Raw genomic sequence first — 70962 nt, 5'->3', positions numbered from 1 at the left:
GCATGAAATAATAGGGCAACGGGGTGGTTAGGGTTAAATCAGTGGTTCAGGGACTTGTTTGTAAGTTTCTCAGGAAAAGAAAAGGGCTTGGTTATAATTTCTAGGAATATGTGGGCCTAAAAGAAGGGTGTAGGGGTCTATTTGCCATTAAGTTTAACTAACGGAGGGCTGGTTTGCAAAATAGGGAAAGCAGAAGGGTGTTTTTGGAAAGAGGTTATAAAAGGGGGTCCTTTAATATAATGGGAGGAGAGGGGGGCCTAAATGCAAAAGGGCCACTCATCCCCTTCCTCCCGTTACTGGAAACAGAGGAGGGGTGGGTGGCGCACGGTGGCGCTCGCCGCCGGCGAGCCAGGGCAAGGCGGCGTCCGGGCCTAGGGGAAAAAGGGAGAGGGAGCTGCGGGGAATTGATTCCCTGCCTCACCTCGGGCGGGGGTGGCGCGCAGAGGCGGGGCGACGGCGGGGGGCGGCGGGCGGCGATGGCTTGCGTGACGGCGGCGCTAGAGGCAGGGAGGTGCTGGGCAGGGCGGTGCTGCGGGTTGTGGGAGCGCCAGGGGTTCTCCTCGGCGCTCTTTATAGGCAGTCGAGGCGGTGGAGGTAGGAGCGGGGCGGTGGTGGTGGTCGGCGGGCACCGCGGGACGCCATTAATGGTGCTCCGGTGTCGCAACGCGGCGTGCGGCGGCGAGGACGACAAGACGGCTCGGCAGGTGTACGGGCACGTGGGGGGACCGGGGCGCTGCGCTTGTCATCGCGCGGCTCGAGCGGTGAGGCGACGACTCGAGCAGTGCGCGCGGGGACGCGGCTGGCGGTGTGGGCGGCTACAGGAAGGCGGTGGTGGCGCGGACCAGCGGGCGGCGCGGCGAGCTCCGGGGCCGCGTGGAACACGTGCGGCGCGCGGCACGGTGGAGCACGCGCGGGCGTGCGGCCGGTGTCGCGGGCGTGCGCGTGCGCACGGTGCAGGGCGTGGCGGCGAGCGGCGCGCTGCTCCGTAGCGTGCAGGGAGGGGGCGAGGTCGGGGAGCCAAGCCGGGCGGTGTGCGCGCGGGCCGAGCAGCCGGGCAGCGTGGGCGCGCGCGGGAGGAGAGGAGCAGCCGCGGCCGACGCGGGCAGCCGAGGCGCGGGCACGGGGAGGAGGGGAGGCGCGCGCACGGGGAGTGGCTCGGGGCAGGCACACGCGTCGGGAAGGAAAGGAGGAGAGAGAGAAGGAAGGGAGGAGGAGGAAAGAAAAAAAAAGAAAAGAAAATAAAATGGGAAAATGGAAAAGAGAAAAGAAAAAGAAAAAGAAAAAGGAGGGAGAGAGAAAGAGAGGAGGAGGGCGGGATTCGCGCCGGGGACGCGGTGCTCGGTCGGCCACGCGCGGAGCCGAGCACGCATGGGCGCGACGCGCGGGTCAAGGGGAAAAAGGGCAGTGGATTTGGTTGTCGGGGTCGGGTCTATCAGGGATCGGAAGATCGGGCGGAACAGGAAAAGTTCCCGCAAAAATTAGGGTTAGGGTTTTAGGAAAAAAATGAGCTCAACAACGAAAAGTCGATTTTGAAATTAAATAGCGTACGATTTAACTTAGCGAATTTTGGGATGTTACAAAAGTGATGTATATAATTTTGGAGTAATACTAGTTGAACTTTTGACAAGAAAGAAGCCAATTTTTATCAATGATTTAGGTGCAAAACAAAGCCTATCCTTTTACTTCGTTGAAGGACATCAGGAAGGGTCCCTTTTAGGAATACTGGATTCACAAGTTTTGGAAGAGGCAGACCAAGAAGAGATTAATGAAATTGCCTCACTCACAGAAGCATGCTTAAGGGTTAAAGGAGCGGAGCGACCAACTATGAAAGAAGTAGAGATGAGGTTGCAATTCCTAAGAACAAAAAGGCTACGAAAAAGACAATGTTTACATGAAAAAGATGGAGATATTGAGCCTTTGTTATGCCCAGAAGCTAAGAACCCACATGAACATATGAATATTGTCAATGCTGCCCATATAACGGATCAAGGGATGTCAGGGTGCTACACTTTGGAGCAAGAATTTGCATCTTCATTTGAAATGCCACGCTAACTATGTCTGTGCAAGATAACCGCCAAGCGCTTGCTTAGGCATTGAACACATCTAGGATACCATGTCCTGTAGTAAAGGATCACATTATGGCTAGCTTCCTTTAATTTACATCAGACTACATCACCTAGATACATTTTACGTGTATGATCAATGTATTGTAACCACGCGTCTTGTGCACTTAATTGTGTAAGATGCATATAAGTACAACATGAGTCACCGTATTAGAGACCTGGCTGAATAAGAAAACAGTGGTGGTTGTCATTGATCCAATAATAATTTGATGTCAACTGCAAATGGTAAGATCAATGATTCCTGTATGCACCTGACTTGTATATGATTTGAGCTGCAACATATTACGACACCTTTTTTGCTAGTATTAGCATGACTACTATAAATTGACGCTCACAACACTGAAAGATTTGACAAGACGAAATCAGGACACTTATAAGAACTTTCTCTTCTGTTGCATGTCTTTTCGTGACAGTATCAAATTATCAATAGCACCGTACACAAGTGCTGAACAGAGAAGTTCAGAACTCTATTGTTAATAGTACATCAAGCAATATATTCAATTGAGATGGCCATGTGCCAAGGGAGCGTACCGATTAAGAGACATTCAGTAAACATGGCGATGGTGCGCCGCGTCGGCCAGTGACGCTACTCGTAATGAGCGTGGGCATAGCGAAGAGGAGGTCCCGAGTCGGAAGGGAACCTGTGTCCTGCCCTACCGACTCCCCTTGGTCTATTGATGTTGTGGCGACTTGTCGATTGAGAAGAGCAGCGCTCGGTAGAGTCGGCATTGAGGACAAGGAACGACAGGGTACGGGTACCACCACTCCACCACGGGTGCATGGTACCAACAACGAGACATTCGGGCTCAAAAGGATATTGCGAGATGGGCCACGATGCGTTGTTTCATTCAAAGGATGGCCCATGAAGGAAGAGCTGCCTCTCCACCCAACCAACCAAAGCGATCCTGTCGCATGCCTGCCCATCTGGGCCTCAGGTGGCTTTCTTCTTTTGCCCATCTCCTGTCCTGTGGAGTATTTTCAGCATAGTACCGGCATTACAAGTAGATTACGTGGTTTGACTGAGTTGATGTCTTATTTCAGTTTAAAAACATCAGCTTTAACGTTCCACGTGAATAGGGAGTGGGATTTTTAATTTAGGGAGACTTTGTATGAACATTTCATTCACTCGACAAATCAACTCTCATGTGCGTACAAAATATTTCTCTTAGTGTTTTTTATTGTACAAATTATTATGTGATGTTCCGAGAGCAGTGACGTGTAGTCCTTGTGCTCTGCAGATTGGGCGAGCAACGCATCTCAATCAGCCTAGCATCAGGCCAACGATCTTTGCGTTTCGATCAATACAGCTCGGCATCTTCCGCATCTGTTTCTGAGTAGTAGTACGCTCTAGACTCTGAGTCAGAGGTGTGACACGAACTTTTGTTGTCCATATTGGAACATGCCACTATGCCAGCTGCCAAGCTTGCTCGTAGGAAATAGTAGTTGCTACATACAAGACGACTTGTGGAAAACTTGTGAGGTTCTGATCCATCGATGACTGCTAGTTTACCTGGACCATACGGCGATTTTATTCTGTCCCTTGTCCATTATAAATTCTATCTCTAGCATCCCTGCTGTAGGATTGCGATATATATGAACAGGCTAACAATAAATGTAATTGTTTTCCGAGTGCATTTTATTTTTATTTGAGACGGATTTCCAGTGAACTTCAGCTGCTCACATCATGTACATATGAGAAGATTCCATAGATCAATGCCAAGTCGTCGAAATGAATATAAATCTGAAAATTACATCAGTAATGATACAGTGAAATGTATACACTTACATAGCTAGGTAAGGATCAAGTTCACGGAACGAGATCCGCTACAGTTGAGTGCCCTGCAGTGGTGTCCCTGACACGTGGGCCCCACACATGCAGGCCCACCTGTCAGTGGCCCAACTGCAGGCTGCCGAACTGCAGCGGATCCCTTTCCCAAGTTCACTCCCTGGTGATTTTTTAAAAAAAGTTTTACTCTCTGGTGAGGTTTGTTAATTGGACGGAAAGGTTTAGCTTAGCTGATGAGCAGGAGCATACACAGTGCAAGTAAAGGGTGACATGATGTTTCCAGTTCCACTTCCACCAGTAAAATCAAGGAAATTAAAGAAGCATATCATATATAGTATGCAGGTTGATTTTGGTTTGAATATATATTATTGCGAGTTTCCTAACCAACATTTTGATTTCCAGCCATCTTATTAATTACTCCCTCCGTTCCAAAATGTAGGTCGTTTTGACTTTTTTAGATTCATATATTTTGCTATGTACCTAAACACATGTTATATTTAGATGCAAAGCAAACACTATGAATCTAGAAAAGCCAAAACGACCTACATTTTGGAACGGAGAGAGTAGTAGTTATGGTTTTGTTGATAGAGGATGTTTTTACAGAAAATGATTAGCAGTAGAAAACAATTTCCAACAAACCGCACCAGTAATCCCTTTAGATAATGTATACAGTACTGCTGAGGTATGTAGCCTATGTGCGAAAAATCTTTTAACGGAAAATAGATGCCCAATTTCTTTGTTTTGATGGCACATAACCAAATAAATTTCCCAGCATAAGTCACGGGATTGGGTCCTGGTTGAGACCTACTTGTGGAAGAACTGCACGTCAACAAGTCACTGATTCGTAGTAGTAGTAGTAGTGAAAATTCAAAGTCTACCCTGATAAACTCACTTGATGTAGCACTGTCGCCCTCAAAGACTTATTAGCTCGGAGCACCAACACCAAGAACACACACAGACAATGCAAGCTGATTGGTGTAGCGATTATGAGCTCGGCCAGAGTCATAGCTTGCGCCATGGCTTTCGTTCTGGCGTGCTCGTTGGAGGGATACTGCATATCCCAATTGCAGGTGCCAGGAGTCGATCCCTGACTGCTAGGTATAACCAAGAATCATCTCCAGAATCAGCATGCCTCCACTAGTGAATCAGCATCTCCAGAGTGCATAGCTTATTCTAATTCTGAGACTAAAACTTACATATTCCAGAGCCTACACGAATGCCGAGATGGATTCCAACAGCAGCGTGACAGGAACTTTGCACGCAAGCTTGCAAAATAATGCACAATAATGATTTGAACACCCAAACATTCTAAATCAAGTTAGGAAACCTGGACCTACGTAGAGCTGCTTGGGCTGCCAAACGGCAGCGGCAGCCGAAGTTACTGCCAAAAAAAAATCTACATAACTTCCCACCTATCAGCAGTCGACTATTTAACCCCTCAACCTATAAAATTAGGTAATTCACACCCCAACCTTTCCAAAACCAGACAAATAATTTCCTCAAGCAGTTTTGGACGATGGTTTTGTCTTTTTTTCTTTTTTATTTATTTTGAATGAATCATCAAAAAATCATAGCAAATCATAGAAAAATCATAAAATAAAAAATCCAATTTTGTTGGACTCCACATGAGAAGAACTACACAGTGAACATATAATATGGTACTCCCTCCGTCCTGAAATGTAAGTCATTCTGGTATTTTACCAGATTCACTTTACATTCTCTGAATCGAGACAAACTATATGTCCAGATTCATTGAACATTCTATGAATCTGGACACAGTAAAACACTCCCAGGATGACTTATATTTCAGGACGAAGGGAGTATATTTTAATACAATGTTTTTGCTGTAGATTTTATCTATTCTTTTATATAATTAATTGGAATAATTCATAACTGCAGTTTCTGTAGTTCAATTGTGGTGAAAATTTTATGGTGACATAATTATTGTATGCTTGAACTGTAGTAAAAATTTCATACTCATTGGATCATGTATTACATATTTGTACATTTATTTAGGGTTTGTGTTTGTTAAATCTATAACTAAGTTATATATGATCTAATAAGTACAAAGTTTTTACTACCGTTCAAGCATACAATAGGTTAGACCACCATAAAAATTTCATCGCAATTGGACCATAGAAACTATAGTTATAAATTATTCAAATTAATTATAGAAAAGAATAGATCAAAATTTACAGCAAAAATTTTGTACTACGACATACCATATTATATGTTCATTTTGTAGATCTACTCATGTGGAGTCCAAAAAAATTTGAATTTCTAATTTATGATTTTTCTTTGATTCACTATGATTTTTCGATGATTCATCCAAAATTTAAAAAAGAGAAAAAAAACAAAACCACCGTCAAAAACCGCTTAGGGGGTTATTTGTCCAATTTTGGAAATGTTGGGATGTGAAATACCCGGTTTTATAGGTTGGGGGTTAAGTAGTAGACTGACGATAGGTGGGGGGTTATGTAGACTTTTTCAGAAAAAAAACAAATAGGCTCAAAAAATTTATGTGAAACATGGCGAACAAAAGTTTGTCCCTTCTCATTCTGCTGCTACTGTGTTGCCATTTCTCAAGGATATATAAGTGGGACAAAATTTTAAAGTGAAATGAAAAGTTTATATACATGAAACAACTCATAAAAACTCAGACAACAAATATTCGTACATGCCACCTCCCACTCTCCACCACACTACCTCTGGCATTTTAAATTGTGGAACAAATATTTTGTACACGAAGAGCTAATTTATACAAACCTATAGAAAAAAAAAGTATGGCAGACGAACAAAAGGACCAAAATCCACATTGTGTTTGTGAAGGAAAGATAATTCAGTTCAAGAAAGTTTTTAACTAATAATTGGCGAAAAGGGATAGTGTTTAACTATAAATTGACGAAGAGGGAGAGAGCAGTCAACAGGCGGTTTTCTACGGACCAGTCGTAAATTTTCCGGGGTCCAAATTAAAAGCCACACAGCAACAGCTAGCACACACACGCTCGAAACTCGGTCCCATCTTGATTATTGTTCTCTTCGGCCAGCCTTCTGAGTCGGCCAGACCACACACTTAGCCGGCTGAGTACGCGATTAGCAGTCACTACACGTTCCACGCGAAAACGAAACGGTATGTACCTGTTGGGGAGCAGTGACGTGTAGTTCGTGTGCTCTACCTTTTAGCTCTGGCGTGAGGCCAAATTAATTAATTAAACGACCTTTTAGCTCTGATAGGTACCGGTCGATCGGCATGTTCTAAATCCGTTGCTTTGCATACTAGCTACCTTGCTCGTAGGAATTCTGTCCCATACTTTCTAGACGGAGTCCCCGTAGCTGCTACAGGACTAGCTTGTGAACTTTTTGATTGAGATGACAGGTAACTTACCTGGACCATGTTTTCAGTCCCTTGTACCCAGCTGCAAAGGAAAGTAGCCTGCAAATATGTTGGAAATCAAACTATATCCACCCTATTCCATTCTCACGAGGAAAATTAATATTACCCACTCTACTCCAAACCCCCACCATTACACACCAACTCAGCCCAAACATTTCAGCTCATAATATAATAAACTATTAGCCAAACTATGGTTATAAGCAATAAGAATTCATTTCTCAAAAAAAACTTATAGTGTGGGTTTTGCCACACTGCTTTATAATGTGAACGCAAGGTTTTATTTCTAGGGTCCGGCACTTTTACGTGGGGCTCACATGTTGATCTAGACACTGTTTTTCCCAGAGTAGCTTCCAGTCGTACTGAGTCATTTCCAACAAATTGTGGTCAATTTCAATAAAATTTTATAGTGTAAACGCGAGATTTTACTTTCAGGGTACGACTCTTTATGTGAGGTCCACGTGTAATTCTAGCTACACTGCTTTGCACAGAGTAGCTCTAGTCATACTCAGTTATCTCCAACAAATTTCAGTCAATTTCGATAAAATTATATATTGTCAACGCGAGGTTTTATTTCTAGGGTCCGGCTCTTGACGTGGGGTCCACATGTAATTCTAGCCACACTGTTTTGCAGAAAGTAGCTGCTAGTCGTACTGAGTCATCTTCAATAAATTTTAGTCAATTTTAATAAAATTTTATAGTGTGAACACGAGGTTTTATTTTTTAGGTCCGGCTCTTAATACGGGACTGATATTTATATATAGTTATACAATTTTACACAAAATATCCATTTCAGCCCATTCCTACTCACCCCAACCCGTATTTACATAAAACTCGCTCCACCCCATCCTATTATCTAATACAACCTATTTGAATCTATCCAAATATACTCCATATCAAAACTCTATTCATTAAATCCATTTCAACCTAACCAATTTGCAAGGCTAAAGGAAAGGGATATGAGCTGAGACGACGCATCTTCCTTTTATTCGCTCGAGTACATTTCAGCTGCTCACATCGCAGATGGTAACTCGTGAGAAGATTGCACAGAGCACGGTTTGTCAGTTGATATATCATGGTTAGCAAGTAGCTAGATGAGGTTATTGGTAACCAGAACGTTTAGCTTAGGGCGAGAAGATTGCACAGAGCACGGTTGTCAGTTGATATATGTTACCATCATGCACTGCTAGAAAATCTCTCATTAGTACCGGTCGGGAACCCCCGGTTTGTATCGGTTTCCCGACCGGTACCGCTCCTCCGGTACTAAGTGCACGCGCACTTAGTACCAGTCAGCTGACCCGGTACTAAACGGCCTGTTTAGTACCGGTTGGTAACACCAACCGGTACTAAACTGCTGGCCACGCCAGCAGTTAGGCCGAGCAGTTTAGTACCGGTTGGTAATGAACCGGTACTAAATAATTTTTTTTCTTTTTGATGCTTTATATTTGTTCTCTTTTCTTTTCAATTTCAATTAATTAGAATTAGTAGTCGTACTCGCAGCGGTTTGTGTATTCGTACTCATACTCATATCTAGAATTCGTATTTGTATATGGAGCAAAGCAAATAAAAAAATTATATACGTACATGGATAAAAGAAATTATATACATACATGGATGAAAGACAATAATATTTATAAGTATGAATTCTCATAAGTTTTTTCCGACAAATTCTTCCATAATTCTAATCATCTGTATCGTCATCGTCATCGGCATCGGCATCCTTCTTGCGGCGTTTGTTGAGTTTATCCGCTCGAGCCACACTTATCATTGGATCGGAATGAAATTCACCATTTGGATTTATCACCTCATCCAACAGGAATCCACAGAGTGCTTCTTGAATTGCCCTGATTCTTTCCGGTTCGATGAGGTTCTCTTTCATTCTCCAAATCTGCCAACAACAAATAAACACCAATAGTTTAATTTAGTGCCAGCATGAAATTAAATACAAGAAATTGTTACTAATGTTATACGTACTTCAAAGTTTTCTTGTGTCACCCTCTTGGTTTCTCTGCAAAAAAAAGTGCATGTGCTCACATACGTAGTATCCGCAGAGGTTGGTTCCTTGGTTCTGTCTCAAACACTATATACATATATACATATATACATGTTATGAAATATTCATGCGGTTTGAATAAACGAAAGTAGATGTGCGATATTCGTACCGGCTTGTTATAGTTGAATTCAAGCTCAGTCGGTGTTGACGCGACTCCTAATTGTGTTTTGAGGAACCGAGACCATGCCCTTTGCATGAGGTTTACGAGATTTTGATATAATTATGGTGGCTTCCTCAAGGAGTCCCACACAGTAACTCGGTCTTGACCTCACCCTATCTATTTAATGAAGGGTCTAGAAAGAGCTGTGACAGAGCAGGCACAATGTGACTAATGCCCCAATAGCAACACTACTTCGTTTACATTTCACACTTGCTAGTAAGTGTCTTTGAACTACAATACAAAATCACATTAATTCTCAATCAAAAAAACCTGAATAAATTAATTGAGAGAAATCTCTAATTAATTGAAATAAATCTCTATAACTCTTAATTATTTTGACACCCTTCAGTTCTAAGAGAACACTCTTTTCAATATCCAGAAACCATCTAGAAAAAAAAAACTTTATTTCAGAAAATGTATATATCGGTAACCTCGACCCTGCGGTGATGACAATGCCTTTCGGGGGGACACGATGCGGTACAAGGATGTCACCAATCGGCCAGTCGCAACACCAACATTTCTGGTTAATAGGAACACAGCACTTGGCACAGGCAGCGTGCTCGTTGATATGCTCTCAGTGCAACAACGGTCACGCTGACTGCGTCAAATGCTGTCTTCGTATCAATCGGAAGTGCTGGTGATGCGACCAACCGATTCGCGACGTCCATATAGCGCATAGTATTTCCCCGAAAGATAGTGTCATCACTATTGGATGGAGATTAACGTAGTGTCATCACTATTGGATGGAGATTAACGACGTATACTTGTTTCAAAATAAAGATTTTTTTAGCTTATAGATAGTTTCAATGTGAGCCTGAATAAATACATCACTAGAGTGTCAAAATAATCAATTCATAATAAAAAAAAATCTATTATAATTCTTTCATTAGTTCATTATAAAAAAATTAACTAACCACATTATGGTTATATCTACTACAATCACATGTTTTGTCTACACTCATTCTAAAAATTTCTACTATCCACATGCTCATCTGAATCTAAAAATAAAAAATGTGCTACAGTCATTTGTAATATATAGAAAATGGTTGAAAAATATGTCTATAAATTTTTCATATTCAACCTAGCCAATAAACCTACTCCCACATTCAAGTCATTGGTTCTATATATCTCAAATCATTGCATAAATCAAAAAAATCATACTCATCCTCTTTCTAAAAGTCACAAATTTCTCTAACTATAGAGCATAAAACGAAGAATAAAGACTATCAATGAAGAGAAGCATAAAACGAAGAATAAAGACTATCAATGAAGAGAGAATGAAGTTACAAACCTTTGACGTACTTGGATAACTAGCCCTAACACTCACTAAAACTAAAATAAATGGCGGCAACTCTCTAAGGGAAGAACAACCCCGAGCTTGAGCTTCTCTGGTGAAATGGCACTGGCTCGGGCTCGGGGAGAAGAAGGGTGCCAATTTATAGTGGGCGCATTAGTACCGGCTGGTGCCTCCAGCCGGTACTAACACGCCACATTTACTACCGGCTGGTGGTTCCAGCCGGTACTAAACTGTAACTAGCTGTCGGTGGCAGATGTCAGAGCCTGTCGGTGGCGGACTTTAGTACCGGTTGGAGCCACCAGCCGGTACTAATAGGCTCCTAGAGCCACTGTTCCTTTGGCCCGATACTAAATTTGCACGTTAGTACCGGCCAAAGCCGTGACCGGTACTAACGGCCGCGGACGAATGTGCGTTTTTCCAGTAGTGATGGTTAGCAAGTAGCTAGATGAGGTTAATGGTAACCAGAACGTTTAGGTTAGGGCGACAGAGAAATATATACCAATCCCATCAATGAAGTGAAAAAGATAGCATGCATAAACTGTGATTTTATATTATGCTTCTAATAATAGTGTCTAAGCATGAACCTCCAAAGGGGGTTTGGATACAAATTTTTATGAATTAGTCTAAATTTGACTTAAATTATTAAAAAAAATTGGTCCCTCTCACAAATGACAGCCTTGCAATATTGTATAGCGTTTATGTGCAAACTGGTTCCTTAGGGTGAAACTTGTCCTCCTAACTTTGAATTCTCAACTTTTATCATGGTGCAGTGCTCGCGTTTTCTAATTTTATTCAACGTTCTTAGGGTGAAACTTGTCCACCTAAGTTTGAATCCTCAACTTTTATCATGATGCTCATGTTTTTCTAAATTGATTCAACGATGATGCCCATGAACATCAACACTCTTATGATGATCTCATTAATGTCAAGATATATCCGTTTAGTCTTTTGAAGCTAGAAGCAGAGGTACGATGTGCATGCATTTATAAAGTAGGTGTGTATGTAAGTGTCTACTTTTATACTGTAACGTCCCGCCTCCCCGAGCCCGGGCCTGCTTACATCTGGCAGGCCGGGCCTGCTTACATCTGGCAGCTTTATAAAATATAGACTGCCCTCACAGACCATTACCAGTCTTTTCTACGCACTTTGTCCTCACTCGTGCGCACCCGGGAAGAACTTTCCGGACGGTCACCCATCCCCAAATTTCTCTGGGCCAAGCACGCTTAACTTCGGAGTTCTTTAGAGCTCGGTTTTCGGAAAAGAAATTACAACTTGTTGACATGAGTATTCTATCAATCCTATTAAGCCCTGGGCCGGGATGTCACATCCTCACCCACTTAAGAGACCAACGTCATCGTCGGTCAATCCCAAGTCAGGAACGTCCTTTCTTGGCCACGTTCCGTACGTCTAGTGCCAACGGCCCATGTGCGACATCCGTGCGTCCAGTGCCAACGGTCCCTGTGCGACGTCCATGCGTCCAGTGCCAACGGAGCATCCCAGATGCCCGCGCATTGACCCGCCATGCGCCCGTCCACATGCCGGTGGCATCTGCGCCCCCACTCGCCCGTCCACATGCCCGTGCACTTACGCCCGTACGTGCTTGTGAAATCGCGAGAGTTGGCTCTGATACCATTCTGTAACATCCCGCCTCCCCGAGGCCGGGCCCGCTTACATCTGGCAGCTTTATAGGATATAGACTGTCCTCACAGACTAACACCAGTCTTTTCTGTGCACTTTGTTCTCACTCGTACGCACCCGGGAAGAACTTTCCGGACGGTCACCCATCCTCAAATTTCTTCGGGCCAAGCACGCTTAATTTCGGAGTTCTTTGGAGATCGGTTTCCGGGGAAAAAAATTACAACTTATTGACATGAGTATTCTATCAATCCTATTAAACCATGGGTCGGAATGTCACATATACCGTGTTTTAATATTCAGTAATCTTGACGGCAAAGGCGTCCGTGTGTGTGTATCTTTCCGTGTAGACAACTACTGGGTGGAGTGTGGAAATTTCGCATTGGCCAAAATGGCTGGCTGGTTAATAAGTGACGCTGACCCGGAGAACACGGACGCTTACATAATAATTCAAAGCTAGAAAAGAAATGATGTGCAAATTTCGTTTGATTATTCAGCGATGAGCGTCGACCAGCAAGTCAGCAACGCACTTGTCGAGTCGTTTTGGCCGTAACATCTGATGGGACAAGAGCCCCTGGATCGGAATTCCAGGCTCACGTCCTCCTCCGCTTATTAGTGTAGATCGTGCTGCCTCTCGATCAATACCCATCGCTCCCAAAACACCGATCCCAACCCCAGCCACAGAAAGAAAGAAAATATAGAAAGAAAGAAAGAGCTTACAGATCCACGATACAACTATGCTGCGCTCCACCAGAGTTCTAGCTAGCATGTGTGCTGGGCTCGTCTGCTTGGCCGCCATCCATGGAGCCGCCGGGAACGGGCTCCTGCAAGCCCCTCCCAACGCCTCACAGCTGGCTCACTGCCCCACCAGCTGCGGGGATGTCAAATTCTCCTACCCCTTTGGGATAGGACCTGACTGCTTCCGGCAAGGCTTGGAGCTCACATGTAACCAAGCAGATCGTCCTCCCAAGCTCCTCTTGGGAAACAGTAACATCCAGGTGACTTATATCTCTGTTGGCAACAGTACAGGTGGTGCTTCTACTATGATTGGCTACAACATCACCATGAGTCCAGGTACGGACACCTACAACAGGTCCTGGAAGACCCCTGCTGAGGGTGTAATGATCTATGGCAGATTGTACGTTGTTGGCTGCAATGTTGAGGTCTACATGTTCGGTGACAATATGACGGACTTGATTGGTTCTTGCATGAGTATCTGCCCAGATAACACGGAGAACATGGAGAGGGCGGGTAATGTTGGCGGCAACTGTGGTGGGATTGGCTGCTGCTACATCAACTTGCGGAGGGACCTGTTTACGATTAACCTTGTCCGCCACAACAGTACAAGAGCAGAACAAGATAAAGCGCTCTCCAAAGTCAAGATTTTCGGATCATATGGTTATTATGAGTTCGTTGTGAGTGATCTTTTCTCGAGTTGGGTGAATACAAGCAACCTATATGGGGGTGCGACATCGGTATTTGATTTTGCCATCACGGACCAACCAAATTGTGAACGTGCCCAACTGAATAAGGATAGCTATGCTTGTAATAATGAAAGCAACTGCTATGATGGAAGATCTGCACGGGGCTACTATTGCTTATGCCCCAATATGCAGGGCAACCCCTACGTCATAGATGGCTGCACCCAAGGTCTATACCCTTCTTCTTCTTCTTCACATACATGATTCTGCATATATACACATTTCTAGACTTGAATGCAGACAGTGGCGAAGCTAGAGCATAGTGGACCCGAGTGCACACCTCAGTATACACGTGTAAAAAAATCTCATTCCTTGAAAAATTTAGATGTTAATCATTGAATCTTTGTTTTTTTTTCCCTGGTGCACGAGCACTCGGCAAGCCCAACGTGGCTTTGCCCCTGAATGCAGAGGAAAAACTACTTTCTGTGTGCTGTCAATTTAAATGTGTGATGATCTGATTCCAAAGTTTGAAAGAAGGAAGCCACCCCTGCACCTGCAATATTTATTTTCATACACAACTTGTGCAAAACCCAGAAAATGTATTTACTTTTAAATAACCTTATTAATTTCTTTGGGTTCAGTCTTAATTCCTCACCTTATTTAACTGTTTTGAAGCAGATTACAATTCAACGCACAGAGATAACTGTACAAGAGCATGTGGAAACATGACAATTCCATTCCCTTTTGGGATTGAAGAAGGTTGTTACGCAAGCGATAACTTTCGACTCAACTGCACACCACGTAATGTCACCGTACTTGATCGTGGGTACGCACAATATCGTGTGACTAATGTATCACTTGATGATGGGGTTCTAGCTGTTAGCAACAAGCTGAATGACACAAGCTCCAATAATGTGGAAAGGATAGTCTCCACTAACTATGGTGGTGCTTACGGAACGTTTGAAGACTATGGAGAGTCTATTGTGGATGGTATTTTTTATTTCTCGGAGGAAGATGTAATAATAAACTGGGTTATTGCAAACTTAACTTGTCAACAAGCCATGCAAAGAACCGCTACGTATGCGTGTGTCAGTCACAACAGCCACTGCGAAAATGTCACGCGAGGGAAAACACGTTATGGGTATCTCTGCAAGTGTAATGATGGCTTCCAAGGAAATCCATACCTGCGAAATAATTGTACAGGTTATTTTATCTATTAAATCATATTTTCACAATATCTCATTTTCCAAACACATTTCTATATATAGATATTGATGCATCACCAGTAATTCAATGTAAATTTAGAATCATGCATCTATTCGCACCGCCAGCGTCACCTCTACGATCACAATTCACAAGTCACATTACTTTTTTGAGATATTTTTAAGATAAATGCATGCTTTTACTTGCACCACTAGCATATGACGTAACTATCTGTATTGGTATAGATATTAATGAATGTGATATTCCAAACAAATGCAATGGAATATGCCATAATTATGATGGAGGATTCAACTGTACAAGCTGCTCCCATGGAAAAGTGTATGATCGAACAAAACATAAATGTGTCATGTCAGCTAAAGAGCACAATTTGATTCTCGGTAAGTCATCTTTTATCGGTCATTGGAATTTTGAATTTACAAAACCTTCATGTCCACATTTAATGGATGTAGGTATTGCAATTGGGGTTGCTTGCGGTCTTGGCTCCATAGTTGTTGCACTAGGTGCGATTGTACTCACCAGGAAGTGGAAGAAAGGAATCCAAAGGAGAGTCCGGAGAGCATACTTCAAGAAAAATCAAGGTCTACTCTTGGAGCAACTAATCTCGAATGAAAGCACTACAGAGAAAACAAAGATATTCTCCTTGGATGAACTAGTGGAGGCAACAAACAACTTCGATATTACTCGTGTTCTTGGTTGTGGAGGACATGGCACAGTTTATAAGGGAATTCTATCAGACCAGCGTGTTGTGGCTATAAAAAAATCTAAAATAGTGGAACAAACAGAGATAGATCAGTTTATCAATGAGGTTGTTATTTTATCTCAAATCATACACCGCAATGTGGTGAAACTTTTTGGTTGTTGCCTAGAAGATGAGGTGCCATTGCTAGTCTATGAGTTCATATCAAATGGCACTCTATATGACCTTCTTCACAAAGATACAATGGCAAAATGCCTACTATCATGGAATGACCGTGTAAGGATTGCAATGGAAGCAGCAGGGGCACTTTCGTATCTACACTCGGCTGCTGCTATACCAATTTTCCATAGAGACGTGAAATCTTCCAATATACTCTTGGATGACAACTTCACCGCAAAGGTTTCGGACTTCGGTGCTTCAAGGTCTCTTTCACTTGATGAAACTCATGTGGTGACAATTGTGCAAGGAACATTTGGTTACTTGGATCCAGAGTATTATCATACCGGTGAACTAACTGAGAAGAGTGATGTGTATAGTTTTGGAGTGATACTTGTGGAACTTTTGACAAGAAAAAAGCCAATTTTTATCAATGATTTAGGTGCCAAAGAAAACTTGTCTCATTACTTCATTGAAGGGCTCCAAGAAGGGGCTCTTATGGAAATAATGGATTCACATATTATGGAAGAGGCAGACCAAGACGAGATTAATTATATTGCCTCACTTACAGAAGCATGCTTGAGGACCAAAGGAGGACAAAGACCAACTATGAAAGAAGTTGAAATGAGGTTGCAATTCCTGAGAACTAAACTGCTGAGAAAAGCACAGAATTTGCCTAGAAATGATGAAGAGATTGAACCTTTGTTACGCCCAGATGCTAGGAATCTCACTAATCCTGCCAATGCTCTTCAGTTGACATCTCAAGGGGTCTCCGGGTACAGTCTGGAGCAAGATTTTGATTCCTCAATCTACTTGCCACGCTAGTTGTATTTACAAATAACAGCGTTCAAGGGCTCCTAGGATGCATGTTACCCGCATGTTTCAATTAAGAACTAGTATGCTGCATTTCCCATTTTCTTCAAGGAACACTTAGTTCCCTTTAGATGAGAGCATATCATATAGTTGCATCCAATATGTACTTGCACAGTATTGTTATTCATTGGAATGAACGCGCCCACAAGGCACAACCCGCTTCACATATAGCTAAAACCAAACTCCTTGCTGGATAAATCGTGTATGTGATAGCATGATTGTTTGAAACAAATAAAAAAAATCATGGCTCATTGTGCATGATAACTGTGCCTGTTGAATATTGCCTCTTCTAACAATCTAACTTGATTATATCGTGCATGATACACATAAAGCAATAGCACATACATAGATTGTCAGATTCACTCATCGTAGACAGTTTGATACAATACAGTTGCAAATTTGCAGCGGATAGAGTAATACAAAATTTACAAACTCTGACATGCATTGATGGCTCTTTATGTGTTCTTAGATGCTTGACATCAGAAACTCAAACCTCAATATTCAATAATCATATTCGAAGGAATGATTACCTTATATTGCCTATAATTGTTGTACAAACCAACGATGTGGTCATGCAGAGCATAGAATTTACAAATACAGACAAGTCCATAAGTCAGCTAAGCTGTATCATGGTAAGGTAAAAGCCATTTGTCTTCAGCGTAGAAATCGTGTTAATTCCAGAGACTAAATTAGGTGGTACAACGCTATCAGGTACAAGCGGCAAGTTGCTACATTCCTGTACTGTTCGCGCACATCACCTGCACAAGGATGTTCGTTCACATTGTGAGATGCTGCCCAGTTAAATTCATAGAAGTGTTCAGTAACTGATGCGACCAATAGAAGTGTTCAGTTACTGATGCGACCCTGAGTTGGTGTGACACGTTCAAGGAAAATGGCAGGACTTGGGACTAGCAAACTATCATTCCCACAAGGCATTTTTCCCTTTTTTATAGAAAGTCGGAGGAGAGGCCTCTACCTTAACTTTATTGAACAAAATAATTCCCAGGGGATCATTTTCAAAATCATGATTATGAGCAATGCAAGGCTATAAAAATTAGTCTCTTGATCATACTCCCTCCATCCCTAAATAACTGTCGCTGTTGGTATGCATGCCATAAGTTTGACTCGATTTGTAGAACAACATTTATATCTCCAAATAAATTTATTAAAAAACTAGATTCAAATATCCTTCTAATGATATTAATTTTGTATCATAAATATTAATATTTTTAATATATATTTAGCCAAAGTTGTTTCTCGGGAAATGAAAACGATAGATATTTAGGGATGGAGGGAGTACCTCACAAATAATATGAATAATTCTTCATCAGTTATTGCTCCAAGTTCCATTCTTCTCTCCAAAGCAGTCAGACCTCCACCGTCTTTAATTGTTGTTCTTGCACCCCTGTAGACAGAATTGTAATAGTTTTCTTAAAGAAAAATGACTCATCTATAAGTATTTTTGTTCCATAATCCATATTCTGTAGAGGAAAATAACCATCGCAATAGAAGTAAGGACATCATAATACAGTAATAACAAGGGAAAACAAACTAAATAGAACATGTCCTTTGTACTGTCCCTCAACCATAGGGTACCACACTGCTGACATGAATCTTATCATATCATGATTCTGGTGCGGGCACCAATTAGTCAGAGCCAAGAAAGGCAGAAAGCGGGTGGCTACTGTACATGTATGGTTAAGTGAAATCTTATATTAGACTAAAAATGAGGCAATAAACTACAAAACCTTTATGTTGCCCTTTATTACAGTTATATCAGAGGTTCTGGACATGGAATAACCCCATTTGTATGAATTCAAAAGCTCAATTTACTGTCGAGAATTTTTCCTCTATAACTTGTATTTCAACCAAATAATTTTTACCAAACTGTTTATTTCAATGCACACATATAATGTTAAAACACGAGCGAATATCATACAGATGATCCTAAATGTCTCAATGCCTAGTTAATGCTGAACACAAGGAAAAAAATATAAATATAAATTAAGTAGACTGAAACAGTTAAAATTCAAGGGAAAAGAGAATTTTGGAGTTGAGAATAATATGGATTGATGGTATAAATCTTAAGGCATGATGATATTGTGACTAAAACCATGAACAATATTAACAAGAATTCAAACCTACCTCTTCAGCAGATGCTTGGTGAGGTCATCATTTTTCTTTTGGACACAATGATGCAATGGTGTTCGTCCATGGAAGTCCTGCATATTAATATCCGCACCAAAAAGTAGTAGAAGCTCCACCATTACCGGATGACCATATTGGCATGCGAAGTGCAATAAGGAACAACCTTGTAAACAGCCTTCTGGTTTCCCATTGTCTCGAATTATCTCACAAGAAACCGGATCAAGTAACATCTTGTCTGTCACTGGCTGAACATGAAGGACATCTTTGCTCAAAGCATCATATGTCATGTTAGCACTCACTTCAGCTATTGCAAGAATTCGATATGCTGCTCTCACGTCATTTGTCCTTATAGCTTCCAAAATATCATTGGTAACCTGATCGGTATCTCTGGCAAAAAGAAGTTTGTCCACGTACTGCATGTATCATTAATGAGAATGAATGACAGGATAATAACAGAGGATGATCATCAGAATCAAGCAAAATACTCAAATAACACTATACCATGCTGCTTGTGTTTGTTGTTATGAATAGCACTTGCATTCATCTGAGTAGACCCAAATATATACATGTACAGGTCTGGTGAATATGCACAAAGACTATACATGGGGAAATACGAACTGATGAAAACTCTAAAATTTGCAATATCCTTCCATTTTCTTGGAAAGCGCTCTGTCAGCGAGGAAATTAAGAGATAAGTTGCTGCATTATTTCTACCATATACCACTTTCATGTTGCAAAAGAGGTTAATCTGTATTACTTATATGTGTATATATGGTCATTTCCTGTTTAACTTCTTTTCCTAGATCAAATACTTCCTTGGTCTGTGCTAATGGTGGCTATAGACAAATACTATGATACGGAGGTAGTATTTCATATACGAAGATAAATACTATGCACCCTAGGACCTAACAAACCTAAGTATTATCTTTTATTTTTTAAAAAAAGAAAAAGAATTGAACAGTCTCAACATTACTTATTTGAGCGTAGTTTCAGCTTGGCATACTCATACTTTGATTAGCTAAATTGCTGATCCAAATATTAGTCTCAAACTCAATAATGATTTGTCACACATGCAGCTTATCTGTCCAACAATACAACTGATAAGAAATGATATATTTGGCTTAGCACAGTATCAAAAGCCCAAAGGTCTGAAGTTTTTTTCCTCCAATTACAAGGTATAACAAAGGTTGCACCATAAAGGAATCTCCATTGTCCATCTAAAATTTCGCTAACTACACTAAATATATATGTGCATGAGAAATTGTATAAACAACATATCACAGAACTAGAAGGTGCACCTCGAATATGAAATTGTGTGATACTAATTCCCAAAAATCCTGATGCTGACAAGCTAGTTAGCTTTTCTAAAAAGACAAGTGATTCAGTTCGATTGTCACGACGCTGGTTAGGGAGCCGTGCAGAATGTGGGAATTGAGAATGGGGGGATAAATGGATGCTGAATCCGACACTTAACATCGGGCATGCCAGCAATGGTTGTGCCCAAACTCAAGGCCTGGGGTACATGAGGATCTCTCTTGATGATCTTTGCTTCCCTTTGAATTGATAAATCTCCTCTCTTTATATAGAGTGTTGGTGTATATGTGAGCCCATGTATAGAGGCTCATGTATAGGATCTATATATCCCACCCTTCTAGGGTTTGGAGGAATACAAGCAATTATTCTCTCCATCATGGTATCTAGCCTCTTTCCTCTCCTCCCACCCACCCTCTAGCCGCCGCTGCCGGCCATCCCGCCGCCGGCGCCATGGCCAGCCGGCCGCGGGCGCCGCCGCCGCCCCACTCCTTCCCTCCCCTCTCCTCTACTCCCGGCGGCACGACCTCCTCTGCTTGGGGCCTCTGGCCACCGGCGCCGTGGCCTACCGCCGCCGCCACTACCCTCGCCGCCCTCATGGACGTCACCGACCCGCCACACCTGCCGCGGGGTGCCGACGCGGCGGATCCCGCCGCCCTGGCCGCGAATCCGGCCGCCCTGGCCGCGGGGGGCGCGGGCGCGCTGCCATCCCGCCGCGCGGGCCGCCGCGCAGGCTGCGGGGGGCGCTGACGCCGCCGCCGCGTAGGCCGCCGCGCACCGCGCTGCCATCGCTGCCGGCAAGCAGCATGCCGCCGATGCCGCGCCCAATCCCGCGGCCCTCCTCGCCGCCAAGTCGGAGGCTTCGGCAGCCCAGGAGCGGGTCTGCGTGGCTGCCCTCGCCTGGGAGCGCGAGCGTGCCGCGGCCGACGCCTCCGCTCTCCAGGTCGCCGAGGCGGAGCACTTCCCCCGCGTCTCCTCCGGCCAGCTGCCCATCGACCCCTAGCCTGGCGCCTCTTCCTCCCGCCAGGCCCCGCCCGCTTGATCTGGAGCCCGGTACGACCCGACCGACCTCATGGTCGCCCAGCTCCACCTCCAGGCCGCCGGTGTCCAGAACATCAGGGCCCTGGTCACCGTCCTCGACCCGACGTCCTCCTCCTACGGACGCTGGCGGGACCAGGTCCTGCTCGCCCTCCGCCGCTACGCCCTCGACGACCACGTCCTCCTCGACACGCCGATCGAGGCGCAGGACGTGGCGTGGCTGCGCCTCGACAGCGTCGCCATGTCCTAGATCTTCGGGACCATCTCCCTAGATATTCAGGACCTCATCAGGACCCACGGCGGCACCGCGCGGCAGGCCTGGGTGGCGCTCGAGGGGCAGTTCCTCGGCAACGCCGAGTACCGCGCCCTCCAGCTCGACGCCACCTTCCGCACCTTCGTGCAGGGGGACCTCTCCATTGGCGAGTACTGCCGGCGGATGAAGGGCATGGCCGATGCTCTTCATGACCTCGGGGATCTGGTGTCCGATCGGGTCTTGGTGCTCAATGTCCTGCGGGACTTGAGCAGCATCTATGACCACCTGAAAAGCTGGATCACCCGCCAGAGGCCCTTCCCCTCCTTCCTGCAGGTCCGGGACGATCTCGTCCTCGAGGAGATCACCAGGGGTCTCGCGCCCGGAACGCCCTCATCCACCTCCACCGCGCTCGTCGCTGCTCCACAGGCTTCCTCCGCCACCCCTGCCACCTCTCTCCTTGGTGCTGCTCCCGCCGGGCAGACCGAAGGTGGGGGGGCGTGGACGTCGTCGGCGGGGGGGATGTGGTGGTGGTGGTGGCACTGGTGGCCTTGCTTCTTGGGGTACCGGTACCGGTGGGGGCCGTCGGAGCGTGCCGACTCCTCCGGCTCAGGCTCCAACTCCCGCTCCGGCCCCTGCCCCTGAGGTACGCCCTGGCCATCCTTCAACAATCCATGGTCAGGGCGCATCTCGATGTGTCCGTTCCAGGGTCCGGGAGGGGGGCCTGGTCCTCAGCTCCAGCCGGCGGCCATGTTCACCGGTGCTGCTCCCCTCTCCGCGCCGTACTGGACCCCGCCCGCTCAGCCCAGCCAGCAGCCGACCTGGACTGGGGGTGGGACCAGGCCGCTCTGGCGCAGTCCTTCAGCACCATGGGACTGACGCCGCCGGTCAGCACCGAGTGGATCGCCGCCTTGGGTGCCTCGTTCCACACCACTCCTGATGCTGGTATCCTCTCTTCTGTCCGACCCCCACACCTCTTTTGTCCTTCTTCTATCATGGTTGGTGATGGGTCTTGCCTTCTTGTCACCGCCGTGGGTTCTGCTCCTCGTCTTCCTAATGTTCTTGTTGCCCCTCAAATGGTTCACAACCTTCTTTCCATTCGCCAGTTTACTGCTGATAACTCTTGTTCTATCGAATTTGACTCTTCTGGTCTTACTGTGAAGGATTCGGCTTCCCGGCGTCCGCTCCTCAGATGTGACAGGGCCCTTTACACTCTTCGGCTTCCTACTTCCGCTGCTCCGTCTTCGACTTCTTCGTCTACTGTTTTTGCTGTAACGCATTCTTCCACCACCTGGCACCGCCGGCTTGGTCACCCTGGCCGCGACGTTTTGGCTCAGCTCAGCCGTAGTACCGATGTTCCATGTACTAGGGCTCCTGCTGAGCACCTGTCATGCGTGCCAGTTAGGTCGTCATGTTAGACTTCCGTTTTCTTCGCATACTGCGCATGCTTTTGATCTTATTCACTGTGACATGTGGACATCTCCTGTACTCAGCATGTATGGCTCTAAATATTATCTGATCATTGTTGATGATTTTTCTTATTACTCTTGGACTTTCCCTTTGCACGCCAAGTCTGAGACCTTCCCCACTCTCCTCCACTTCTTTGTCTGGGTGTCCACTCAGTTCGGCCTCACCGTTAAGGCCGTCCAGTGTGACAACGGGCGGGAGTTCGATAACTCCACCTCCCGTTCTTTCTCTCTCGGGGTGTTCAGCTGCTATGTCTTGTCCGTATACCTCTCCTCAGAACGGCAAGGCTGAACGGATGATTCGCACGACGAACGACGTCGTGCGCACCCTTCTGATCCAGACCTCTCTGCCCCCGCGCTTCTGGGCTGAGCCTCCACACCGCCACCTACCTGCTCAACCGTCTTCCGTCCACTGCTTCTCCTGCTCCCACTCCACACCACGCTCTCTTCGGTATCCCTCCTCGCTACGACCACCTTCGGGTCTTCGGGTGTGCGTGTTACCCTAACACCTCCACCACTGCTTCTCACAAGTGGGCGTCCCGCTCGACTCGTGTGTTCCTCGGTTACTCCCCTGATCACAAGGGGTACAGATGCTTTGACCTCACCTCTCGCCGCGTCCTGATCTCCCGACACGTCGTCTTTGACGAGTCGGATTTCCCCTACTCCACCTCCACCACTCCTTCTCCTGACCCCGAGCTGGAGTCTCTGTTTCCGACTGACCCGGTGGTTCAGCCACCGTTACCTGTTTGTCCTTTCCCTGCAGGTTTTCCCGGCGCACCGGCACCGCTTCCGGTGATCCCTGCTGCGCCGAGCGCGGCCCCGGTACCCGCGGTCGCGCCACACGCGGCCCCCGGTCGTGCCGCGCGCGGATCCAGTGTGGTGTCTCCCGCTGCGCCGCGCGCGGCTCCGGTGCCCTCCCCTGCACCTGCGCGGTACGCACAGCCGGTGCAGGTGTACCGGCGCCATTCGGCGCCGACACCGACGCCGCAGCGGTATGCTCAGCCGGTGCAGGTGTACCGGCGTCGACACCGGCGCCGCCTCCTGCTCCGGAGGCTCCTGCGACGCCTACATCGGAGCCGTCGCCGCCGCCTCCTCCGGCTCCCTCTCGAGCCGAGCCGAAGGTGTACCACCCGCCAGTCATCCATCGGGATCCTCGGCATATTCATCCCATGATGACTCGGCGGATAGCGTCTCAGGCCGCGACTCTCCGCCACCGAGGGAGAGCCGCAGGTCTCTCTGGTACCCTCCTCTATCCGCGACGCCTTGGCGGATCCTCACTGGCGTCGCGCGATGGAAGAGGAGTACGCGACTCTTCTTGCCAACCAGACGTGGGACCTCGTGACGCGTCCGTCTGGTTGCAATGTGATGACTGGCAAGTGGATCTGGATTCATAAACATCGGGCTGATGGCACACTGGAGTGCTACAAGGCTCGCTGGGTTCTCCGGTGGTTCACTCAGCGGCCTAGTGTGGACTATGATGAGACCTTCAGCCCAGTGGTGAAGCCTGCTACTGTGCGCACGGTATTCTCACTTGCACTCTCGCGCTCTTGGCCTGTGCACCAGCTGTACGTGAAGAATGCTTTTCTTCACGGCACTCTGTCAGAGACTGTCTACTGCTCTCAGCCAGCGGGATTTGTGGATTCGAGTCGTCCGAATATGGTCTGCCGGCTCAACAAATCTCTCTATGGTCTGAAGCAGGCTCCTCGGGCTTGGTACTCTCGGTTCGCCACGTTCTTGCTGACATTGGGGTTCACCGAGGACAAGTTTGACACGTCTCTCTTCATCTACCGCCATGGGGATGAGACTGCATATCTGCTGCTCTATGTCGATGACATTGTGCTCACAACCTCCAGTCCGCAGTTGCTTCAGAGTGTCATCGCCTCTTTCCAGCAGGAGTTTGCTATGAAAGATCTGGGTCAGCTCCACCACTTCTTGGGCGTCACTGTTGAGCCTCGCCCGTCTGGTCTTCTCCTTCACCAGCGGCAGTACACACTTGATATCCTGGAGCGGGCTGGGATGACTGATTGCAAGCTCTGCTCCACTCCTGTCGACACTCAGACGAAGCTGTCTGCTGATCTGGGTGATCCGGTGGCTGATCCTACTGCCTACTGGAGTCTGGCTGGCGCGTTGCAGTACCTCACCTTCACCAAGCCGGACCTCACCTACGCTGTTCAGCAGGTCTGTCTCCATATGCATGATCCCCGAGAGTCACACCTTGCTCCGCTGAAGCATCTCCTCCGCTACGTCCGTGGCACTGTGGACCTCGGCCTGGTGCTTCACCGCTCGTCCTCCGCTTTGCTGGTGGTTTACACCGACGCTAACTGGGCTGGCTGCCCGGACACTCGACGCTCCACTTCCGGCTACGCTGTCTTTCTGGGCGGCAACCTGGTCTCCTGGTCGTCCAAGCGGCAGCCGGTTGTCTCCCGCTCCAGTGCTGAGGCGGAGTACCGGGCTGTTGCTAATGGCGTGGCGGAGGCGTCCTGACTCCGACAGCTCTTGGCGGAGCTCCACAGCCCGCTCACCAAGAGCACGCTCGTCTACTGCGACAATGTCAGCACCGTGTATCTCTCCACCAACCCCGTCCAGCATCAGCGGACGATGCATGTGGAGGTCGACCTACACTTCGTGCGTGACAGAGTCGCCATCGGCGATGTTCGGGTACTCCATGTCCCGACTACCTCTCAGTTTGCTGACATCTTCACCAAGGGACTGCCCTCCTCGACCTTCTCGGAGTTTCGCTCCAGCCTCAACGTAACCGGTGGCTAGTTGTGGCTGGGGGGTGAGGGGGGTATTTGCCCTTTGTACTCTATTCTTGTCCAGTCTTGAACACCGCTGCGCCGGTAGTTCAGACTGCGGGGGGGTGTTGGCTTTCTTGTTGTCCAGTCTTGAACACCGCTGCGCCAGTAGTTCAGACTGCGGGGGGGTGTTGTTGTATATGTGAGCCTATGTATAGAGGCTCATGTATAGGATCTATATATCCCACCCTTCTAGGGTTTGGAGGAATACAAGCAATTATTCTCTCCATCAGAGAGGCTTACTTAGCCCCTAAGCAATTATTATAATAGTATCTCTAACCCGAACTTAATGGATCTGGCCGAATAGGCCTAGTCGGCCCAGCCGACCACCCGTGACATCCATATAGCTGGAAACTAAAGGAAAAAAAGGTTTCTATACTAAAAGGACAGCAATCGCAACAGAACTTAAACTATGCTGATAAACTCGGAATACTTTTCGGTAACATAGATACAAATGCATGACAGGTCATATATTAATTGTGGAGAAAGCATCAGCAGGTTGATCTAACATAAAAGGAAGCACCGTGGAACTTACTTTTGTTTGTATATACCTCTCCTTTATTGAGAAAGCATCACTAGGTTTAGGCTTTTCGATGAAAAGAATAGCTCCATTTGATTTGTCCATTCTGCATGAACATAGAATAATATAACAAAATGCCAAGAAGGAAATTGTACAAAAGGAAAAGTAGCAGCATTTGTTCACCGTGCATGCACTTCAGAACATATTGGTTGAAATGCTTGTAATGGAGAGATATGGTCAGCAGCAGCATAAGATTCAAATAGTTATTTTCTAACTCATTTGTGGAATATTGTAATTAGAAAGCTGATGAATATTGTATGACAGATGAAAAATATGAAGTAAAACTACTACATCATGGAAATCTGCTTGATAATTTATTGACACATGAATTTCCAGATGAGAAAGCACCATGCTGGATGCGATTCATCATGTTAAGCACCATGCTGGATGCGATTCATCATGTTATTGTGCATTCCCACCCACAATGAAACAGATCGATTTTACTGCACACTAAAACCTCACAGGTAAATCAAGTCCTAACTTGGTCTCTAATGCTAACTCCATTATAATTGTGATGCTGACTGCTGAGTTAGAACTGTGATGGTATGCTCCCGATATGTAATGGCTAATGATAAGTCAACGGTATATCTTCTTTATTCAGGAAGCCTGAATCATTTTTTTATGAAATGCCTAAATATTATAACAAAAATGATTTGTGCTGATTCAAGTAGGAGGACAGGCAGCATGTACACGGAATCCATGATAGGACTAACTTGTTGACTTCTATGTTAGTCTATATTAACCAATATCCCACAGCTGACAGCTTACAGACTAGAAAAGAGTGGTGTTGCCTGGAAGGAAAATGCTTAAAACGTCAAGTTAAAAAGTTGTTTAGCAACACATATATGATTGTATATTTGTATGCTTTAACATACCCTTCATCTTCTTTTGGAAGTAGGGCTTCCCATATAGAATTAGCGTAATCATTTCCAAGTGCATGGAACAAATCCATAATTACTGGCTCCCAGACCTTGACATCTAATCTTAAGGATCGAACCTACAACAAGTAAGAACATTAGCTTCAATACTGACATATGGAAAAAGCTAGTGGCTATTTTTTTTTCCTAATCTGAAACTTATAAGATTTTTAAAATCTTAGAAACCATAATATATCATATATGAATAACAAATATTATTAGTTCAAAGCATCACAATATGCATTAAAAGATAAAAATGAAGGGCACATCCATTAAAAAACCAGCAAATGCATTAAATCAAAGTGTTGCCTTTCATTCCAAGTCTTTAAATGTATAAGCAATTGAAAAGTACTAATATTTTTTTCCAATATAACTAGAACATGTTTAAAGCTTTGTATTGAAGATGTCAATGTCAGAAATGACAAGTAATGGGAACAATGTAGTATTGTATTATACTAAGATATTTTCATTAATATATTTAATGCAATTATCTCACTTAATTAGTAAACCCACCAATCTAAACCTTTTTTCTACATAAGAAAGGGTTAACCTACACTATCACTGATTATCATATATCATGTTTGTCAAGGACCTCAGCGCCCAAGACAGCGGGACCTCGACTACGTAGTTCGTAGTCTCGGCGGGTAGGAGCGCTAGGGTTTTTGCCTAACTGCTCAATGGTGAAGGGGATGAGATTAAGAGTAGAGAGAGAGAGGTAGGAGATAGGTGTTCATTGCTTGATCCCAAAAGAGTCCTGATTACACGATATATGAAGGCCCCATGGGCTGCTAACAAATTGGAAACTAACTCCTTCTATCTAGGAACTAATGCATGCGGCTGCATGCCTCCTGCCGCAGATCACGCCTAGCCACTTGTGGCCCACGGTTGTTGCCCCTGGCCGCGCGTCCTGCGCCTGTACGCGATGCCCCACATGACAATGTTATAAGAAAGCTAGATATTGCACCTTTGAAATGTGCACTCCAAGATTCCTGTGAGCTCCAGAGCACTCAATGCAAATCAGAATACCCAAGTTTAGAGATGCCCAATCAGGATCCGGAGAACGGCATTCTGCACAGCTGTCATTTCCAGGAATATTCCTCAGAAGGTTGAATATATCATCATGTCCCTCTGAACTCTTGTTATCTTCAATAGATAAAGAATCAACAGAACTTGCGGATCTGTTACTCTCTATTGCTATATTACAGTATGACAGCTGAAATGAGATGAACTCAGAATAACAAAATCAGTACCGTATCTTCAATTATCAATAGACTGAACATATGCATGTACATGTAAAGCAGAGTAAAATGGAGCCAAACTAGGCAGGCCAAGCATTATTACTTTATTTATCACATCATTATCCAGTGTTGGTGCATGGAGTTTGATAAATCTATCCTTTGTTTCAACCAAAAAGGTAAGCAGAGACTAGTTATATGATGTATCAAAAGAGACTGCACCAAACCTGCTGTGGGAATGGTGAATTTAGTAGTGATGCAATAACTCCAGTAATTTTCTGGATCCAGTCCTTTTGATCAGCCCCTGATTCTGCCTGCCATAAAGAAAGTGAAAACCGTTCACACCTGTGGCATTCCTGTATCGAAGAAGTATGAAGAAAAATATATGGCGAAAATGTTATTCACTTGTTTTTGAAACTAGTGGAAATGGCACATATTTAATTTTCCTTCCATCAAGCAACGATGTCATTTATTTTCCTTCCAAAAATAATACATGTCATTCTTTTCCTTCCAAAACAAATAATGACGCGAATTATGGGTGAATGCATGTGCAAAGGAAAGTAAAGTGTGTGCCAAAGGAAAGTAATACGCGGGTACAAGAGGTGGGTATAAGAAATTGCTGGTGCAAAAAGTATTAGCATTTTCCTTCTATCAAAAAATGGGTCACCACCCCCTTTCGTCAAACCTCTGGATCTAACAAGCAATGTTTTTACGTCGTCAGACTAATCACAATTAGTCATGACTAGTCGTGCTTATCGGTCCGCCGGTACCGATAAGGGCCACCGACTCGATTACCTCGACTAGAACTCTAGTGGTCGACTAATCGTTGACTAACCGCGATTAGTCGTCTGATTAGCGTGTGGACGACTAGTGTTTTAGTGTACAACAACTTTAGGCCTGGGCAACTTTTGGGCTGGTAATTTGGTGGCCCATTAGGTTTAGGTATATGAGTCTCTTTAGGAGTGTTACTTCCAATGCCAGGCTTCTAGCTGCAAGCCACCGGATTTCTTTCTTTGTTATTTCAGCAGCAACAACTTGTCAACCTGGATTTCTTGTGTTTGGATACTTTGGAATTTGGATTCTGCAGTAATGTTTTTCTGACGCTCAGCGTATCTTCTCTATCTTGCTGTTGTTTTAGCTCCAGTCTAGTGCTCTTTTAATCTAATTCACAAATTAAAACTCACAAATTACAAAGTTTGTGACCATCTGAGTATCTGACCATCAAACTTATCTTGATATTTGCTTTAAACAACATACTACATAGTATATGGGCTATCGGTCCTGGAATATACACGACGACTAGACTACGACTAGAACCGACTAGGCTCAACTAATCGATCTGATCGACGATTAATCGTCTTATCAGTACCCTTATGACTAGGTTCGATAATATGATTTGAAAACATTGCTGACAAGTGGGAGCTCCGTGAGGGGTACGGTGGGCCTAATCTTGATGAGAAAGGGTTTCAATTGTTTCTACTTTTATAGTATAGATACCGAAAACATGCACTGCACAAAGAAAGTTCAACAACTGAAGACTAACAGTGCAGTTACCTGTAATGTGAATGTCTTAATGGGTGAGATAATTCTGAAGCAAAATCTTAAATCATTTTCATCCGCATCAACCTTAATTGTTGAGGTTCTGAGATCAATTGGATGACATGATAGTGAATCTTCACCCTGAGATGAAGCTCTTTGGTTCAAGAACCTGAATCGACCAAAAACACCGACTCCTTCACCAGCGGTTTGTTGCGATGCCACTCCTTGCTTCCAACGGAATAAAAGGATCAGGTACACGCAAAGTACAGAACAAATAACATAAGAAAATTGGCATCTTAGGATAAATTATATAACACATATAAGACACAAATCCTCATATGATGCATTTAAAATAATCCATCACAGCCCTTGAAAATAATTTACTGCACAGAAATTTTGGAGTGTAAATTATGTACTGCAGCCCTTAAAAAAAACACACCACTGGTGGTCTGGTGGAAGAACTAAAGATGCGTACGTCGTACACACCCACTAAAGGACACATCACCACATGAATAAAATTACAAATATATACTGCATTATAGTTTAAAGGAAAATTGACACAGTATGTGTGTGTCAAGGCGTCGAGGGTTAGGGTAGGCAGCCCTCGGCTATGGAGTTCGTAGCCGCGACCCGTGGTTGGATGCGAGGTTTTGCCCCTCAGCGCCCGATAGAAAGAGATTAGGGTTTGGAGTAATTTGATATTGCTTAACCTTTCAAGTGTCTCAAGTACAGAATATATAGGCGCTTGGGCCCCAAAACTAGGAAACAAACAAAATGACTCGACACCTAGCCGGCCCTCTCTGTTGCCGGCGCCTGCTGTGGACATGGGCGCCTCCTATATTGCTGGCCCCACATGACATCTCCCCCCCCCCTCGACGAGCAGCTCGTCCTCAAGCTGGAAAGATGGATAGCGCTCACGGAAACTGTCGAGGTCCTCCCAAGTAGCAGCCGACGCAGGCTCCCCCTTCCAGTGAATGAGAATCTGAAGCACACCGCGAGCAATACGGACCCGCACAGCACGGTCTGGCTCCAACACAGCCACGCCATTGTGAACAGGCGGCAGGGGTGGAGGCGTAGCTGGAGGAGTCCCCACGAACTTCTTCAGGAGGCCAACGTGGAACACGTCACGGAGACGGGCGCGTTCCGACAGGGCGAGACGAGCCGCAACGTCGTTGATGTGCTCGGAGACGCGGTAGGGCACGTAGAAGCGAGGCTTCGGCTTCCCTTTTGTGACGCCCGGTAAAGAAGCTGGAGCTCGGTGCCGGAGTCGAAGCCACACCCAGTCGTCGGCGGCGTAGGAGACCGCGCGATGGGCCCTGTCATAGTGCGCCTTCTGGACCGCCTGTGCCTGCTCCAGGCGGTAGCGAACATCGGCCAGGAACTCATCCCGGTCCACCATGTTCTGGGCCACCGCTGCGACACGCGTCTCACCTGGTTCGTAGGAGCGGATGGAGGGAGGATCACGCCCGTAGACCACTTTGAACGGAGTCTCCCGCAATGAAGAATGGTAGGCGGTGTTGTAGACGTACTCCGCCCACCGCAGCCACCGAAGCCACTGGCGAGGATGATCACCGGTGAAGCAACGAAGGTACATGATGATGACCAGGTTCGCCGCCTCCGTCTGACCGTCGGACTGCGGGTGGAACGCAGTGGTCATGTGTAGCTTGGTACCCATCAAGCGCATGAGCTCCCGCCAGAATGTCGAGGTGAAAACAGGGTCGCGGTCCGACACCAGCGACTGTGGCACGCCGTGCAAGCGGATGATATCGGAGAAGAAAGCCCAGGCCACTGATTCCGACGAATATGCACAATGGCGGCGTACGCAGGAAGGAGCTCGGAGGCGGCGTCACAGGAACGTGCTCGGAGGCGGCGGAGCGGGGCGTGCTCGGAGGCGGCGGCGGCTGTTGGTCGCCGGCGCACGGGCGAGAGCTGGCGGCGTGTGCTCGGAGGCGGCGTCGCGGGGCGTGCTCGGAGGCGGCGTCGACTGCTGGTCGCCGGCACGCGGGTGAGAGCTGGCGGCGTGCGCTCGGAGGTGGCGTCGCGGGGCGTGCTCGGAGGCGGCGTCGCGGGCGAGACCTGGCGGCGTGCGTACGAGCTGGGGAGAAATCCCCTCTAAACCCTAGCCCTTTCTACTTATACCCGCCTCAGATTTCACTCCATCGCCCGCCAAGTTTCCCGCCGTTCCGTCCCCCCCCCCTCGCGTGCTGCTCCCGCCAGCCGATTTCGGCACTCGGCCACCACCTAAACGCGACGGGAGACGGCCGTTTCGGCGTCCAGACCCGTCTCCCTGCCGTTCCGTTTAGGACGTCTTCAACGTTTTTTACCGTCTTTGACCGTCTAAACGGAAAACCCGTTTAACAGCCCGCCCAGGCCCTAAACTCCACGGCACCCTGTCGTTTACCGTCTAAACCCGTTTAGACGGCCGTTTAAAACCGTTTAGGATAACAGGGAATATGGATGAGCGAGCGGTATGAAGTGGCAGTACTTACTGAAGCGATCGACCACCGTCAGGATCACAGACTTGCCCCCGACCCGTGGCAAGGCCTCCACGAAATCCAGACCCCGGTCGGTCCAGACAGTGGACGGAACCGGCAGTGGAAGCAGCCCCGCCGGGTGCAGATGCTCGGACTTGTAGTGCTGACAAGTCGAACAAGCACGCACGAAGTCCTGGACGACGCGGCGAAGGTTCGGCGAGTGGAAGTCCCGCCGAATGCGGTGCAGGGTGCGCTGCACACCCTCATGGCCGTCCTCATGGACCGTGGCCACCAGCTCGGCAAGTAGGGGAGACGCAGGGTGATGTAGAGGCGGCCGGAGTAGGCGATCATGTCGTCAATGACCGTCCAAGGATCACCACGCTGACCCGCCCTAATCTCGTCACAGAGGGCCACTAGGGCGGGGTCAGCGTTCTGTACTTGGCGAAGCCTGTCGAGGAAGTCGAACCGAGGCCCGGAGATAGCAAGGATCGATCCGTCATCGGTGTCGCAGCGGGAGAGAGCATCGGCGACGATGTTTGTAGCACCTGGCTTGTACTCGACGGAGAAATCGAAGCCCGGCAGCTTGCCGACCCAATGATGTTGAGGGATCATAGCAAAGCGCTGGTCCATCAGGAACTTTAAACTGTAGTGGTCAGTACGTACCAAAAATATCCGGCCCCAGAGATACGGCCGCCAGTGGCGTATGGCGTGGGCGAGGCCGATCAGTTCCCTCTCGTAGGCCGCCAGGGAACGGTGGCGCGGTGCGACCAACCGACTGAAGAAAGCCACGGGATGCTTGTCCTGCAAGAGGACCGCACCAAAGCCGTGTGTGGAGGCGTCGCACTCGACGATGAACAGCAGGGTGAAGTCCGGGAGGCGCAGCACCGGCCCCGTGGTGACCACCGTCTTGAGGGCTTCAAAAGCCGCAGTGGCCTCCTCGGTACCGGAGAACCCCTCTTTGCGTAAGAGGGCCGTGAGTGGTGCCGCGAGGGTGCCGTAATCGCGCACGAACTTGCGGTAGTACCCGGCGAGGCCGAGAAATCCATGAACGGCACACGCAGAGCGGGGCTGCGGCCAGTCGCGCACCGCCTGGACTTTGGCCGGATCCATGGCCACGCCGACGGCGGAGATGATGTGGCCGAGGTACTGGATGGAGTCGACGCCGAAAACGCACTTCGAGCGCTTGACGAACAGGCGATGCTGCTGCAGAACGTCGAGCACCGCGCGCACGTGCCCGAGATGGTCCGCCCATGTGGAGCTATAGATGAGAATGTCATCAAAAAATACAAGGACGAACCGGCGTAGGAAGGGGCGCAGAACGTCATTCATCAACGCCTGGAATGTGGCCGGGGCGTTGCACAGCCCGAACGGCATCACCAAGAACTCGTAGAGGCCATCATGGGTGCGGAACGCCGTCTTGGCGATGTCTGCCGGGTTCATGCGCACTTGGTGATAACCAGAGCGCAGGTCCAGCTTGGTGAAGAACTTGGGGCCGTGCAGCTCTTCCAGCAGCTCGTCAACCACCGGGATCGGGAAAGCGTCCTTGACGGTGATCGCGTTTAAGGCGCGGTAATCGATGCAGAAACGCCAGGAGCCGTCGGCCTTCTTGACGAGGAGTACCGGGGAAGAGAATGCCGAGGAACTCCGGCGAATTAGCCCTTGAGAGAGCATGGTGGCACACTGGCGTTCGAGTTCGTCTTTGTGCGTCATCGGGTACCGGTAGGGGCGGACGGCGACCGGCTGCGAGCCCGGTAGGAGGACGATGTTGTGGTCGCGGGCTCGGCGAAGACGGCGGCGAAGAAATCCAGCAACGCCTCCATGAGCGTAGCGCTGGACGAGGTCGCGAGGAGGCCTGGCACCTCCGGACCGGCCACACTGCGCCAGAAGATTTGGCGCTCGCGTCGCCAGAAAGACATCTTCTGGGCGCTGAAGTCCCAGAGGATCGGACCCAAGGTCGCGAGCCACTGAGTGCCGAGGACGATGTCGGAGCCGGCGAAAGGAAGGACGAAGAGGTCGGAGTTGAACAGCTCGTCGTCGACGGAGAACGCGGCGCGGCGGATGGCGCCCACGCAGGAGATGCGCTCGCCATTAGCCACCGTGGCGGTCATGCCGGGGCGGAGCTGGAGAGGGAGATCCGTGCGCTTGGCCGCCTCTTCGGAGATGAAGTTGTGCGTCAATCCCGAGTCCAGAAGCGCCACGAGGGGGACGCCGCACACCGTGAGATGAATCTGCATGGTGTCGTTGCGACGCAGACCCGCGACGGCATGCAGAGAGACGTGCGGCGCGGCGTCGGCGGTGATGTCCTCCTCAATCAGCGCCGGGGTGTCGGCCTCATCGTCGATGGCGCAGTCCAGCAGATACAGGCGCTTGCACACCCGATTGTGGCCCCGGCCGAACTTCTCATCGCAGTTGTAGCAGAGTCCGAACCGGCGGCGTTCCTCCTGTTCCGCCTGAGTGAGGCGCTTGACCGGTCGGCCTTCCACGGTGACCGTCGGCGGCGCAACTAGATTGGCCGGTGTAGCAAGTGGCGCCGGCAGGGCGAGACGGGGCACAGTCGCCGGGGGGGCGCCCGTGTCGGCGCGCACGGGGGAGGCGCCGTGTACTGGTCCCGCAGCGCCAGCTTGCGTGCCAGGCTCATGGCGCTAGCTAGGGTTTGTGGGTTGTGGATCTCCACATCCAGGCTGAGCGGCGGTTGGAGGCCCGCGGTGAAGGGCTGCACACGCTGTGCCTCGCTCAGGAGACCGGCACGCGGCAGAAAAGCTTGGAACCGATCTTGGTACTCCTCGACGGTGCCCGTGCGCCGGCAGGCCTCGAGCTCGCCCAAGGGATTGGAGCGGAGCGGGGGCCCGAAGCGGAGGTACAGGAGCTCCTTGAAGCGGCGCCAGGAAGGAGTGCCCTCGTCCTGCTGCACTTGGATGTACCACATCTGTGCACCGTCCTCCAGATTGTACGATGCCATCCAGACCTTCTCTTCCATGATCCGCTGCTGATGGAAATAAGATTCACATCGGTTGATGAAGATCAGCGGATCGGTCTTGCCATCATAGCGCGGGAAGTCCAGCTTTTGGAACCGTGGTGGACGGTCCTGGTGATGTTTGCCGGAGGAGGAGGATGACGAGTTCTGCGCGTCATGGAGGCGCTGGATCGCCAGAGCATTGGCCTCGACGGAGGCCTAAAGCGACTTGAGGGAGGCGGCCAGGGTATCCAACGTCGTCTGGAGCGCATCGGCGGCGTCACCCATGGCGGCGTTAGGGTTTGGCAGCGGCGGCGGTGAGACAGGGCGGCGGTGCGGGGTGGGCGGCGCAGAAGAGGAGCGAAGCGGTGGCTGTGTGGGTGGGCGGCTCGGTGAGGAACGCTTGGATCGTGATACCAGGTTGTCAAGGGCGTCGAGGGTTAGGGTAGGCGGCCCTCGGCTACGGAGTTCCTAGCCGCGACCCGTGGTTGGATGCGAGGTTTTGCCCCTCAGCGCCCGATAGAAAGAGATTAGGGTTTGGAGTAATTTGATATTGTTTAACCTTTCAAGTGTCTCAAGTACAGAATATAGGCTTTGGGCCCCAAAACTAGGAAACAAACTAACTGACTCGACACCTAGCCGGCCCTCTCTGTTGCCGGCGCCTGCTGTGGACGTGGGCGCCTCCTATATTGCTGGCCCCACATGACAGTGTGTGTGTATCATGAATAGCAAAATTAAAATGGACCAGAAGCTACTAGAAATAGGTCCTCGAACTTGTCTCGAGGTGTCATATAGGTCCGTAAACTCTCAAAATGTATTTTCAGATCCCTAAACTTATTCCAAAGTGTCACATAGGTCCCTAATATTTGAAAATACATTTTTAGGTCCATAAACTTGTCTCGCGATGTCATGCAGGTCCCTAAACTCTCAGGATGCTATTTTTAATTTAATATGAATGTTGTTTTTCTACTTTGATTTAATGAAAAGTTCTTTTGCTACTTTAAATTTAATAAAAAAATTGCTATTTTAATTTTTATTGAGAATGAGAACAAATTATCTTAATAAACTTATACAAAGAGCATGCAAAATTTATATAAAATAGTTAGTAGAAAATATTCAGAATTAGCATTGATATCTCCATGTTAAATAGGAAAACTATAATATACATCATTGATATCAATTGATCTAGATTAACCCACGATGTATGATTAATAAGCAGCTAATTCAAAATTAAAATGGTCTTGGTGGTAAGATTTATAAATGAATTGGCTGAAAAAATAGCTTGATAAACAATCCATTTTGAATACAATTAATTAATGGTAACTTTTAGGGATTTTAAAATTCACCTTGAGAGTTTAGGGACCGAAATGATATATCAAGACAAGTTTGGGGACATGAAAATGCATCTTGAGAGGTTAGGGACTTGAATGACACCTCCAGACAAGTTTTGGTATCTAAAAATGCATTTTGAGAGTTTAGGGACCTAGATGACACTTTGAGACAAGTTTGAGGACCGGTCATGTATTTTACTCTTGTAAATATATGTAGATAGATTACACCCGATGTAATCAAATGAGTATGCCAATTTTAGAATAGTGCCTAAATGCAAGTTTTCTACTCGTGCAAGCAAAGAATAAGGAGCTCCTGACACTGAGTGACAAGTTATAAATCTGTTATCAAACTGCATTCAATGGCCAATTTAGATTGCATACCAACTTTCCCTTATTCCCATAGTAGTACAGAGTCCCATGGCTGTCAAGAACAAAGAATCTCCTCTTCCATTCTCCTCGGGTATTTTGAGGGCGCTTAAATAAGTAACCTTGTTTAATAACTTGAACCTGGCAAAGAAATAAAGTAGTAAGGGGAAGCAATGGGAGTTCACAAAACGGTTACGAATTACCAAAACTATGAAAATTCAGCCTTGTATAATTACATAAGGGAAATGATGTATGAATAGATAATAGATTTGAACAAAAAGGGTGGTAATCATGGATACCATTTGCTGGATTCCTATTACAGTGGGCTCATGTATAATCAATTTAGCAGTGTTAGAGAAAGTCCACAGCAATGACACATAAATGCTACTAGGGCAATTAGTCTCTTCGAATCATCACATGAAGCAACATCCATAAGCTTTAAGATATTTTAGTCTGGCATTTACGACTATTTACTTCATAATGGATGATTGGTTACCTCGCCATTGGCAGTTGATTGCATCAATGCTTCAATCGTTTTATAGGACTGAAGACCAACAACATGGATACCATCACCGCTAGTAGATGTGTCTATGTTGCTAGCCATTCTCACATTTGCTATTTCCTCTTGAGTTCTGAATTCCTGAATTCTCTTTGCAAGCTTGTCTTGCTCACTTACAGCCATTTCTTTTGATTGTTGTGCATATGTTAGAACCTGCATCAAGACTTCAAGCTTAGCAAAGTAATTGCTAACTCCAGGTAAGCTGATTCACATCCGACTGAATATTTATTTTAGTTAAAGACCACTATGCCATATGAGGTAATATTAAACCTGGTGAATGAATGGTTCCATTTGACCCAGTAGCTCATATCCCTACATCATAAAGAACAAAGTCAAGGACCACCCCAAAAGACCAAAAATACTGGGCACATAGAAAGGAACCATGCCTGCTTAAAATATCTCAAATGGGCATCCATCACTGCACTTATTGATTCCAAGAACTCATACTTCTTTTTTGCTTCAATGTTTGCAAGGGCATGTACCTGAATTCCTTGCAGCAAAGGAGACTCATTGGTATGTCTGAAAAAATTACTTGCAGATGGAAAATGTTGATATACATACTAAGTTAAAGCGGCATCTTTCGAAAGTTGACTTGGCATTTTGCAGATCCTGTAAAGTTGGAATTAGGAAGATGGTATCAAAGCTAAATACACATCCATCCACCCAAAAGAAAAGGCTAGCCACAGCTTACCTCCTCAAGTTCTGTTACGACTTCTGCTCTAGTCCCTTTTCGCACTGACACAAATTTTTCACGTGCCTAACAATAAAGATAGCACCAGAATCTTAAAGGACACATGGGTGTATTACATTAACATGTTGGAGGTATCGAGAAACAATCACACCGTCCAGTCATTTATCATCTAACAGATGCCACATGAAGAAAAAAAATAAAGAAGTCAGTCAGATAAATCAAACCATCACCTGATCATAAGCCACTGCAGCCCTGTCCAAACGTCGCCGACAATCCTATACAGGGTAAGACTTTTACAAAATGACCATATATGAAAAATCTAGTGTTAAAAAAAACAACTTCCGCGTTACTGTCCATACTCCATATGGAAAGGCAATTGTTCCTATTTTCGTAGATGGAATAGATTTTTAAAGTAGAAAGGTTTTTTTAGGACTGCCTAAGGTTTTCTGTTCATTGCCAGAACTAGGAGGGTTTAAGTATGACCTTGCAAAGCATAAACCTTATCTGGCCATCGAAAAAATATCAGCCATGACCAACTATCTACATACATTCACATAACTTGATAATATATGTTGCTTACTCAAGATAAAACCTATTAGTTACACAATAGTATGTTTCCATGTTATTTCTTTTGGGTGGGCGTGCATGCCTGTGTTGTGGGGTTGGGGGAGAGGAGAGGAGAGGAGGGAGTTTACCTTCACACCATTTAAATCCATGTTAATGAACTGTGATAGACGGTCACTAAGCATATGCTCGACCTGTTTGGAGGGGAAATGATTATTATAATTAGAATGCAAAAGGATAATCGTCTGTACTGTTTATACCAGTGACATATCAGCACCCCCTGAGCAAAAGAAATTTACCAAATCTAGAGATATCAGATTAGTACATCAGTGTATTGCAACAACAAATAAAAATTTCATCACCAAATAAATGATTGCTCTACAACACACAATTTTTCTACTTCCAGATAATGCAGCCATTTTAGGATACAGGGAACCCTTTTTCACACTTTCTTCTGATATGTGTTATTTATAGCAACAAAAGAAATATATATTATTCTTTTTGTGATATTGCAAATTTCAATCCTTACTTTAAAATGTAACAATAATCACCTGTACTGTCAGTTTATTGCATTCTGAAATTTACCAAGTAATCCCAGAACCTTAGGTGGTAAATATGTGAAAGTATAGGTGGTGAATTGAGTCTCAAAGTTCCCAACATAATTCAAAAAACATATGTAACAAAAGGAAAGTACATTGACTGACAGTGAATATTGTAAGCTGAAAATAATACAGACCATGCCACGATGTTGAGTTCAAATTTACAGATAAAATAGTGATGCTGTTTTTCTTTCAATTCTTCATTTCATTCGTGTTAAGTGCACCTATGCAGGAGAATGGTAGGTCAAATTTTGATGCTGTATGATAGTAGTCTATTACCTGAGAACGAAGGAGTTCCTTGTATGTTCCAAGCTCCCTGAAAGCAGTAGTAAACTTGGACATCACAGGCCCTGCAACATAGTAAAGATTGTTTTGAGTGTGACTATAGAAGCATCAATAAATGACTGCGAAATTGTGATCATCAATTATCATGCTATGACATGTTAGAAAGTAAGACAAAATTGATTAATTAATGGCTGCATAGATATGTACATATCTATACTATTTTATATCCTAATGATCTGATGTTTTGATCTGTGGGCATTCAAGAAGATGCAGTAAATATCCAATAATACAAAAAAATGATGCCATAATTTGAAATTGGAAACAATAAAACTCAATGGTTTGTTAGGTGTAGATAAGATGAAAGGACAGAATTAAGCAATAGATACATCAGAGCTTTGCTGAAATAACCTCCAATGGCAACACTAACAGGGTCATCTAGACCAGCACCAAATGCTTGCAGAGAATCAGCGAATGAAAGATCCCCAGCATATGCCTCATCAAGTGACCCCCTGAAACTCTCAAAAAAGAAAAAGGTGACCCCCTGAAACTAAGGTTATTAGCAACATAATAGAAAAAGTAAGATCTCAACCATGCAGGTGCATACAGTTTCCTACTAATTCTATTCTCGTTAATCCTACAAACTATAAAAACTGCTACAGTTTCAGGGAAGATTATGAAAACTAAAATGTCAAACCTGAAACAGCAAAGTAAAACAATAAAAACATTGAATGTATTTCTTGAACTAATAGGGATTTGTATGAAGGAAGCTTATTAGAAACTTGGGCAATAAGACAGTACGTGTTTATGGCATTTGCCTCAAGTTATGTGCAGCCAGAAAACTCAAGTGTTTACAAATATGAAACAGGAGGTAAGAAAGAAATGTACATGAATCTTTTACATCCTTTATGCAGATTTGAGCAACGTTCTTTCAGTTCATCAGTAAGTTGTTCCAAAGAATTGACCTGAAGATATTGGAAATAAGTCAGGGACAATAACATAAACACGTGTATAGGTTTGTTTAAAGTGCAAACAGATAAGATGAATTGACGATTTCAGAGAGAAACTAGCAATATATCCAGGAAAATAATTAAGACCTATGTCCAGACTTCTATTTATTTTGACTTATAAAAAACAGACTAACAAGAATGTTTTAAAGAGGGCCCAATATTCATTATAAAAGCAAGTAAAGAATACCTTAACTTACCGGAAGCAAAGGATGAATTAGAAAAATAAGAAAGCACAACCAAGCAAAACCTCGCCATTTTTACCAAGTCGTGAGCTCAATTCAAACAGGATACGCCCGTTCTATTCAAACATGTGATGCAACGCAAGAGCAAAAAAATTATCTTCAGTGGCGCCATTGTCAGTTGTCACCAGAGCGTCGTAACCCTTCGAATAAACCAATGCGGAATATAGGAGTACGCTTTACTCATTCAGCGAAATCCACACCAACATGCCCAAACAAACACGGAATTACAACGATAAAAAATCACGTGAAAATTCAATCCTGCTCAGAAATTTCCGGTGTTGCTGATCCAAACCGATCGCCATAAGCTGGATCACTACCTAGTCGAGATCTCCCTCACACAAAATGATCCAACTACGCCCCATCTCGGCCACAACCACCCAAACTCCGGCAACGGCTCGATCCTACCATTCCGCAAATCCGAATCAAGCCAAATCCATGTAACGGCATAGAAACGGCCGAGATTCTAAGAAACACGAAACAATGCATCCGGGGCAACCGGATCAGGGAGCCCTCATGAGCAGAAACAGGGAGGGCAGGGGCCGGCACCTGTTTGCGGAACATGGGGGAGTCCTCGAGCTTGGGGAAGGCCGCCATGTCCGTCCTCGTGTCGCGTGGAGGCGAGGCTGCTGCTGCTCTCTCGAAGAAGCTCGAAGAGATCTGGGCGGGAGGTAGGAGAGAGGAAGAGGGAGGAGGCGGACGGGCATAGCTGTCCGGTTTCCTGTACGCCGTGGTGCGGTGGCGCTGTCCTGGTGCAGGCTGTACACAGTGCCCCGATCTGGTGGGTTGGGCTGGGTTTTCAACCCAAGCGCAATTCACTTCGTCGAATTGGTGGGCCGAAGAGTGGAGAATAGAATGGGCCGATTTCTTTTCTCTGCGACCAAACGAAAAGTAGCCAAATTCAACTTGTTTGCCTTTCAACTCTTTGAAGTTCGATTTTTCAGTTTACCTTCCAACTTTATTCTATATAATGTACACCGTTATTTTCAAAAAAAATAAAAATATAATGTACACCGTTAGATTACTGTTACAGGGCGCACAACAGGAGAATCAAAAATTATGAGGGTGCAATCAAATAGCATTATAAATTTATCCACTGAAAAATACTTTTTGGACATGATATGGTCCCTGATAAGTAACTTTGGCGTGAAAAAATCTACAAAATATTTTTTAGATACAATAGAATTATCAGATTATGAAATTTTTCAAAATCAATCTACATGTATGATTTAACGAATCAGTCGATATTTTAAAAGCTGTCGATCGTTCAAGTTGACCAGATACAGAGAAATCAATTATTTGTCATGGGACTGTGGGAGTTACTATCCTCTCACCAAACATTGATACAGTAGTGTCACTGAACACTAATAATAGAGCGAATTTACGTGTCAACTCTAAAAATGAAAACATGACGACTCATCAACAAGTATCCTCAACACCGGCACACTGCGCTCGCAAGATCCTGTCGCGCCTGGAGAATCGAAGGGGTCAAGGTATTCAGAAAGACTCCACTTTCAGTTTAGTTTCCACTGCATATCTAAACTGCCGCTTTCTCTAAGAACTTCACTCTCCTCACTTGGTTCATTGCAACAAGGACAAAGTCGCTAGGCCACGCTGAACTTCACGCTCATCAGTTTCCTTGTGAGAAGGGGAGACTGGCTGGTATACCTTGAAAAATTCAAAATTCAGCAGGAAATCAAAACTCAGAAACTGCTTATGAAGTTATGATGAACGCAAAGGGGCCAGTAGAAGGTAGGAAGAGCAGAGTTACCATCGCACTCGCAGCATATAGGCGTTCCAAACCTGGGATCGATCACATTAGCCAAATCCAGGAACCGCGTCATGTTGAAGCGATGCACATAGGACGGGCAGGTACTGCACGCGCACAAGAGCCTTCCGCTCGAGAGAGCCTTGCAGACGGAGTAGCACTCATCCGTGGGATCATCAGACTGGTTCAACAGAAATGGGCCGCAGCTCCGAGTTATCTGACTCCACGTGCTATTGTAATCGCATCCTGTGTAGCAGTTGTTTCTGGTTGCTGGCTTCATCGCCTGAGAGGAGGAAATGGTGGCAAAGAAAAGGAATAGAGCAAGTACGGCAGTCTTCGCCATGTTGATGTCGAGGCAGAGCAGTTCCAAGCTCGAGACTCGAGAGAAAGGATCAGTTGTCTGAACTAGGTATGGATGGCTGGATGGGTCCCAAATATAAGCTCTTGATGACCACAAAGTAAGGCAATTTGTAAGGGCTCCACGCGTATGGCGTGGTCTAGTATTGGTTACTGTTGTTGGGGTGTAACAGTGAGACTCGGATTTTAGAATATCTTGTTTAATTAGCGAGAAAACAGTCCATTTATCAGCGGTTTGCTCATACTGATCAGTGCATTTCACTTTTCAATGGGTTGGCTCAATTCAACTAAAGCCATCCATATACGCAAACACAGAAAATAGGCAGCAACAAAATACAGGAAAGTTAATGTTTTGGGGATGATTTTTGACATGGTGCACAACAAATACAGCAGAAAAGGAGAAAGAAAAGGAATTTCATCGATCGAGTAGAGTTCAGTGGATAGTGCAACACTGCCATACAGTCCAACTATATGTTTTTTTTTTGGGGGGGGGGGGGGGGGCGGGGGTCTATTAACAATGCAGCACAGGTGATTACAACAGAAGACCTCATTTTTTTTCCTTTGAAGTTGTGCATTTTGGAAAACATTTTGCCTGGTAGTTAATGAACTGGGCATCTTTCCCATGGAGTGCCAATGCAACTAGTGTGATATGAGGTATGTTTGTTGCAAGCTACTCCCTCCGTATCCTTTTAGTTGTCGTTTCAAACAACAAATTTATACTAAAATGAACTAAATTTTTTTCTAACGACAAGTAAAGAAAACAATGGATTTCTAACATGGTACGAGGTGGTTTTGGTTAATTGCACCTATCAAGATATTATCTATACATTCAGACCCCGGCCTGATCATCAGCGCCGGAAAGAAAATACTTCGTGTTTTTAGGGGCGTTTAATTTAAATTTTCAAGAACATGCCGCTCCACTCGCCCTGGAGAAGTGCACCTGTTTTCTCCCTGGGTGGGCTGCCTAGCTCCTCGCCGTCCGTCAGAGTCCCAAGAGCTCCACCGTGCACTACAGCACCTCACTTTCCCGTGCTTAAGAGAAGGGCAATAGTCTCAGCCGGCTGCGGGCTGGGAGGATGCCAGCGCACCAAGGGCGATGGAGGCGAGCCCACCTGCTATTTAATGCAGCACTGCTCAGCCAGCCAGTAGCAGCACGAGCAAGCATCTCGACCGGCTGAGAGCGGGCGCGTTGCAAGTCGCCCGTCCGGCTTTCTCACTCAGTTTCTCTCACTTCCACATCAGATTTCGCCCATATCTCGTTCATTATACTTGCTCTAAGACAGCGCAGTGGGCGATCTGCCGCGCCACGGGACACATTGGGCCGGGCGTCCACTAGTGCCTCGTCTCACCGGACTGACATGGCCGCCGCCGCCTCTTCCCCGGGGACGGGCGGTGGACCGGGCCCTGGGATAAAAAAAGCTGAGGACACTTTTTGCAAAAATCTGTCTGTCTTGAACTCTTGATCGTACGGTTGAATGAAACCGTCAGCGTACTGTATATCACTATACCGAGATCCTGTATGTACAAAATCGGCGCCCTCCTAACCTCAACGGGCATCTGGGCCTAGGGGTGGTAAAGGGCCCAATATTTTGAACTAGAAAATCTAAGGGCCGGGCCCTAAAAGAACCGAACTCTAATCTTATGTAATTTTGAATTAAAAATTTTAAAAAATTTATTGGACTGTGAAGAAGCCACTGGGGCCATGGCCCATTACCATCCCTATCTGGACCGCATGACTGGGTCCCGCCGCGCGCCCAATAATGCACCCTGCTGCCTTTTCCCTCGATCTGTACCGTAGATTCTAAACCCAACGGCCAATCGTACATATGCATCATCCCTCCACGGTGCCTCTGCCCCCTGCCCAGTGCACAGTCACACCCGGAGCATGCGCCAACGCGAACGCAGCGCACGGGGGACTCGAACTCGAGCGATCGATCTTCCTCGCGGATCCCGTGCCCGTGGCGGCGTACGGCGTCGGCACGGAGATGCCCGCCCTCGTCGCGCCATGCGCGGGAGGAACGAGGGCTGGAAAGCTTGGCGCACAGCGCGCAGGCAGCCACTCTTGAGTCTTGACAGGGCATGGCCCACGCTCCGCTCCGCACCGTCGCTCGCTCGCCGAATCGCCGTGCCGCCGGACGCCCCTAATCAACGACGTGATGTCCACGAGCTTGTCATCTGCCGTGCCGAGAAGCGTACGCGGCGTCGGCCGCCGGACCGGCGCGCGCGGCGGGCGAGCGCACGGTCACGGAGTGCGATTACCTGGCCAGGGCACGTACCAGCGCGTACGATCGCTGCGATCTTCGATCTCGGGCGGCAGGTATCTGTATCTCGCGTGCCGTCAGGGCACGTTGCTCGTGAGCAAGGACCTGACTCCTCAGCTCCCCTGCGGGCGTTACGCCTGCACTTGCTCGGAGGATGCTGCACGGACCCAGGAGCTGGCTGCGTCCACGTAAAAACTATAAAAAGGGATCGCTCGAAGCTTTTCGTGGCGTCCTTCGTCTGCACACGGCCGCTCTTAACAAGCTCTAGAGAAAAACCTCTGCACAGGCGACGGCCGGGGCCCGTGGCCAGTGGCAGAGCCCGCCGGTTTCGTCAAATGCGCGAGCTGGCGACTGGCGTGGCCATGTTCGATCTTGACGCCACGGGCCGGTGATCTTCAAGAGCCAGGAGGACAGAATCCGCTGCCAAAACCAAAACTACTAGTGGCACATGCAGATATGAATCACAGGGTGATCTCGCCAGCTAAACTTCGTCGATAAGATCGGGGGCAGTGAATAAATCGCTGCTCGGTAACCCAATCAGGCACAAGAGGAGCTCATTTACGAGAGGAGATCCTTCGATCCCAAGGAGAAGAGAAGACGAGACGACGAGATCCTGTCGTCCCGGGCGGCGCCAGGCGGGGAGGAGTAAATGCCTGCGCGCCTCCGTTGTCAGCCAGCAACAGAAGATCTCCCTGCCGTTACCGGCCTTGCCCGGCACGAACGCGAGGCACGTGTGCGCCGCCCCGTATCGGAGATTCAGAGCTCCGAGGCCCGGCCGTATCGAAGATCTCGCGGATACGCTCGCCGCACAGCCGCACTGGGATCTCCTGGCCGATCGCTTCCGTCCCCCTTCCGTAGCAGGTAGGCAACCGATGCAAAGCCGCGCCCAGCCGGGGCCGCGTGTATATAAGCGGCGCGCCGGGCCCTGGCGGAGTCGCACCGGCGGCGGGCTCGTGTTGATCGATCGCGCTCGCTGCTACAGTGCGTGCGGCGAGAGAGTGAGGTTGGGATGGCGAGCGTCGTCGGAGGAGCGGTGGTGGCGGCGGCGGCGGCAGGCGGGGGCGTGGGGGCGACGCCGCACGTCCTCGCGGTGGATGACAGCTCCGTCGACCGCGCCATCATCGCCGCCATCCTCCGGAGCTCCCGGTTTCGTGGTGCGTGGTTGCAAGCCGCATTTCAAGTCCTGCGCTCTTGTAGCCTCAGTCTCATTTGGTTCTTTATCTGCTTGATTTTTCAGTGCTTTAAGTTTTTTTTGCTCTTGTGTTGGTGCAGTGACGGCTGTGGAAAGTGGGAAGAGGGCCCTGGAACTGTTAGGCAAGGTAATGCCGTGTCCAAGTGTTCGTAAATTTCAAACATTTCTCTGTGATTTTTGTTTGGTGTTCGATCTTTGACATGAAAATTTATGGGGTTTTTCTCTCTCTTGTTTTGGGGTCCCATAGGAGCCGGACGTGAGCATGATCTTCACCGATTACTGGATGCCGGAGATGACGGGATACGAACTCCTCAAGAAGGTCAAGGTAATGATCTCACGACACGACCAATAACCAATTCTGCACCAAAACATGTAAAATCCTAATCTTTTTTCTTGACATCGTTGCATGCAGGAATCATCCAAGCTGAAGCAGATCCCGGTGGTGATCATGTCGTCCGAGAACGTGCAGACCAGGATCAGCAGATGCCTGGAGGAAGGAGCAGAGGATTTCCTGGTGAAGCCCGTCCGCGCGTCGGACGTGTCGCGCGTCTTCAGCCGCGTGCACCGCTGAGCACCGCGGCCCGTGGAGCGGGCGCGGCGGCGGGGTTTTTTTTGCGGGGGCGGGCGCCGGGCGGGAGGAAGAGGAACCCGGGCGACTGAGCGAACGAACAGGCAGGCAGCGTTGGTGTGACGGTGTGTGCAATCCAGTGGTCGATGTAGCGGTGTGCTGTTTCTAGACGCTGTCGTCGTGTTTGTGTTATTCATAGGAAGAGTTGGTCTCCGTCGTCTTAGGGTTTTTCTTTTGGCGAACTTTTTTTTCTTTCCAGCTTCTTGGATTTTTCCAGTTCAGAACAAGCGTCTGTTCTTCGGTTCTCTGGAGGAGCTTCTCCAGTTGTCGAGGTTTTGGTCTAAGGACTTGGTTGATTAAAGATGGTGGCAAATTGATGGTGTACTTCTTTCTCTGTGCTTTGTCCCGTGTGGGCGCAATCTCTTGGCCTGACGGTGCCTTTCAGCAATCAGCACCCTGACTCTCGCTGTGCTGGAAACCGAGATGCGATGCACGGCGTGGAAGATCTTGTCCTCGTCGCGCCCATTCATGGCTCCGTACGTCCATACTCCGTACCTGGCAATGCTCTGGTCCGATGCTGCGACAGTATACGGGCACGTACTACGTAGAAAGGTAAAGATGCGGAGTGCTACGCTACCATAGACACTACACCGTAGAGGACCAGCAAAATGAGTAGTGCACATGGAGAGGAGAAAGAGAACAGAGCTACTACGACGAACGGGGAGATGTTGTGAGCCAACGCAGATGTAGCAGATATGGATGCATACGGGGGTGGAAATCTTCCAGCTACTGGAAATCTGCAAAGTTTAATTTGATCAGATCCTACATGCGGATGGTGTTTGTTTGTGTTCCACCTTCGATTTTTTTAGTACAACTACGGCAGCCAATACATTGGTCCTGTTTGTTTCTACTTATAAGCAGATTCTCGACGGAGAAATGTGAAAAACTCATCCAAACATTTTGATTGAAATCTGATTGTCTGAGCTGCCGCTTTTCTGGTAATCACGAAAACAACGTGAACCACGATTCCCACCGACGCATCCCCGAGCCCGCTTCGATGGTAAGCGAGGGGGTGAAAAAAAAGGAGCAAAGCTACAACAGGAAAGATTACACTTCCTATATAGTTCTCCCACCAAAGAATAAGTGCATCATTTGCTCGTGCTGTCAGCGACTAGAGCTGAGGAATAGTCACAATAGATCGGATCACTTGCATGATGGTGTGATGTTCTTGCCTGAAGATAAATGAGTCCCGTGCTTTCCAAATGTTCCAAAGAATAGCAGTGGCAATTTTGGAGAGAGTGATTGTCCTGGAACTCCTGGGTGTGCCAAAGGTCCTTCACTGATCCCAAATGGGGAATATGGTTCCACCCAAGGCGCCGCAAAATTATTGCAGCATCCGGGTATATGTTGGCGTGTTGCGGGGATTAACTCCCAGAAAAAGTTGCTCGCGTCGCCTAGGACAGGCGACTCGGGCGGACCTCAACCTCGCGCCGAGGCCCCCGCCTCCGGCTCCCGCTTCTTCTCCCCTCCGGTTTCCTAACCGCACTACCACATAAACAAGTTTTTGTCCCGATTCCAAATCCCTCTTTCATCCCGGTTTTGGAACCGGGACAAAAGGCCAGGACCTTTTAGTCCCGGGTGAAATAATTGGGACTAAAGGCCATGTGTAACGTAAAAAAATATTTTGTGCAACCCAGAATTAGAACCCGAGATGTCTTGCCTCGCGTGTAATTTCTTTATCACCCCACCTACACTCCATATGTGACTTTAGAATGAATGCATTCCTGTTAAACTAACATGTGAAGAACCCTTTTGTCCGGGTTGGAGCCACCAACCGAGACAAAAGACCCCTTTTGTCCGGGTTGGAGCCACGAATCGGGACAAAAGGGGTCCTTTTGTCCCGATTGGTGTTACCACCCGGGACTAAATGTCCAGAGCCTTTTGTCCCGATTGGAGCCACCAACCGGAACAAAAGGGGGGTCCATTTGTCCTGGTTGGTGCCTCCAACCGGGACAAAAGGAGGTCCATTTGTCCCGGTTGGTGTCTCCAACCGGGACAAAAGGACCATGTCCCCCCCCCCCCGCTGGCCTGGCTAGCCGTTGGACCCGGGACAAAAGCCACCTATTGTCCCGGGCCGAAAATCAGTCGGGACAAATGACCCGGAACAAAGGCCTATTCTGTAGTAGTGTCGGTGGCAAGCAGGAGCGGGGTCCATCCTCTCCAGTAGATTTACTACTTTGTTAGCTTTTTTTAAATATTTTTTCAGCTGGTGGTGATACTACAGGAGGTGGCGGATTTATCCTTCCAGCCATCGATGGTGATGGCTAACGGCGGTATCGGATCCTATGATCGTTCAACCTTCAGAAGATATGGCCAGTGTGCTTTCGGTGCCCTTTACTCTCTACAGTGGTTGAGCATTCTGCACATCTTTTGCGGTCTCCACAATTCAGAGTCTTCTGTGGGTAGAAATTGCGATTCTCATAGCAGGATCTGATGAAGTTTCATGGTGATGAAGTTTTCTGAAGTAGTAAATTTCACCGAATGCAAAAAAGATGAAGGATAGGAATTTAGTGACGTGCTTCAATGTATTTAATTTTATATTGAGGTCTCCATTGTAAAAGGGATTCTATTCCTTTCTCAAAAAAATTATTGCAGCATCCGGACACTGCAGTAAGAGGTGCCAAAGGTCCTTTCACCGCCTCTGATTGAGAAGCACGACTAAAAAAACTCAACCTGGGTAAAAGGACCGCCCCTACAGTATTTTTAGGAAAAAAGAAAATCTTTATTATACAAGTCAAGAAAACTCCTGTACCTCCCATCCGAAAATATTGCTCGTATCTCATGAGAATAGACGATTCACGCGTATCTCATGAGAATAGACGATTCACGCATATGGAGGGATTAGCAACTAGGTGCGAGCCCAACTGTTCTTTGGACATGGGGCGGGCGAGGGAGTTTTTTTGTGCAAATCCCAGGGTTCGAGCGCTGGTCGGTTGCAGGACCGACCCCAGCTCAATCACTAGCAATCGTCCAGCTTGCATTAAGAGCACAACCAATGTTCTATTTGGAACATTAGCCCAGAGATAATTTTGGGGACTAATGTTTAGCTTTGAATTGGTAGGCTAATGTTTAGCTAAGTACTGTTTGGATACATAAGCTAATGCTGGTTTAATGATCTATACCCCGGAGTCACGCGCAGTCGGTGCACCTACCTGGACGGCCAGCCTCGTCGAGGGCCACCGGTCCCGCTGGACCGCTCCTCGACGCAGCCATCCCCACCCGCAAATCTCACCCAGGCGGCTGTCATCCTCGGCCAGGTCGTCGTTGGCGCTCGGAGCCACCCTCCAGGCGCACGGCTGGCCCGGTGCTCGCAGCCGTCCTCTCAGCACGCGCGGCGCGACCCAACGCTCGCGGTCGGCCTAGCGCGGACGGGGATGGAGGAGGAGGATCGCCAGCGGACGGAAGTTGACCATGGCAGGAGTGGTCGGGGGGCGCGCCGTCGTGTGGGGCAGATGGGGTGCAGCGGGGCGTTGGAAGGGCAGATAGGGTGCACGGAACAGTAAATGCACTCAGAGTTTTTTGTGAAGCCCATGAAAACTTAGCCCCATTAGCACCTCTTGGAGAGGCTAAAAATTTGAGGGAGACTAATTTACTTTAGCCTAAAATTATTCCACCTATTTGGATTCATGAGGGATAATCTAGGGCTAAAAGGTGAGAGCTAAGAATTATCCTATGTATCCAAACAGCTCTTTAGATCGATACAGTTAGCACAAAGATGCAAAGTTTAGTAAAAGAGGAAGAATAAGAATAGTTCTAAGGGTCTAGAAGATCAGAGGTACGTACAGGGGAGAGAGAGAGAGAGAGAGAGAGAGAGAGAGAGAGAGAGAGAGAGAGACGCGCGTTCTGGCTTCTGATTTTTTGGATTCATGTATCCATGTTCTTTCAGTCTGATGCATGTATCCAAAGTCCTGGGCTAGCACGGCGCAGACCTTGTGGTCCTCGGGTCGAACACCACCATTCAAACGGGTCGAGAATAGTTCAGGTACTCTCGTGCACTTGACGGATTGCAGCCGTTGGATGCAATGTGCACGCATTAAAAATTAGTTCAGTTGGATCCAGGCCCGTTGAAGACCCTGATCGGGGTGGGTCACCGCTGCGGGGCCCCAAAAAATGAGCCCCCCAAATTTTAACAGTCCAAGGTTAGATACATCGTGCTGCTATAGCATATGAGTCTCTTCCACTTTACGCTGTTCTCGGCGACGCGGCGTTAGTCCGTGAATCACCATTAGCCAATCTCCAGGACCAGTGTTGGCGGCCATCCACCATCCCTCCAACAAGTACGCTCAACAAGACTCTTATCTGCACACTGTGACGATAGCAAAACTCAAAGGGAGGTGATTCTTCTTGAAATGAAATAGATGTTTGTTTTTTTGGTGGAGGGTCCCATTTTGCATGTCGCACCGAGGCCTCAAATTCCTAGAGACCGTCCTGGTTGGATCCAACTTATCATTGAAATGAAAAATATTCTACTTGAACAAATTATTCTATTATAATAAATAGAAAAAGTTATGTCATCGCAATTGAAAGGAAAGAAAAAGAAAAAGAAAAAAAATGTAGTAAAGCATGGTCTTATCCACCGGTGGCCCGGCGAAGAAAAAAACGAGCGGGACGCACTCACACGCGCGCGGGCGCTTCTGCAGTTCTGCGACTGGGCACCCGCGCGCGTAAGTGGGACTCTGGGAGTATTTGCGGCTCATTCGACCTCGGCTCGGGAGGCTCCAGCAGGCTCGCTCGAGCTCGGCTTCGCAGCCCTCCCGGCTCCCGCTCAGGGCTCAGGGGCCAGGGCCTCAGGTTAACATCTCCTCCCTCTGTTTCTCCCTTCTCTCGCACTCTCACCCTTGCTCTTCCTTCCCTGGCGGGTGGCGGCGACGACTGGGCGAGCGGCGGCGCCATTTGTCACGTCTTTGCCAAGCCCTTTGCCGGCGACGAGCATCCTCCAGGTATGGCCGCCCCTACTCTTTCCTTCTGCTGTGCGAGAGCGAGACGGATCACCCCAAACCCTAACAAAACTATTTGTACTCGGATCCGAATCCAGTTACAATATATACAGTATTACCTACTAAGTTCGATTTCGTTTGCAAAAATTATCTGGTGTACATACACCCATGTCCTATGCTGGGTCCGCCCCTCCGATTCATATAGTTCTTTTGTCGCGGATTTGCTTGCTGTGGTGTGTGTGTTTTTGGAAGGGGTTGCTAAACGTACCCTATTTTTTTCTCTAAATAATTTTTTTTTTTTGGGGGGGGGGGGCGTCAAACTATGCTTCTTGTGTTCCGAGTTGTGGCTTGTGACTACTGGTGTGTGTTCATAATGTGAGAGGTCTCTTTGTTATGATGCTTATGTTTGTGTCAGCCCGTTTTTTAGGGTTCTAACTTGCCATTATAATTTACCACTAATTGATTGTGTTTTACTATTTGCTGTTGACAGGTTCTAAGGTTATTTTGGTACGTTTTATAGTTCTGGATTTTTATTCCGAACAACAAAATGGATAGTGTTCAGAATGAGAGCCGAACTGACACCAAGCAAGATGATGAGGCCCGCCAAAGCAAACAGGATGATGAGGTAAGTGGAGACCTCTATTCCTTAAGTGGTAATGTGAAATGTCGATGTTGCTATCTCGTAATTTCACTATTTATGGGTATCCTTTCATTTTGCCATCTGATTTTGTTAATCTGATGATATTTGTCATGAATCCATTGTATTCTTATTTCCTTGTCACCCCTGCCACCGATAGGGATACAAATTAGTTGAACATTTTTCGTCCTTTTTTACCCTGTCTAGAATCGGTTGGGTATTTGATAGGTCAACTATGATACTGCCTTATTAGGTTCAATCGAGAACATTGCTACACTCTTTGTATTAGTCTTGCAATTTTGACCTAAATATCATCAGATAAATATATATGCTGTAACCTAGATTGCATGAATGATGAGAGGGCATGGGACAGAGCACTGATTGACGCTGCAAACCAGGATGCTCTTGAGTTTCAATCAACCCACCAACCCACCAACCAAATGTCACCACCAGCAATTATCCATCCGTAGGAGCTAAGATAATTCTTGGACCTAGCTTCACCCATATAATTTTATGGTCATATTGTGTGACAGTACTTCACAAACAAAGATTTCTCTCCTGGTCTCCTGTTGTCAACTTCTAGTATCTCGAGCAAGCTTATTAACATTGGACCCTCTGTTGCTGCTCAAATTCTCTAGTGTTGCAGATTTTAAACACCTTATTTCTATTATCTATCAGCATACATTACTATAAACGCTATACTGCTCACTAACATTTTGCTCTATGCAGGAGGCCCGTCTTGAAGAACATAAAAAAATTATTGATCAAAAGACTTCCCTCCGCCAGAGCAACCTGAATCCTGAAAGGCCTGGTAGTTATTTCTTTCACTAATGGCTATTTCATATAATGATTTACTGCACAAATAACCACTTGGATTGCTGGAAGCATTCTTGGTCTTATTCTTGTTATTAGGTGTAGAGTTACTTTCTACATTCGTATATTATTCTAAAATTGCATTAAGTTCCAGTTAGATGTGTCACCCGCAATATGGGCTTGCTAATTTATCTTAAAAATTCGCTAGAGATTTTTTATACGATTGTAAAAAAACAATTTCTAATACAATGATTAAAAACTTGGTCATTAGGTGGGAGAGATAAAATCTATGTGCTCTACAACTGTAAATGTATGTTTGTAGCTGTCAAGAATTAGATGAGAAATATAGCTGCAATGAAAGGAAACCAAAATTTTAGCTCTAATTTAAGATCTACCTTGATTTCCCTGATATTTTGGAGTCCTAGAAAGTCACATTGGAAAGTTTAGGATCTCTTCCTATAATCTTATGGAAGATTCATTATGTTAGCTTAGAGTTCTTAGTCTATCACATTTCACTTGTAAATTTTTCTTTGACAACTAAAAACCTACCATGACAATTTGACATTCAAGAATTTCTGTTGCTTGCTTATACATTTTTAGAGTCCTGACACCAGTGGATGATGAGCCACTTAATATTAGGTTTCATTTACTTTTTTCTTTTGCTTATCTCTTATGTTTTATAATTTTGGGTTGTTTTGCATTGAGATATATGGTTCATGTTTTGTCATAGCATATGCACCTTTTATCTTGATCAGTAATGCCCAATTTTTGTATCATCGTATATGATGTATGTGATGATTCAATAATTCCAGATGCAAACTACCTGAGAACTCTGGACTCCAGTATCAAGCGAAATACAACAGTGATAAAGAAGCTGAAGACAATAAATGATGAACAGAAGGATGGGCTAATGGATGAGTTAAAAAGTGTGAATTTGAGCAAATTCGTCAGTGAAGCAGTTTCTTATATTTGTGAGGCCAAACTTCGCTCCGCTGATATACAAGCTGCAGTTCAGGTGATTTTCAACAGCAGTCGTCTATAATTTGTGTAAAAATGTCCATTCCTCATAGGCATGCTTATGATGTAATTTCTGTTGCCCCCTTCACTTTACCTGTGCAAGATCTTTTCTATATGTCAAGTCTTTAGGTTGCATGATGAAGCATGTTCATTATCCTACGTGTCTGCTATGGAAAACATGCATAGCCTCAGCCAGGTAGTATTAGGAAGGTTATCAATATCAGGGAAGTTTCCTTATGAGAATGCATCATCTCAGTCAATTAGTATTAGGAAAGTTAACCTTGGGAGTCCAACTCGGTTGGCTGTGATCTATTGGCAGGTGCCTAAATATTATCAAGGCTGTACATTCGATGGAATCAATCAATTAGGTATTGATTCAACAAACTGGGCTAATGGGCTTCAATTAGAGCCTCTTTTTGACATGAGAAGTTCGATGATTAGAGTTCAATCTGCCCATACCATAGCTGTTTCTATCTTGTACCGTATTAGTGACAACCTTTGCACTTTTTTCTGTGTCACTGTATGTTAGGTATCAGCCATTCTTATGTATGCTTTAGCATAGTTATGGTAATCAGCAGCTGCTGGCTTGCTGAGATGTTCGATTCATGGGTCCAACTCCAACCAGTAGTGGGATTGGGTGGAGTCTTTTGTATCATTTTTATCGTCTATTCCTATAATTACTATATAGTCTTGATCCAGTCCAACCATCATCACTTTACTTTGAGGTTTAGTTAATGATAAAGGTGTGAAGTTATGCGTGTCTATATGGATTTACCCTTTTTGCTATGTAATGTAGGTTTGCTCGCTGCTTCATCAAAGATACAAGGACTTCTCTCCTTGTCTTATACAAGGTCTACTGAAGGTTTTCTTTCCTGGAAAATCTGGAGATGATTTGGATGCAGACAAAACTTCAAGAGCCATGAAGAAGAGAAGCACATTGAAACTTCTGATTGAACTGTACTTTGTTGGAATTGTTGAAGATGCTAGCATATTTGTAAATATCATAAAAGATCTTACATCAGCAGAACATTTGAAGGACCGTGAAGCAACTCAGACAAATTTGTCTCTCCTATCCACTTTTGCTCGTCAAGGGAGGTTTCTTGTAGGGCTACAGTCTCATGGTCAAGAAGCTTACGATGAAGTATGCATAATTTAAATATTAACCTTATTTGCTTAAGTTATGGTCTCAAAAAAATACTGATAACATGATTCAAATGCTATGGTGGATCTAGCTGATCTTTATTCAATACACACCCCAAGCTCCAAACTTACCAATTTTTGTTTTCAGGATTAAGCAGCTTACTTTTTTTAGACTTTAAATGTGACTATAACACCTAATCGATTAATATCTCACTATAGTAGATCAAAGTGCATTGATATTGTTTCTATTTTCATTTCACTTCAGGAAGTTTCACTGGTTAATGATGCCCATCAGGCTTAGGCCCAAGCACGTGATAAACCTGCATGAATAAAATTATTACTCTGATAACCATTCTGCAACTGTATATTATTTTGTGTACTGTGCTTAGAGTTTACCAGATAAGCATGTTTGCATTGTATAGACCCACAGAGTATATGGTTATTGTCAACAGATTGATATGTCTCAGACTTCTGGTGATCTACATAAATTGATTTGCCAAAAATGCTGAATTGATGCAGTTCTTTAAGGACTTAAATGTTACAGCTGATCAGAAGTTCTTTAAGAAAGCCTTGAACTCTTACTATGATGCTGTAGCTGAACTACTACAATCAGAACATGCGGTAACTCTTTTTCTTTGTTTCTGGACACTGTTGTTTGTAATCTGATTTTCCCTATATATTCATGCATAAACCAAACTCTTTCTTTGCGTGCAGTCTCTTCGTCTAATGGAGGCAGAGAATGCAAAAGTTCTAAGTGCCAAAGGTGAACTAAGTGATGAGAACACAGCCTCATATGAGAAACTCAGGAAGTCTTTTGATCAGTTGCTACGTGGTGTATCCTCGTGAGTATTTTTTGCCACATCAGCAGAAAGCTTCCATTCTGTGGTTTTTTTATTAGATTGAATGTAATGACATGCCACTTCTATTTTTTTTGGGTATGTTGAATGATTTCTTGAACGGATTCCCTTATGCATTTCTGCCATTTTTGGACTAAACGAAATGACATGCGCGATTCATGATGAATTGCATGGGAGCACGCACATGACTCGTGGAATTTACTACCTGATTTTTTTCTTTGCTCCCTTGAACCACCCCAACTATTACAATCATAAAATAAGTCTTTTTAAAGAAAACAAATAAGACATTGACAATGTACTTGCATGAAATGGCAGTCAGATTCATCCATATCTCAGCCAGGATGCAACATCATTTGGGCATATTTACATAGACAGGATATAGGTAGTATTGATGGACCATCTTACTAAGTTTCATCCACACCTTCAACCTGTGTCGTGAAAGTAAAATTTCCTAACTTGATGGCACAGCGTAGTGCAGCAACCAAACATCTGTTAATAATTCTGTGTAACATGCCAATTAATATTCTGTCTTTTTTTTTCTATAAGATTTTGGCTGTCTTTAACGTTCTATTTTGCAGGCTGGCTGAAGCTCTTGACATGCAGCCTCCAGTGATGCCAGATGATGGGAATACAACGAGGGTTACTACAGGAACTGATGTCTCGCCGTCTTCTGGAAAAGAATCATCCGCACTGGAACCTATTTGGGATGATGAAGATACCAAAGCTTTTTACGAGTCTTTACCTGATCTCAGGTTTACTTTCCATACTGTTTCCAATACCAGTTTCTTTTTTAGCTTTCATTTATTGCTGGTTTGAGATTATGAAATTTTCGAGCAGAGCATTCGTGCCTGCTGTATTGTTGGGGGAGGTTGAACCAAAGTCAAATGAGCAACACGCTAAGGGCCGTGAGCAATCTAGTGTAAGAATATGAATCCTGTACTGTCCATTTTTCAAGTTTACATCTGTATTCTCTTTGTTCCTCCTTTTCCTCTCTGGTATCTAAACCCACCTGCTTTAACTCCTAATCCATGTGAATCGATTATGCATTGCCTGATGGTATTCACAGATGGTTGAATGAACTGATAACATGTTCTTTATTTCTGAAATCTACAAGGTTGTTTTTGTACTCCTCTTCTCTTTATGAGCTCGTGTGAGTGAGAGAAGGCAGGATATATACACCCCTTCTCTAAATACTCATTCACCTAGCAGATATTCTAATTTTTGGGTTTGCCGCGAAATCATTGTATGAATTTTGTTATGAAGGAATCCACTTCAGAACAAGAGACTGAACTTCATGACAATGCTCAAACTTGTGCCCCTGAACATCAACTGGAAGTTAAAGTAGATGATGGAGTCAAAGATAGCGAGGACAAAGATAAAGATAGGGGAAAAGATGGAGAAAAGGAAAAATCTAAGGAGAAGGATCTGGATAAGAAAAATGAAAGAGAGAAAGAGAAAGTAAGAGCCTTGGATGGCGCAAGTTTGGACAACCTTCTGCAAAGGTTGCCTGGATGTGTTAGCCGTGATCTTATTGATCAATTGACGGTATTAACTCATCTTGTATTGTCTATCCTCTTTACCTTAGACTGATTGTCATAATGGAGCTACTTTTGATTTCCCCAGGTTGAGTTTTGCTACCTAAATTCTAAAGCAAATCGAAAGAAACTTGTGCGTGCCTTATTCAACGTCAATAGGACTTCACTGGAACTGTTGCCTTACTATTCTCGTTTGGTTGCGACACTATCAACTTGTATGAAAGATGTTCCAAGTATGCTACTCTCTATGCTGGAAGAGGAGTTCAACTTTTTAATAAATAAGAAGGTAGACTCATAGTTATTTGTTGCTTGACATTGTCTGTGCCTATTTCCTCATTTCTTATCATGAATATTACTTCTAAGCCCTGGGTATTGACTTGTTTTTGCTTTAGAATCCAAGCTGATTAACATGACTATATATAAGAAATCCATGGGAAAATTAGTTTCTACAATGCTAATGGCTATTTATTATGGTATTTACAAATATGTTCAGCATGTCACCCAAATCCTCCTATGAAATTTGGTTTCGAGTGGAGGGAAGCAGCAATTCTGTTGCCTCTTACTCCCTCCTTCCACGTTTATAAGGCATACTAGAACATGGCACGATCTTCCAAATAACACTTTGACCATTCACTTCTCATATGTTATATCACTTATGGTTATAAACTTATAATCATGGTAAAGCATATTTGATTACGAATTCAACCATATAAAGTTTACATTATAAAAATAAAAAATTAATAGTCAAATTATTGGTCAAAGATAGAAAAGTTTGAATCTTGATATGTGTGTATGCCTTAAAAACGTGGAAGGAGGGAGTATATGTTTTGTATTTACTGTACTAACTATTCTCTCTGCTCATAACCTTTCAGGATCAAATCAACATTGAAACAAAAATAAAAAACATAAGGTTTATTGGGGAGCTGTGCAAGTTCAAGATGGCTCCTCCAGCTCTTGTTTTTAGCTGTTTGAAGGTATGCTTTTATCATGCAGGGGTAGTAAGGTCTGCTTTTCGCTGTGTTTTCTTTTCTTTGTTTGATAACGAATTTTCTTTTTTTTGTATTCATTCTCTATATTATTCAGGCCTGCCTAGATGATTTCAGTCATCATAACATCGATGTAGCCTGCAACCTTCTCGAGACTTGTGGGCGTTTTTTGTATCGCTCACCTGAAACTACAATTCGCATGGCTAACATGCTGGAGATACTGATGAGATTGAAGAATGTCAAGAATTTGGATCCACGTCACAGTACACTTGTAGAAAACGCCTACTACCTTTGTAAACCTCCGGAAAGGTCTGCACGAATCTCAAAAGTTCGGCCACCTTTGCACCAAGTAAGATTTCCATGTATTCTTTGCTATTTTTTATTGTGTGTTTCCATTGAATTTATGTACAAAACCGTACAATTAACTATTCTCCCTTCTCCTGTGCAGTACATAAGAAAGTTGCTTTTCTCAGATCTTGATAAATCGAGTGTTGAACATGTTTTGCGCCAACTACGCAAGTTACCTTGGGCAGAATGTCAACAATACCTTTTAAAGTGCTTCCTAAAGGTTCACAAAGGAAAGTACAGCCAAGTTCATCTGATTGCTCTTCTCACTGCTAGCCTCAGCCGCCATCATGATGACTTTGCTGTCGCAGTGGTAGATGAGGTTAGTCCCTTTAGCCGAGTGCATTAAAATGAAGGAAAATAACAATTTTTTCAACTCATAGGAGTGTTTTTCTTCCGCTTTAGTCAGCATGTAAAAGGAAATTGTAACACTTTAATCCACTGACAGTTTTCAGTTGTTACTTTGGGGAGAAACTGTTTGACATCCAAGTTATATACTTATTTCCCCTTTTTATTTAGGTTTTAGAAGAGATAAGGTTTGGATTGGAGTTGAATGACTATGGGATGCAACAAAGGCGGCTTGCTCACATGCGGTTCCTTGGGGAGCTATACTGCTACAAGCTTATAGATTCATCAGTTGTATTTGAGACACTGTACCTTATCATTGTGTTTGGTCATGGAACTCCTGAAGTAAGTACATGCGTCCTTTAGAACTGTTGCTTCAAATTCGTTTTCTGACAATAAACCTCGTTGCGCACCATGCATCTAGGTTGCGCACCATGCATCTAGATACAAGTCTGTTAACTGTACATACATAGAGCTCTCAGTAGGAAATAATTGTATTTGTATGTCGCGAGCAAATATGTCTACGGTTTTTCTGAATATTCTGATCCTTTGCCTTTCTTGCAAAGCTCAATAACTAAATCAAGTGCAGCAATGCTTCTAGAATTATCTGTGTGCACCATAGGTGTATCTATACAGATGTGAACAAGTCTACATACTTTGGAAATAAAGAGTTGCCAAAAAGTTTGGCTCTGTCAAGCTGCCCTCTTTCATATTTTTAAATAAATGCAAGCTGATGTCTGAGAATAATCACTCGTGTGTCTATCTAAGGATCCATAATATGTTCTCACTGAACATTTTTCCCCTTCTCTACTTATGCAGCAAGATGTGTTGGATCCACCAGAAGACTGCTTCAGGATCAGGTTGATCATTATACTTTTACATACCTGTGGTCACTACTTCAGTAAGGGATCTTCAAAAAGGAAGCTCGACAAATTTTTGCTACACTTTCAAAGATACATTATGAGTAAAGGGCCCATACCACTTGACATAGAGTTTGACATTCAGGTTAGTTCTTTTTCATATAAAACTTATGCATGAATACATACATAAGTCTTCTTTGATACAAATGGTGGCCGAGAATGCTTTCCTAGTAGGTTTTGCATTCTGGATAGTGAACATGCGTTTTGCTGAGAGTACTTAACTGACTTGTATTTGATGGTTATTATCCAATCATTTGCTGACTTCTGAATAGTTTACTAGACAGTCAGGACCATTTTTCTGCCAATATTTTGATGTGTGGTTTGTTCCTTCAACAGATCACACAAAATTTATCTTAGTAAGGAATCAGGGGACCGATTCCGTTTATTTAAAATAAATTATAGGTTTACTCCTATTTGACCTGGTGAGCTTAGGCAGCAGCATTTAACTTGCTAATGGAAAGCTAAGATGTAAATGACGAAAGACAAATTGAACTGCATGATCTTGAGCTTGATCATGGCATATTACTACTAGTATCAGTGCTCCAGTAATTTACTGAGCTACATGTCTGGCAGCAAACCTTTTTACAATGTACTGTCCCAGACCAACATGCTATGCTACATCTGATGATGGCAATATTGCTATCAATTATTGGCAATTCATATCTGAAGTTCAAAGAGAATCATAGGATTTGTACACTTGATTACTTGAATGTTTGAATTGTTTGATGATTCTGAAGATATTTGTTATTTTTGGCGAAGACTGAGGAGAGCTGTTCTATGTATCCTTGCAGGATTTATTTTCTGACCTCCGACCAAACATGTCTAGGTATTCATCAATTGAAGAATTAAATGCTGCATTAATCGAGCTCGAGGAAAATGAACGTTCAGCTCCATTAGAAAAAGCTGAAAATGAAAGACACTCGGACAATGAATCTCAGAAAAGGCAGCCACGAGATGGTGCTGCATCTGTGAATGGTCAAAGTGCAACAAATGGAGTCGAGGAAAATGGCAAGGATCATGAAGTAGCAGACAGTGAGAGCTATTCAGGCAGTGGCAACATTGATGGGCAGGAAGATGAGGATATATTATCTGAGGATAAATCAAATGATGGCTCAGATAATGAAGGTGATGATGAAGATGATGGTATTCCTGTTGGTTCTGATGAGGACGAGAATGTTGAGGTTAGACAGAAAGTCATGCAGGTTGATCTGAAGGAGCAAGAAGATTTTGATCGAGAGCTGAAGGCCCTTCTTCAGGAGAGCTTGGAGTCGCGTAAATCAGAGGCTCGTTCAAGGCTCCCTTTGAACATGATGGTACCGATGAATGTCCTCGAGGGTTCAAAAGACCAAAGGGCCACAGAATCCGAGAGCGGGGAAGAAACAGTGGATGAAGAGGGTGGCAATGTTGGTAGCAGCAAGGTGCGTGTTAAGGTGCTGATGAAGAAAGGTCACAAACAACAGACGAAGCAAATGTTGATCCCTGCTGACAGCTCACTCGTGCTAAGCACAAAGCAGCAAGAAGCTGCTGAGCTTGAGGAGAAGCAGAGCATTAAGAGGAGGATCCTTGAATACAACGAAAGGGAGGAAGAAGAGCTGAACGGAGGAGCATCGCAAATGGGGAATTGGGGTCAAGGAGCTAGCACTACTAGCAGTATCAGATCAGGTGGACGGGGAAGCTGGGATGGTCCCACGCGGGGAGGTGGCCGGCAACGGCACCACATCGCGGGTTCAGGTGGTTTCTATCACAGTTATGGCAGAAGAAGATAGGTTTGCCAGTGTGAGCTATTTGTCCTGAGGTTTTTTATAGGGCCATGCTTCTCTGAGGATTTTCACATAGGCCAAAACTGCTTGGCAACGGAAACCGTTCCACCACCCTAATCTGGAAAGAAGACAACAACTGATGGATAATGCCTTGAAGGAGCTATTTTTCTGTTGATCCGAATGGCTTGGTTGTTACAGGGCTCGGTTAAATTGTACTGGTAGCAGTGGCTGTAAGCACATCGTATTCTGGTTGCGCTTTGTATATATATAACGTGATTTGCCAACTCGACCCCAGATGTGCTGCAGGCCCGAGTAGTGTGCGCACATGTATCTGAATTTATAGATAGCTTGGTTCCGTTTGCAGAGCTTGCATGTGCATGCTGTTTAGATGCCATGTCTCTTAACCACTGCGACGATGGTTCTATTTTAATATTGAGTATTGTTAACATCTTACAGATGTCTCGACATTGGACGGCACGTATGTGCATCGCCTGCCCCTGATCCATATGCCTGATGAGGCGTTGTATGCCTGCGCAGACCCACATCACCCATTCACTCTGTGCTTACCGAAGTTCGAACATCTGATGCTATCCGCTACGGGCTAGTATATTTTCTGCAACTGCCTTGAGAAGCAGCTCACTGCAAGCACAAGTGCACAACGGTCGCCATGATACGACTTGCCATTCCGGTCCCCTGCAATGATGCCACGGGAAACCAGTGGCCCTGCTCGAACTTCAGATTGGATCACCGAACTCCCCGAGTCCCTCTCGCGGTCTCTTCAGTCTTCACGCACCAGAGGAGTCCTGTTGCGTTGCGTCCTTCCCTTCCCCCGCGGCATCATTCCAAGCTCTCACGGCACGCTCGTTTCCCTGCCGCAAATGATTGCTTGCCGAGTGTGCGTCAACGCATGCTCGCATGTCCGCCACGAGCCACACCGTAAAGGCTTTTACGTGGAATGATGGCGTGCGAGAAAGCGAGGCACCCGGCCGAATGACCTGCACGACCACCCGTTGGGGCGTTGGCCATGGATGGCTGGCGCACACCAAGCTAGCAGCAGCCCGTAGCTCGGTAGGCGGCACTGCGGCAGGTCCCCCCAATGGGTGCAGTGCACGGCAGGCAACAGTGCCCACCGCGATTGCCACGACCGTTGCCACGACCGGCGTCGCGTCAACCGTCATCTGAAGTTCTGAACTGAAACCACGCGCACCCGCACGATATGATCTACCGCCGAGGACACCGCTCGGCCCCTGCTCCATCCATCATGCATCCGTGCAGGCGAGTGCGCGAGCACGACGGCACCGAACCTGAACCGCGGCAAATCAAGCGATTGATCGGCCCGCCCCTTGCGTCGCGCGGTCGGCGCCTTCCTTTTCCCGCGGCTTACCCGGCTTTCCTCCCCAGCCGCGACGACCGCGGGGAGATCTCACCGTCCTCGTCCGTGCAGTGCGGGCAAGGTGGCTGTTCGTGACAGGCTAACAGCTGCATGCCGCTGCCGAGACCGAGACAGGGACTCAGGGAGGTGTTGTGGAACCCAAGCGGCCAAGCCTGGCCACCCGTGGTTGCCCGCAGGCAGGCTGCGGCCATGCGGCAGCGCAGGAGCACACTGCCGGGAGGATCTCCGAAGAGGTGAGTGGATTCCGGCATTCCGCCGTCGTGTCGACCTCCGTGTGGCCGGCTGGCCGCCCGGAGGGGAATCTGCCGTTCCCGGCCGTGTAGGGGAGGCGGAGCCCTTTTCCTTTTGAGTTTTGACCCCTGTGGGTGGGGAGGAGGAAATCTCTGAAATCAATAGGAGGCCGAACGCGGCCTAGATTCTACGGGCCGGGCCATTCGCCACGATCTCCTTTCCGGCTCTTTCTCTGTCTTGTCAGTGTGACGCGAATAAAGCGGGCGGCCAGTGGTGGTTTCTCTCAGTGCCTTGTTCGGAGCAGGCCAGCTTCTAATTAACCCCGGCTCCGATTAACGAAGCCAACAGGCTCCAGGGTTGGATAAAGACGCATTTCCCTCTCACCTTGATGTGGCAAAGCGAGGTTTCCAGCGCCTTTCGTCGTGTGCAAGCCACCAATCCGTCCCTTTCGTTCACCATGTTGGTGCAGCCCTCTTGCTTCCCTTCCCTATCTTTGCTCCGGCACTGCCATAAATAACTTTACTTCTCCTCAAAAAAAACTTTACTCCTACTTGTTATGCGCGACTTTCTCTTTTTTTTTTCCTTTTCTATAAGAGAGAACAGTAACATCTACTAGTAACATGATGCACGCACTCGACACGGGTCCAGCATGTTCACACCACTTCACGCACGCGTCTTCTACACAACGCTGCAAATTTACTGCTGGCACACAAGGATTCATTCATGTCATCATGTGTCTGTCGCATGCAGAGTATCAAAATTAGCAGTACAAGTTTTCTTTTTTAACAAATTTTCGTAGAGACAAAGGGCCACAATTTCCTCTTATCGCGGCCAAAGATCAAGGAAAAAAAAGGGGAACACCATTGTACATGGTATATACCCGATTAACCTGGTCATCAATCAATTGATTTCAATAATTTGGTCGCGAAAACGGTGTGAACCATGATCACCTGGCAAAGCTAAAGTTTGAGGTGGCCATCCCAACATTAGTCCTTTTGGGCGACGTCACCCCCAGTGCAGCACCAAAGAAAGAATCTGCAAAATGTACCCCACTGCAGCATGCAAATCTGTATGTGTGCAAAAGGAAGACACGCTCACATTGCGTTCGATGTGATCTGCATACCAGTAGTATTTTTTGCAGGAAGGGTCAAGCTCCCACCTTGGAGGGGCCTCCTCAAAAACAATGCCTTTCTGTTTTCAGCTGTGAGTGCCGCTTGTTCTTTGCTTTGGCAACCAGCTCATACACGTAGAGGGTGATGTAGACGAGGCCCGATCTTCTGAGAGGTAGGGTAGATTCGATTGATGGAGTACGTGACGTTGGCGATCCGACTTCTAATCAGACACGAATTCAAAGCCTGCAACCGTTACACCACCGCTCCGCTGGTTATCAACCAAGCACAACTTGATTGACCTCGCCGAGAAGGCTTTTTCTGCAAGCGAATTGAAGAACACAAGCAAGAAAGGATAAACACGCAATCTGAAATTGCAGATGTGTATGAAGCGAAAATCAAAGTGGGGTTCAAGAACTCGATTCCAAAGGACTAATCGACACAGTGGAGGAGATCAAGAACGGAGGCCCTGGATCAATGTATAAGGACTTGTCGCCACAGATACAACGATGCAATGTCTATTCCTCAAAGGAAAACTCAATACTAAACAAAACCCGAGTCTAAGCGGCGGCGGCTACTGAGTTTATAGAAGAACCAGGTGACCTAAGGTTGGGGCGACCAGAGGTGGGCGCCCTCAACTTGGGCTTAAGGCCCGACACGATACACGGGCCACTGGCCCAAAAGAGGTGGCGCAGCACCTTTCCAGATTCTGGACGTCAACTTGTTTCGTGAATTGCCGTTGACTCCGAACAGCTATGCACCTGAATCTGGTGGCGTTGGAAAGGTTATGAAATTATCTTTCCAACCATGTAAAGTTCTCCTCAAACGAACTCCGTATGTAGCCGTGGCGTTGTTTTTGGTGCAGACTGTTTCTGGAATCCAAGAAGGAAACGAAGTCCAAGTTGTAGATGAGTCGGACTTCAACGTGTATGTATCCGATGCAGCGATGTCCTCATTATCCTCCCCTTCTTGAATTGGAGTCGTCCTCGACTCCATCCCATTATCAATCTCCTGCAAAAGGTTAGTGATAGTAGGATGCATTGTGCAAGACATATGAGCATTTGCAAAAGATTTATATCGACAAAGCATAGTATAGCAATGTGCATCATGATTATCACAAAGCTTAGCAGCAGCAGATGTAGTAGCAATATAAACTCCTTTCAATTTAATTCCATTTGGTTTAGCATCAGAAGATTCATTGCTAACATTTTCAGCAAGGCCTTTAAAGTGTTTCCTAATATCAGCCGGGGGTAAAGGAAGCAAAGTAATTTTTTTATCCTTATGCATGAAAGTATATGTATTAGTTCTACCATGGTGTGCAGCATCAGTATCAAATTCCCATGGTCGTCCTAACAATAATGATGATGATTGCATAGGTACAATATCAAAATCAGCATAGTCACGATAAGAACCAACAGAAAAGTGTATGCGTGCTGATTTAGTTACCTTAGTCTTACCACAATTGTTGAACCATTCTAGATAGTAGGGGTGAGAGATAGAACGAGTGGTCAAGCCAAGCTTCTTGACCAAATCTGAACTCACCAAGTTGCTACAACTTTCGCTATCAATTATGGTGAGAACACGACAATCCTGCACAATGAGAAACATGTGGAACAATTTTTTTGCGTTGGAGCTTCTCCTCATTCTCATGTTCTTCTTTAGAAGTGAACACACGCTGCACAACAAGACTAGGAAAATCCGCTGTTGCAGCTATGGAATCAATTGCCTCACCCTCATCTTCCTCCGAATCTGCAACAATGTTAGCTGCAAGGACCAAATCATCCTCAACATCACTAGCACTTACATATCCATTACCATCAGGTGCAGCGATGAAAGCACGAGCACTTGGACAATCCTTCATGACATGTCCCATTCCTTTGTAGCGATGACACACGATGTTTGTATATGATCTACTCGAAGACCCCCTTTCAAGCGTAGCATGCTTCTTGTGTTGTTGGGCCTGCACAGTAGATACATTGCTTACCTCAGAAGCTGGCGCAGGAGCTGGTGGTGTTGCTGGTGGCTTAGTAACAGGCGCCTTGGGCTTCTCAACGTCGAAACGCTGCCGAAACGATCTCCCAGTGTTGGACCTGAAAGAATGTTGGACAATGCGGCGTCCCTGTACTTCCCGTTCTGCCTTAAGAGCAAGATGATACAATTGGGAAAAACGAGTCCAGTCTTTGTAATCAAGAATATCTTGTATATCACGATTTAAACCACCAAAGAACCTAGCACTAGTGTCATCATCATCCTCATAAATACCACAACGTGCTAGACCAATAAGTAATTTCTGATAATATTCCTCTACTCCTTTATTACCTTGTTTTAAATTTTACAATTTTAAACGTAGATCACACTGGTAATAAGGAGGAACAAAACGAGACTTCATGCGTTGTTTCAAAACAGGCCAAGTTTGAGGCACAGCAGTAGCATTACCAGCATTGCAAAGATCATTCCACCAAAACAAAGCAAAGCTAGTAAATTCACTAGTAGCAAGTCTAACTCTATGCTCAGCAGGAACCAAATGAGAATTAATTTTTTATTCAACAGCAAGTTCCCAATCTAAATAAGCCTCAGGATCAGCAGTGCCAGCAAAAAGAATCATGGTAAATTTGGCTTTAGCAAAAGGATCATTGTTACCACGATTTTGATTACCTCCCATACCTTGATGATTGCGCCGAAGACGGTCCGCAGCACGAGCATCAGCATCAAGGTCGGCATCCTCATCCTCGTCGTCGTCATCCTCATAAGGTTGGCGTCGGCGTCGCCGTGGAGGGGGACGTTGTTCAACATGTTCAACCCTGGTGACCAGGCCGTTGATAGTGCGCATCAGCTCATCAAACTTCCCGTCGATGTAGGTGCGCTGGTCATCAACAAGTTTTTACAGTTCATTCTTTGACACACACTCGTTGAAGTCAGTAGGTGACTCTCCTCCTGTCCCTGGCATGGTTATCAGATAGCAAAAGACAACACCAAAGTATTATCTCTATCAACTAAAAGGTACTGGGTGGTGGTGACAGTGGAGTACAAAATCTCAAACGGCTTACCACCGTCTTGCAAGTGTTCTTACCAAAACCAAACAGGATGGTACAATCTGTTGTCGAGCTGGGTGTAACAGTTGCAAGATGAACCTGTGCTGATCAGAAAAATATGTGTAGCTTGGACAGGCACAATATGGTAGCAAGGGATTAGCAATAAACGCAACAGAGTAGCAAAGTTTAATAAGTATCCAAGGCACAAGTCACAATTGTTGGCTAAGATATGTCCCTAGGCGTAGCACAACAAGTTGGAACAAAGAACGATGGATAAAGCTCAAAGAACGAACAAAACAGCACTTGCGCGATTGTTTTTATTCTTTTTGCCAATTTCCCTCCAGCACTAGTAGGAATCAAGATTTCTTATTTTCTCAACTATTTTTTTTAATATTTTTATATGAACAAGGATCACAAAAGATGGAACCACAAAAATTTTCACCTTAAACAGAGGTGGGATGTGGCATACACAAAATCAGGAACGTTTCCTGAAAATCTGAAAACAACTTCGAACCCTCAAAACTCGATGTTTGTGAATTTTTTTTGAATTTATGAGATCGGCCCTAGATGGAAAAGCCATTTTATTGTATGTGCAAAATTTCGTCACCTTTCGGCTGTAAAAAATTGAGCCAAAACGGAGCACCGAGGGAAAAGTTATGCCCGTTTTACCGAAGGTACCTCAAGTTATGGTTTTCAGAGAGCACAACTTGGCAGATCGGGTGACGGCGGCTAGGGCAAAGCTTTCCTATTCTCTAACACAGAACCATGGCTGAGCAAAGCTTCTCAGCAATCGAACAACCTAGGGCAAAGCGTCCCTGGTGTATGCAGCAAAGGTATCGCCAGATGAAATCAAGAAGGGCTGCGATGCAAGGCGAAAACATAAGGCGGCTAGTGAGGGCAAGTCAAGTAGTGTGAGGGCTCGACTTGTTGGTGGGGTAAAGGTGGATAGGACGGCGGCGGAAACAAAAACAACGACGTGCGGTTGACTACGACTACGAACACACTAAACCAGCAACAAGACTCGACCACGGACACGAACTCAACTAAGCGAAACTGAAACGAAAATTGCAGAGGCTAAAACAGGTTATGGCACAGCGGAAAGTGTAAATTTTTTTGGGCTTTTTGTGGACTGTAGGTAAAGGAACAAGATGAATCTAAAGGGAAAACACGAAATTATACCTCACGGTAAACCTGAATCCTGATACCACTTGATGTAGACGCGGCCCGATCTTCCGAGAGGTAGGGTAGATTCGATTGATGGAGTACGCGGCCCCATCCCGTCAGTGATCACATCCTCGATCTCAGCCAAAATAAAGTCCACAATGTCAAAAGGCTCATGAGTGAGGATGTGGAGTAGTAGTAGCTGCTGCAGTCCTGTAAACCCCTCTAGGTAGCCACTCCTCGGTAACATGGTCCTCCGGAGGGCCATGTGAACTGTGTACGCCTCTGGGGTCAGCAAGCTGGGGACTCTGGCATACGAGGCTGGGAAAGGCTGGCAGAAGCACCGAGAGATCGCCTCGTGAGAAGGTGCTATCCCGCCAATCAACGCCCTGCGAGGTGGATCTGCGTCCCCGTAGACTCTCTCGTGCAGGGAGACATCAACCAAGTTGACTCCAAGGATTCCTGCAATCATCGCCCTCGACAAACCAAAGACCTGGCCTCCAAACATGAGATGCACGGCTCTGCGCTCGGGAGCAATCCAGGCTGTGGCATAGAACACTCTTACCCAGTCCTCAATATATCTATTCTGCTCCATCTCTAGCAGTCTAGGAAGGCCTCTGAAGTGTGAGAAGTGATCTCTGATATCTGCCCCTTCTGCTGCTGTCCTCAGAGAGACCCAGTCAAGCACACGGTGAGGGAAGATCCGATGACCCGTCCTCTGATAGGTCTCGTAGAAATTGGCCTAAAGAAGCATCCAGAACCTACGGTCAACCCTGCTGTCACGGATCACGGAGAACCAGTCTTCCTCCTCAACGCTCCACCTGAGCCTCTTGACCTTAGCCGCATTGGCTCTGGTCAAGTTCTGGAGCAGGACCCCTGGCTTCAGAAGCACGACCGTGTCTGTACGGAACACTGCGCACTCGACCTCTAGGGCCTCGGCTCTGTGAGCTGCTGCTGTTGCAGCTGTGGACCTACGAGGCACCTGTGGCTGGTGACCACTTCGTGTCCTGGGCCCGATGCGATGCTCGATCGCTGGTGGAGACTCTCCTGCTGCGGATATCTGCTGAGTGTGGCCAGAATGTCGTGGAGTCGGTGACCTCTGAGTACTCTGTCCCTGAGACTGCTGACTGCGCTGCATCTGAATCTGAGCTATCTGACCCTGCAGCTGCCTTAGATGCGGCCCTGATGGCCCTGCCCCCTCTGACTCTGCCCCTGCCTCTGCCTCTGGCTGGCTGCTCCCGGATCCCGAATGGACGAGCACAGCCTGACGCCTGCTCCTCGGCGGCCTTGGCCACCATCTCGGCCCTCTCGGCCTCCCTCTCTGCACGGGTCCGCTTGCGGACCGGCTTCTCGACCACGATCACCTTGCCCTTCC

General features: G+C 46.1%; 4 protein-coding genes across 5 annotated transcripts; 3 read left to right on the top strand and 1 right to left on the bottom strand.

The window, feature by feature from the left end:
* Positions 1 to 12941: 12941 nt before the first annotated feature.
* LOC120656540 (wall-associated receptor kinase-like 6) lies at positions 12942 to 16993 on the top strand. 2 transcript variants are annotated; one of them, XM_039934663.1, is made up of 4 exons: positions 12942 to 14095; positions 14545 to 15069; positions 15315 to 15467; positions 15540 to 16993. In XM_039934663.1, exons 1-4 carry the CDS (start codon positions 13183 to 13185, stop codon positions 16766 to 16768), a joined length of 2820 nt encoding a protein of 939 aa, XP_039790597.1. In that variant the 5' UTR covers positions 12942 to 13182; the 3' UTR covers positions 16769 to 16993. The 2 variants fall into 2 exon arrangements, with proteins under 2 accessions (XP_039790597.1, XP_039790598.1); XM_039934664.1 differs by lacking the exon at positions 15315 to 15467.
* A 305-nt stretch (positions 16994 to 17298) lies between these two features.
* LOC120656541 (ADP-ribosylation factor GTPase-activating protein AGD2-like) lies at positions 17299 to 41894 on the bottom strand. Its single transcript, XM_039934666.1, has 20 exons — positions 41713 to 41894; positions 40803 to 40879; positions 40326 to 40426; positions 39912 to 39982; positions 39165 to 39227; positions 38700 to 38744; positions 38470 to 38535; positions 38340 to 38387; positions 38165 to 38260; positions 38049 to 38090; positions 37716 to 37931; positions 37235 to 37360; positions 30111 to 30323; positions 28784 to 28870; positions 28286 to 28534; positions 27280 to 27401; positions 26360 to 26450; positions 18962 to 19377; positions 18117 to 18221; positions 17299 to 17574 (listed from the first exon to the last, which is right to left on the bottom strand). The coding sequence occupies exons 1-20, from the start codon at positions 41758 to 41760 to the stop codon at positions 17571 to 17573; spliced, it is 2286 nt and encodes a 761-aa protein (XP_039790600.1). The 5' UTR covers positions 41761 to 41894; the 3' UTR covers positions 17299 to 17570.
* A 4583-nt stretch (positions 41895 to 46477) lies between these two features.
* Positions 46478 to 47312, top strand: LOC120654158 (two-component response regulator ORR11-like). Its single transcript, XM_039931708.1, has 4 exons — positions 46478 to 46703; positions 46822 to 46868; positions 46989 to 47066; positions 47154 to 47312. Exons 1-4 carry the CDS (start codon positions 46559 to 46561, stop codon positions 47310 to 47312), a joined length of 429 nt encoding a protein of 142 aa, XP_039787642.1. The 5' UTR covers positions 46478 to 46558.
* Positions 47313 to 52086: 4774 nt separating this feature from the next.
* Positions 52087 to 63114, top strand: LOC120656539 (regulator of nonsense transcripts UPF2-like). Its single transcript, XM_039934662.1, has 17 exons — positions 52087 to 52309; positions 52797 to 52931; positions 53673 to 53754; positions 54569 to 54771; positions 55570 to 55914; positions 56433 to 56534; positions 56628 to 56755; positions 57349 to 57522; positions 57608 to 57689; positions 58034 to 58315; positions 58394 to 58591; positions 59178 to 59279; positions 59389 to 59640; positions 59740 to 59958; positions 60156 to 60326; positions 60801 to 60986; positions 61693 to 63114. Exons 2-17 carry the CDS (start codon positions 52854 to 52856, stop codon positions 62665 to 62667), a joined length of 3579 nt encoding a protein of 1192 aa, XP_039790596.1. The 5' UTR covers positions 52087 to 52309; positions 52797 to 52853; the 3' UTR covers positions 62668 to 63114.
* The last annotated feature ends 7848 nt before the right edge of the window (positions 63115 to 70962 follow it).

This window comes from Panicum virgatum, chromosome 1N (assembly GCF_016808335.1).
Source record: "Panicum virgatum strain AP13 chromosome 1N, P.virgatum_v5, whole genome shotgun sequence".
Taxonomy (NCBI): domain Eukaryota; kingdom Viridiplantae; phylum Streptophyta; class Magnoliopsida; order Poales; family Poaceae; genus Panicum; species Panicum virgatum.
The sequence above is the reverse complement of the archived record's forward strand: the minus strand, read 5'-3'. Positions and strand labels throughout refer to the sequence as shown.

Coding starts and splice junctions, on each gene's coding strand:
- LOC120656540 (XM_039934663.1), top strand. CDS start 13,183: ATGCTGCGCTCCACCAGAGTTCTAGCTAGCATGTGTGCTGGGCTCGTC. Junction 15,070..15,314: donor CCTGCGAAATAATTGTACAG/GTTATTTTATCT, acceptor GTATTGGTATAG/ATATTAATGAATGTGATATT. Junction 15,468..15,539: donor AGAGCACAATTTGATTCTCG/GTAAGTCATCTT, acceptor TAATGGATGTAG/GTATTGCAATTGGGGTTGCT.
- LOC120656541 (XM_039934666.1), bottom strand. CDS start 41,760: ATGGCGGCCTTCCCCAAGCTCGAGGACTCCCCCATGTTCCGCAAACAG. Junction 28,871..30,110: donor TTAAGACATTCACATTACAG/GTAACTGCACTG, acceptor TCTTTATGGCAG/GCAGAATCAGGGGCTGATCA. Junction 27,402..28,285: donor TTGGAGTGCACATTTCAAAG/GTGCAATATCTA, acceptor TACTTGTTGTAG/GTTCGATCCTTAAGATTAGA.
- LOC120654158 (XM_039931708.1), top strand. CDS start 46,559: ATGGCGAGCGTCGTCGGAGGAGCGGTGGTGGCGGCGGCGGCGGCAGGC. Junction 46,704..46,821: donor CCGGAGCTCCCGGTTTCGTG/GTGCGTGGTTGC, acceptor GTGTTGGTGCAG/TGACGGCTGTGGAAAGTGGG. Junction 46,869..46,988: donor CCCTGGAACTGTTAGGCAAG/GTAATGCCGTGT, acceptor GGGGTCCCATAG/GAGCCGGACGTGAGCATGAT.
- LOC120656539 (XM_039934662.1), top strand. CDS start 52,854: ATGGATAGTGTTCAGAATGAGAGCCGAACTGACACCAAGCAAGATGAT. Junction 54,772..55,569: donor ATATACAAGCTGCAGTTCAG/GTGATTTTCAAC, acceptor TATGTAATGTAG/GTTTGCTCGCTGCTTCATCA. Junction 55,915..56,432: donor GTCAAGAAGCTTACGATGAA/GTATGCATAATT, acceptor GAATTGATGCAG/TTCTTTAAGGACTTAAATGT.